The sequence below is a fragment of the Malania oleifera genome, chromosome 5, assembly GCF_029873635.1.
Source record: "Malania oleifera isolate guangnan ecotype guangnan chromosome 5, ASM2987363v1, whole genome shotgun sequence".
In the NCBI taxonomy this organism is placed as follows: Eukaryota; Viridiplantae; Streptophyta; class Magnoliopsida; order Santalales; family Ximeniaceae; genus Malania; species Malania oleifera.
This window is the reverse complement of record NC_080421.1, coordinates 17,783,318-17,855,406: the sequence shown is the minus strand read 5'-3', so window position 1 is coordinate 17,855,406 and position 72,089 is coordinate 17,783,318. Positions and strand designations below refer to the sequence as shown.

Sequence of the window (72,089 nt, the reverse complement as noted above, 5' to 3'; positions counted from 1 at the left end):
GCTTTTTACATACTTAGAAGTAAAATTAGAAAACAAACAAACATAACAAACTTAGCAGATTTAAGCACTCAGGTATTCAAGTCGGGCATACGAAGTCCAAATTGAGTGAGGTCAATCCCAACACATCCGTGACATTGAATTAGACGTGTCAGAGCTTAAGGAACCCAAAAAATCCTCCCCGATTGAAAATTATGCATTTAGAAGTGAACATAGTAAACTTAGTTGATTTTAAGCACTCAGGTGTCCAAGTCGAGCATACGAAGTCCAAACCAATTGGCGTTAGTCTTGAAACATCTATCATATTGAGCTGGATGTACTGGAGCTGATGGTTCCCAAAAAGTCCTCATTGGGAGCTTTTTACGCATTTAGAAGTAAAGTTAGAATACAAAAATACTTAGCAAACTTAGTGGATTTAACCACTTAGGCGTCCAAGTCAGGAATACAAGGTCCAAACTAAGTGGGGTCAGTACTGACACGTCCGTCACATTGAGCTGGACGTGCTAGAGCTAACGGTCCCCAAAAACTCCTCCCCCAGAGCTTTTTATGCACTTAGGAGGGAAGTTAGAATACAAACAAACTTCGAAAACATAGTGGATTTAAGCAATCAGGTGTCCAAGTAAGGCATACGTGTTCCAAATTGAGTAGGGTCAGTCTTGACATGTACGTGACATTGAGCTTGACGTGTCGGAGCTGAAGGTACCCAAAAAATTCTCCCCTATTGAAAATTATGCATTTAGAAGCGAACTTAATAAACTTAGTCGATTTTAAGCACTCAAGTGTCCAAGTTGGGCATACGAGGTCCAAACCGAGTGGGGTCAGTCCTGACACATCCATGAAATTGAGCTGGACGTGTCGGAGCTGAAGGTACCCAAAAAATCCTCCCTAGTTGAAAATTATGTATTTAAAAATGAACTTATAAGTAAACATAGTTGATTTTAAGCACTCAGGTGTCCAAGTCGGGAATACAAGGTCCAAACCGAGTGGGTTCTGTCCCAACACATCCGTGACATTGAGCTGGACATTCCGGAGCTAACGGTGCCCAAAACTCTTCCTCGGAAGTTTTTTACACACTTAGAAGTAAAGTTAGAATACAAACAAACTTAACAACCTTAGTGGATTTGAACACTCATGAGAATTTACGTATACTCCCAAGAGGGGGGGTGAATTGGGTTTTTAAAATTTCTTTGTAACTTAAGTATGTAAATACCTTTAAGTATTACCCTTTTCAATTTAATTTCCGACAACCACACAATCAGTAACCTCACAAGTTCAGTTAACAATCCTTTTTTCAATCCAAATTCAATCTATTATAAATGAATAATATTAAATACTAGCTGTTAAATTCTAATAACAATATCAATCTCAGAACTTCAATATTTAGAATCAGAATTGTTCTTCAACAATGAAAATTAACAATGGCAAGAATAATTTCAGAGATTTGATTTTATAAAACCTGCAACTTTCCTTCAATGGAATAATTAATTTAACAAATTAACTTTAGCTGAGATATTTAAAAAATTAGTATTCAATTTTACTCTTAGTTTGTTAAACCAATCAATGATAAATAATATAGTATCTTGATTTCAAGCAAGAACCAAAATTAGTATTCCAACGGCTTCCAATATGCAGCAAGTTCTCAATAAACATACACGTAGATTATAAACTTGCAATAAAGTAAATAGATTAGAGACGAAGAGCTGAAGACTAGATTTTTTACAAGGTTTGGCCAAAAGCCTACATCCTTGCCCTAAGCAACACGCTATGAGAATTTTCCTTTCCCAACTTCGCTACTAGGTGAAGTTACAATCTCTCTCCTTCAAAGGTGGAGTTCGCCTCTCTAACGAGAATCTCCTCTCGCTAGGCAACGATCCAACAATCCTAAATCGTCAGGAAAACAAGAAACAAAGAGCAACTTTTGTTCGTACAGGTAAAACTCTCAGTTAGAGCAAATTTGTACAATTGAAATACAATATACTTTAGCAATAAACAATATAGAAAAGTGAAGTGCAGTAGAATATCACCAGCATTCTAATTTGAATTGAAATTCTCAGTAGAAAAGATCAGAAAATCGTGGGTTGTTTCAGCAAAAGCACAGCTTTACTTCAAAATATATTTCAGCAAGAGAACTTTGAATTTGTAATTTGTATGTGCTTGATTATTATGTTTAACTTATGAAAATAACAAGTATTTATAGAGTAATAAAGCATATTACCATTGTCCCCAAGTTACTTGCCGTATTTCCCAAGTTTTTTCCAAGGTTGGGAGTCAAGATGGAAACTTTCCCTTGCTGTTTAAAAGTTAAAACAAGAATTTTGGTAGACTGTGACCTGAGGGTCAGTCACCTATGCCTTTTAAGTTCAGCTTATTTTGAAAACACACAGTTGAGTCAGTCAACTGTGACCTAAAGGGTTAGTCACTTGTCTCGGCTTTGTTTGCTTAATATTAATAGCATAAAAGTGTCAAGTGCCTGATGAAACTCCATCAATCGCCTGTCTTGTTTGCAGCTTATGTTTTTCAAAAACTTTGATTCCAAAACTTTATTTTTTAATCTTGGAAAATTTAAATGAGACTTTTTAAAAATATTTTTTATGGTTTCAAAAACAAGTCTTTAAGTCAACTATAGTTCCTAAGAGCTTCAAACATCCATATTGAAATCGTGAAGTACTTACATGATACTTCTTATAAACTAACTTTCTAAGCACTAAATCTTCATGCATTGGCTTCCATTCGTTGTCTATCTTGAGCTCTTTCTTCAATTAACTTTAGCTTTATCATTACTCATGTCTCTAAGCATAATCATCTTTCAATCTCTTCAAACACTTGATATTGATCTATATGAAAACATTTGAGCCCTGAAACCTAACTTAACCAAACATTTTAAGTACCCTTGATTTGTTATCATCAAAATAAGATTTTAAGCATTGTTAGGCCAACAACTCAGGTATCCAAGTTGGGCATACGAGGTCCAAACTAGGTGGGGTCAGAGTTGATACATTCGTGACATTGAGTTGGATGTGCTAGAGCTGAAGATGCCCAAAAACTCCTCCCTGGGAGCTTTTTACACACTTAGAAGTAAAGTTAGAATATAAAAAAAAAATTAACAAACATAGTGGATTTAACCACTTAGGTGTCCAAGTCAAGCATACAACATCCAAATCGAGTGGAATCAGTCTCGACACCTCCATGACATTGAGCTCAACGTGTCGGAGTTGACGATACCCAAAAAGTCCTCCCCAATTTAAAATTACGTGCTTAGAAGGCACTCAAGAGTCCAAGTCGGGCATAAGAGGTAGCTACCAAGTGGGGTCAATTCTAACTGATCAAATTTAGTGTAAAAACCCAAAAAAATTATTTATGGAAAATAATAAAGGAATGAAGAAAGGGAATTTAAAAAAAAAGAAAGAAAGAAACAATACGCTTCGTCGACGAATCCCCTATTTTCGTTGACGAAGGTCTTTCAATGTTTTGTCAAGGAAGTTCAGGTGTCATCGACGAAGTGATCCATAACGATAGAAATTTTAGGATTTGGGTTTGTCGACGAAGTCCTTCTTTCATCGACAAACGTTCTTCAGTAACTCATCGACGAAGACATCATTTCGTCGAGGTTGGCCGAGTTAACAGCTTATAAATTGAAATTTTCATTTCTTACTCATTAAGTAACATGAAATCTTTCATTTTCTCTCTCTAAAATGACGTTCTTCACCTTCTGTCTTTGATTTTCTCGTCATTTTTGTGATGCCCCGATTTTCATACCATTTTATTTTCATATAAACAACACATATCAACCACATCAACACTGATACCATAATACATAACCTGACCCGCAAGTGGGTACTGGGTATACAATCATATCCATTCATACCCTAACAGTGGAAGTCATTTTTTGACTTGATAGGTCACACCCAGTTTTGATCATGACAAATACTCTTGGTACTGATGGTTATACTAAGGTTTGCATGCAGGTTCACCTCATGCGCGCATTCGAACTGAACGAAATACCTTGATAAGCATATGATGTTCGTGTCAAAGAATGAAGAATTTTGTGTTGTATTTGTATTTATTATTTCATTTCTTCATTCTGGATGTAATATTGTCATGGACTATACACTCTACGGCTAGTAATAATTTGCATCATGCATGATTGGTAGGTATGCTCAAATCGACCCTAGTTGGACTTTAGGTACCTATACAGACCTTAGAAAGACCTTAGGGATCACTCTTCAGTCAACCGACGCGGGACTTTTTCGGTAGGATAGAAACTCCTTAGGTCCCTAAAAAAATGCACAAAAAGTCCCTAACATCACTTATTATATAAGGGGAATCAATTCAAGAAAAAATAGACTTAAATTGAAAATCTTGAGAGGGTTCGAGTGACCGAACCCAAGCCGTGTAAATCGGCTTGGGCGACCGAACAAGTCAACATGTTGACTTCACGTTTCGGGCACCCGAACCTTTTTTGAGAGTATCTCCCTTAGACACCTGAACCTGTGCCAGGTTCCTTTTCAACTACTCGGGCGCCCGAACGATCATGTTCAAAATGGGCTCGGGCGACCGAATTGGCTGGTTCGGTTAATTAAACTTGGAACCAAGCACCCGAACCTACGAACAATGTTACTAACTTTTGTTCAGCCGACCGTCCCTTACTTTGGGCACCATAACCATTAAAAATTGATTTTCTGAGTGAGTCTGTTCGGGGCATTCGAACCTCTCGGGTTAAAATATTTTTTACTCATTTTTAAATGGGGTAAACTGGGTTCAATTTTTAATGACTTTTAAAATAAATTTAATTATCCCCATTGAGTCCCTAACGGTCAAAAATTTCTCCTTGCCTATATATACATGTTCATTTGCAGTAACTAGAAAGGATTAGCGAACTTGATTAGAGAAAAATTCTCTTAACATCCAAAACCCTATATTAGCACCTTACTTTTCTGCACGTGTATGTTTATTTCTAAATTGCATAGATTGACCCTAGACTAAGTTATATTGTTGTTAAAACCAGCAGACCTAGGCGATAAATTTTAAATACCCAATTCACCCCCTTTTTGGGATTGACCAAAACTAACATATTTCAAACATATAAACATACATACCACAACGAATACACATACTAGAGTACTACCATCCATATATATAAGTCATACATAGAAACTCTAGGGGAATCAAACTTCCCTAGCTCAAAATACTCACCCTAAGTACTCAGGGTATCTGCTCCCCTCTATCTCGAAGCTCTATCACTGGATCTATCTCAGTTTCCTAAAATATTTAAATGACTGAGTGAGACACATCTCAGTAAAATGAAATAAATTATCTGCAGTGTGTAGCAATATGAGATTCATTATATCATAGCATATAAGCATATCAGTATCAGTATCTTCTGAGAAAATATACCATTTCACATTTACTATCATATAGATATACAATATAAGCTTTTAAAAGCTTTTACTTTCATTTTCAAAACCATTCATTGTAATCCAAATTTACTAGCGAAGTTCCTGAGAATAGGGAAGCTTACCCGCCCATACAAGCAGCTTCCCTCTGCCCTAATATCGTTTGCAACCTAACCCAATTAAGTCGAGTTCAGCTACAACTGATACTTATCAGATTACTCACCTTACTTAGTAAGCCCTTAGGCAGTGTGTTTTACCTCGCTTTAATTATTTATTAACTCACGCTATTCATTTCTCATTTTTATTCTAGTTTCCATTTTCATTTTCATTTCCATTCTCATTCCATTTCCATTTTCATTTCTATTCCCATTTCCATATTTAGCTCATGAGTGTCACCATATTGATAGATATCTGTGTCTGTACTCATGGCTTCCATGAGGATCTCGCTTCACGTCATGTTTCCCCCCATGAATAGAGTTGTGCGGCCCAAAGGCTGGACCTAATTGCAGCTGGTCGACCCAGTTAGGTCAAATGTCATCATATATCTCATGTCTGTAGTACGACTGGCTGGCCAAAGCCCTGATCCGGACTCAGGGGGCACAACAACTCTACTATACAACTCAGTTTACTGTCATGCCACACGCTCCTCGAGCCCTTGTGGTTGCATTAACTCCACTAGCAACGGTACCATGCTCTCAATATCACAACCCATCATTAGGGTTTCCTTATCCATCCATTAGGGTTTTCAGTGCCATATACTAGAAATCATTATGTGGTATTGGCGTTTCATCAATCACATGTATGTATTCCCCTTTCGAAATTGCACATTTTATTTCTCACAATTTAGTATTCATATTGTAGAATTAACGGTGTACTATTCACATTTCACATATTCACATTTCCCATAATCATATTTCACATTTTCATATTGCAAAATTAACATTGCAATATTTTCATTTCACATATTCACATTTCCCATAATCATATTTCACATATTCACATTTCTCATATTCATATTTCAATATCAATATTGCAAAATTTTCTATTGCAATACTTACATTTCACATATTCACATTTCTCATGATCATATTTCTCATATTCACATTTTCTCATTTTCGTATTGCAGAATTAATATTACAATATTTTCATAATTTCAATGATATTTTCTCAATTCATAATTCATCTCATCTCATACTATCATATACATATCTCATTTCACAATTACACAATATTTCTCAAAACACATTTTTATACTTCACCTTTCCTTATTTTCTCAGAAAATACATTCCCTGCATATTTTACTTCCATCATTTTCCCACAATTCAATTCTCATATCATAATACATTTCGATATCACATATTTCACAGGATAATTTATTCCCACACAAATTTCATCTGATATTTATATCATAAATAAATTTCAGATAAAATATCATACACCATTTTCACATATTTCTCAACCCATAATTTTCATAAAAAGACTGCTATAATTTATTCCCCTTACCTAACTTACTGAGATGCTTACAATTTAATCTAATCCTATGTCTGTGTTGTTCCCAGCTCAACACCTTGAAATTTATATATTTTTTTTCAAAAGAATACCACTATATACCCATTTAACACAAGATCTTAGTTCAGAAAATTCTGGTAATTCTGAAAATAACAAAATAACCTTCTCACCCTGATTTTGGGATGGTGCCCAAGTTGGCCTAATCAATAATCTACTTCGGCAGACTTGTAGAGAATTTCCCCAGGATCAACGTGGCAGCTTTTGATCGTCGAATCAAGGAAGATAGGGGCCGAAAGTCTAGAGAGAATGTAGAGAAACCAAGCGAAAGAGAAAAAAATGTGGAAAAAATTTAACTTTCCTCGTTGAATCCCGATTTTGGCTTATATATAGAGTGTTGTCCACGTGGGCTCGTTGATGAGACATGTCACCTCGTCAACGAACTCATAACCTTCGTCAATGAACTTTAGGCCTTGAAATCATCCTCTCGGTATCTTTTTGTCAACGAGACACATGTCGTCATCAACGAGTTTAAGAAGGCAACTCGTCGACGAGCATAGGGCTCTCGTCGACGAAGCCCTAAAGATTCCCTTTTAGAATTTCTTTTCTTCTTATTTTCTTATCCTTCTCTTTCCCTTCCTCTTTTCCTTTATCATTAAAAAAATTAAAATTTTTGAATCTCTAGAGTTCGTCGCCTGATTTAGTGATTGGAAGCTGCTATGAGGATCTAGGGGAAATTCTCTACAAGTCTAGTGGAGTGGATTCTAGAATAGGGACTTTTCAGGCTTTTACCCAAAGTTGAGGTAAGGGTAGAAATGAGTCGTTAGTCTAGTATATGATTATTTAAAAGGGGTGTATGGGATTAGGGATGTTTAATAGTTGTTGATCTGGTATTTGAGTTGATAAACTAGGGTTTTTGAATCAGGATTGGGGTAAGCACCATAGGCATCATTTTGGGGTCCTTGCTGGCGTAGTTTGGGAAACTAGGTAAGGGGAATAGGTTAAGTCAGTAGATTTGAAATTTCACTGGTTAAAATGGAAATTATTTGCATATTTAGATGATTATCATATGAGTATTGAAAGCCAACCATTTGAACTGAGATTTTGAACCTAGGGCTATAGTTATTATTTGCGAAAATGGAATGATTAAAGTAATGGGTTTTCTGAAAATTGTGCAGATAATTTGATGTGTATTTGCAATAAAACTAATGATGAACATGAGTTGGCTTTTGTTATTTTAGATGATATAATTATGCATATTATTTAAATGGTGTGGCATGAGTAAAATGAATATATTGTGATGAATTATGATATATTTATGAGATGTTGGAAATACTAAAATGTGATGAAAATATATACTGCATGTGAATTGTTTAATCAGAGCACGATGTGAATGTGAAATTGCAGTGTTATGATTTGAAAACTCCAGTGGACCATAGTGAGGCAGAAAACTGTTGCTCGTGATTTCTGCAAAGCTTAGTACACCCACATGTCTTAGAAAGAGTGTGGAGACAAGATGGTCGATTGGGCTGAGAAGGGTTGAGTCCCTCATGGAGTCTAGACTAGTATGGGAACAACCAATCTTACTTACAGACTGAAGAGGTTGTTACTAATTTAGCTCTGATGGGCTAACCAGGGTTAAGTCCAGCCTTCAGGTAGCACAACGTGTCATGGGGGGAAGCATGATAGTGTTTATCCATTTGACAGTGAGTTCTAAATGCATAACTGTTAATTTAACCAAATGTATAATATGAGAACAAAGAATGAGGAGCGAATTTTTGTGATGTGTAATTTGAGAAAGGTCTCGGGGGACGGCGATACGTAACGCCCCGATGACGATTATTGTGAAAGGTCTTGGGGCACGGCGATATGTAACGCCCCGATGATGATGGTTGTGAAAGGAAAAAGGGGACGACATGACGTAACGCCCCGATTCTTGAGATTTAGCCCGAGGGCTTGTTGTAAGGGGTGACGATACGTAACGTCTCTTAACGAATGTGAACTGCAGTGTTAAATGTATTATATATTGTAGTATTATATGTATTTGGGGTGAAGTATACTGACTCACTTATGAAAATGAGTAGCTTGGAAGCTATCCCAAGTATAGGAGCTACGTCGTGTAATAATTAGCCCAAATAAGTCATATTGTCTCCACGGGGAATGTAGATTAGTTCTAAACTAGCATGAAATAGGCAAAGAAAATAAGAAAACAAATTTTACTGGACATGGTTCAGATTCAAAATTTTGGGTGTTTTGAAACTTTGTGGTGAAATTGAAACAAATTAAAACCTAAAACAAGAACATAATGTGCATAAGCAGGAGAATAACTAACATACAATTAAACAAATAAATTAACTAAGCTAACATAGTACAATCCATTCAACCATCTTAACAAACTATAACAAAATCAACCTAAATTAACTAAGCTAACCTAAACAAAAGTCCTTCAACAATAAAATAACCTAAACACACTACTTAAACAAATACTTAAATCTAACATTAATTTTAAACAGATGTAGCGAGCAAACTCAACACAAAGTATCACTTAGACTAGATTTAATGACTTTAATTAAAAAGGAAAACAAGCTGACCTTAATAATAAAAACAACCCAAATAAAATTTCATTCCAACAAGTATTTAAGATTTAGAACTAAAAGAGAGAAAGTAAAAGCAACCACTCTAAATATCCCAAACAAAAGTTAAACAAATATTAAAATGGCACAAGGAGAGAGAGAGATAGTGAACCCCCAAAAAAAAAAAATCTCTTTAATAGTGAAATGGATTAATGCACCAACCAACTCAAAGAGAAATTTAAATTCAACATTAACTCAAAATACGAATATTCAATGGAATGATTCACCAAAACTAAATATTAAAACATGTATAGAATGACAAAATGAAAATAAATAACAATAAACAAACTAATAAAAAAACTAGAGAGAGAGAGAGAATAAACTCAACAATAATGGAAGTGAAAGTGTTCAATGCATTAATCAACATAAACTCAACATTAAATTATCCATTAAAATAACAATAAGGTGCACAATAACTAGCTAAACAAATTAATTAAAATAGAGAGAGAGAGAGAGAGAGAGAGAGAGAGAGAGAGAGTGCTGCTATTCAGGTCTCCACACAGCAGCTTGCTACTATGTTCTTTTTCTCTTGCGGCGCATTGCCCTCACAGCTCCCACACGCCACCTTCTCATCTTCTTCCAAAACCCTACACTCCCCACTAAAGCCAAAAAAACCCCCCCAAAAACAACCCTAGGCCCTTTTTCTTTTCTTTTTTTCTTATTTACTCTTTAGCTAAAAGAACCCCCCAATCACGTGCACTGCCAGCTTGCCAAGAAACCCTATTCCTCCTAGCCTTTTCTCCCCTTTCTTTCTTTTGCTTTTTTCTTTTCCTTTACTGCCCTCCCTCTCTGAACGCACCAAGGCCTCACTTTGGCCAGCACACACACACAAGCCCCGTTTTATTTTGAATTGCATGGCTTGGTCACATCAATGGACCCGGCCCACATCTTTTTATTTCTTCAATTTCTTATTTTGTTTGCTCTATTTTAATTTTCTATCCCCCAACAAAAAAGTCCTATTTTGACCATACTAAAGCTCGTATCTCTCAAAGTTTAAAACATGAAAGTTGTAAATATCTTTCTCAAATTTCCCCAGAATTTTGAATCGTCTTGATTGGAGCTTGGACGAGAAAGTTACGCTCAGATTACGGAGTAATGCCGAAACAGTCTATAAAACAGCGTATGGTAACTTCACATCCGATTTCAACCTTAATGCAGCTAGTATTTCTCAAAATACAAAACATGAAAATTGTAGAGCGTTTTCTTATCTTTTTACAGCATCTTGAATCATTGGAATCGGAGGCCAGATGAGAGAGTTACGCACAGATTACGAAATACTATTGATTTTTAGCTTCCACTATTGTCCTGCAATAAAAAATACCAAAAATTCATAATTTACTCAATAAAACCCAAATGTTTTAAAAAAGACACAATGTTAATTTATTGATATTAATTAGGCATTTAATTAAAAATATAATTCATAATATATGAATTAAAACACCTAATTATGCAATTTAAGAGCGTAATCACACACCCCCCCAACTAACGTTTTGCTAGTCCCTAGCAAATAACGTGAATGCAATCAAACCAAGGGAGAAGCACTAAAATTTTAATGGTTATGAAAATTACAGGCCATGAAATATGCTTAATGAGTTTAGGAACATCGAATACAGATTAATCCATGTTACGTCTCAACTAAAAGATTTGTACGCCATTTAGTAAAACAACCAAGATAATGGAGTGTAACAAAGTTCACGTGTACAAGAGAGGATCAGAATTTCAACATTGACCACCAGCAAACATTAACGGTTTCAAACACAATTAATTAGTTTAAGACAACTGCACGGTCTCGCTCTAATTCAAAACCATTGTATTGGCGGCTTTCATACTATTACACTTTGAAAGGGACCAACCCTTTTGATTAGTTAGGACCTCAGTAGTAGGTCACGCTACTACAAGGCACCCACTTTTTTTATTAGTTAGGACCCCTGAAAATAGGTAGCCCTTTCCACTACACAATTGTTCCCCTCTTTTTATTTCCCTTTTTTGTTTTTTCTTTGTTTTTTTTTTTTCTTTTTGCAACTGATCCCTGACTTGTTTCTTATTTTCATTTGCTTCAAACTTTTTATTTTTCCTTTCTTTCTAAGCCATTAGGATATGGTTCATTAAAATTCCAAACAAATGAAGTGTATATTAACTAGAAATGGTCTAAGGTAGTCTTTCTAAGTCTTCTAACTTGTGAAGTGTGTGTAATAAGACTTTCAACATCCTTCTCTTGGTTACAACTAAATGAAATGGATAAAACTCTCTTTTGAGTCAAACTTTGATTGCATTACATCCTACATGTTCCATATCCTCAAAAAGAGAAAAAAATAAAAATAAAAATTGGGCATGTAACATTCACAAATAAGGAGTTTAACATGCTCTGAGCTCAATAACAGTATTTTTCAAAATGTGGACCTAACTAACATGCAAACATCACATGCAATTTTCACATTGAAATTCATCAGGTGGAAGCACACAGTATCACACAATATCACATAAAAATGCTCTCCTCCCAACTAAAATGTAGCATTGTCCTCAATGATTGAAAAGAGAAGCAAAAGAATGATACTGAGGGAAGTAAAAGCACACTTGGGCAGAGCAGTAAGGGAAAAGGAAAACTGAAACTAAAGGAAAATGTATCTGCTAATAAACTAAAATAAGACAAAATAAAACAAAATGAAAAAAAAAAAGGAAAGAAAAACATTACAGTATGTCTGGTGGAGGCTCGAGAGGAATTTCATCTTGTGGGTGCAGGTTTATAAATTGAATTGGCGAGTCTCCAAATTTGAGTCGCCACAATGAATCAATCTTGTTACCAGCACAAAAGTTAGCCTCAATTAAATCAATGCTCTCTAAGGTACCAGACAAAACATGTGTAGGTTGGCTTCCTTGTTTTAACAAGAAAGGATCTTTATTCAGTATATTGTCCAAGAAATTCAATTCTTTAAGAACTAGTCTCTGAGGAAAAAGTTTCGGAATAGTTACCTTCGGTTCTTCAGAAACATCAACATTAGAATTTTTACCTGGTTTCTTGAAATTTAAGCTCTCACCCTTTTGCTCATCCTCTTTATCAAGTGTACCAATCACCTTACCACTGCAGAGATTTGTTTCAGTATAGCACTCCTTGACATTTACCCCAGTCGGGAGAGACGGTTCCATGGCTGCCAATCTCTGAGAATAAGGTACCACATGTTGGTACTCATTAACTGATTTCTTCACTTTTGAGCGTGCTTTCTCTATTTTTTCTTTAACTTCATCTGTCTTAATTGGAACTTCAAGTGTCTTATACCACTCTCCACTATGTACTGCTCTCAATGGCTGAGCTGCAATTGGTCTTCTGTCAATCCTAGTGTTCCACTGCCGAGCATAGTCAACTAAATGATTCAGAAAACTCAATGCCTCATTAGGCTCCTTGTCGAAGAAATCTCCTGAACACACAGTATGAATGAACTGTTTCAAGTCAGGAGTCAATGTAGTGTAGAAGTAGTTGACAAGGCGCCATGATTCAAATCCATGGTAGGGACACATATTGACCAGATCTTTAAATTGCTCCTAACTTTCGTGAAATTTCTCGCCAGCTCTTTGCTTGAATTAACTGATTTGTTCCTACAAAAATTGAGTTCTCTGTGAGGGAGAAAATTTATGCAGAAATTCACATTCCATATCATTCCAACTAGAGACAGAATGAGGCATCAAAGAATTAAGTCACATCTTCGCTCTATCCTTCAAAGATGCAATAAATAAACAAAGTCTAGTTAATTCATTAGTTCTAGCACTAGGAAAAAAAATATCGCAAGTCAATTCAAACTCCATCAAGTGTTGATAAGGACACTCAGATTCCATCCCGTAGAACTGAGGTATCAATGACGTCCTCCCACGTTGAGTCGTGAAATTAAGTGCACTATCAGATAAAACAGTGTAAGATGGTGCAGTGGTGCATGTAAGTTGCAAAAAATCCATAAGATTGTGTTGTGCTGGTGCAGCCATATATTCTTCAAAACTCTTTTTTTTTTTTTTTTTCGTCTTTTATATTTTTTATTTTTCATGAAAACTATTAAAATAACGGGAAAAATACTAGTTTGAAACTAAAACTAACATTCCCTGGCAACCACGCCAAAAACTTGGCTCACTTCTAAAAATGAGTAGTTCGGAAGCTATCTTAAGTATAGGAGTTACGTTGTGTAATAATTAGCCCAAATAGGTCAGGTCATCTCCACGGGGGATGCAGATTAGTTCTAAGCTAGCGTGAAATAGGCAAAGAAAATAAGAAAACAAATTTTATTGAACATCGTTCAGATTCAAAATTTTGGGGGTTTTGAAATTTTGTGGTGAAATTGAAACAAATTAAAACCTAAAACAAGAATATAACGTGCATAAGCAGGAGAATAACTAACATACAATTAAACAAATAAATTAACTAAGCTAACATAGTACAATCCATTCAACCATCTTAACAAACTATAACAAAATCAACCTAAATTAACTAAGCTAACCTAAACAAAAGTTCTTCAACAATAAAATAACCTAAACACACTACTTGAACAAATACTTAAATCCAACAATAATTTTAAATAGATACAGCGAGCAAACTCAGCACAAAGTATAACTTAGACTAGATTTAACGACTTTAATTAAAAAGAAAAACAAATTGACTTTAATAATAAAAACAACTCAAATAAAATTTCATTCAAACAAGTATATAAGATTCAGAACTAAAAGAGAGAAAGTAAAAGTAATCACTCTAAATATCCCAAACAAAAGTTAAACAAATATTAAAATGGCACAAGGAGAGAGCGAGAGACAGTGAACCAAAAAAAAAATCTCTTTAACAGTGAAATGGATTAATGCACCAACCAACTCAAACAGAAATTTAAATTTAACATTAACTCCAAATATGAATATTCAATGTAATGATTCACCAAAACTAAATATTAAAATATGTATTGAATGACAAAATGAAAATAAATAATAATAAACAAACTAACAAAAAAAACTAGAAAGAGAGAGAGAGAAAAAAAATTCAATAATAATGAAAGTGAAAGTGTTCAATGCATTAATCAACATAAACTCAACATTAAATTATCCATTAAAATAACAATAAGGTGACTTTAACATCAATGGACCCGGCCCACATTTTTTTTTTTTTTTCAATTTCTTGTTTTGCTTGCTCCATTTTAAGTTTCTATCCTCTAGCAATAAAGTCTGATTTAGATTATACTAAAGCTCGTATATCTCAAAACGTAAAATACAAAAGTTGTAGATCTCTTTTTTAGCTTTCTCCAGAATTTTGAATCGTCTCGATCGGAGCTCGGACGAGAAAGTTACGCCTAGATTACGGAGTAATGCGGAAACAGTCCATAAAACAGCATATGGTAACTTCACGTCCGATTTCGACCTTACTACAACTAGTATTTCTCAAAACCCAAAACATAAAAATTGTAGAGCATTTTTTTTATCTTTTTGTAGCATCTTGAATAATAAGAATCAGAGGTCAAATGAGAGAGTTACGCATAGATTACGAAGTACCATCGGTTTTTAGTTTCCAATAATCGCTCTGCGATAAAAAATACCAAAAATTCATAATTTACCCAATATAACTCAAATGTTATAAACATGACACAATGTTAATTTATTGAGATTAATTAGGAATTTAATTAAAAATATAATTCATAATACATGAATTAAAACACCTAATTATGCAATTTAAGCGTGTAATCATATACTCTCTGCCTGAGGGCTTGCTAAGAAAGGCGAATGTCCTGATTAATATCAGATGTAACCATATTGAGCTACATAACGTATTAGGGCAGAGGGAAGCTACTTATATGGGCGGGTAATCTTCCCTATTCTTGGGAACTTCTGCCTGTAAATATTTGTGTGAATGTGTGTGAATACGAGATAGACTATCCACGTGAGGGCTTACAAAGTAAGGTAAGTTCCCTGATATGCTTGACTTGTAGCCATAGGTTGCATAAGGTACCAAAGTAGAGGGGTGCTACTTGTATGAGCGGGTAATTACCCCAATCTTTAGGAAACTCTCGTTAAATAAAATACGCTGCACGTGTGTGAGTAGGGACAAAGAATGATTTCATAATTGATGATTAATTGTAAATGATGATTATATTTTGTATACAAACCTCATGATAGTCACACACTAGTATTAATCTATTCCGTCTTATTGAGATGTGTCTCCCAATATGAATTTCATCTTTTTCAGAACCTCCGCGTGATCGAGCTTAGCGAGCTCGGGGTTGGGTTTGTTGGCACAATATTTTTGTGAGAGGGTACAAATTTTGGTTGTATTTTTGGTTTATGTTTTTAACTTTCTGAGATGTGTATATGGATATTGGATGTTGGGAAATTTTTTGGATTTTTATATAGAACTCTGGTATATTATTGAGGATGTTTTTTTTATTTTTCTGCTGCGTGATTGAGGTTATGATATTAGACACGGGTGATTGGATCACATCATATCCCGGGCCCACTTGGCGGGTTTGAGGCATGATAGAGTGGTATCAGAGCATTAGGTTGTTAGGTTCTATAGACTCTATGCTTGATTAATACTAGAGTATAGGATCAAGTTAGGATGAGGATAGGAATGGGTATATTAAGATACTATTAGGAATTCTAAGTTGTTTTTCATTGCTTCGAGGAAAAAATCCTTTTACGGACTTCTGTGATTTTCTGATTCAGTCGCGAGTTTCAGAAAACCACGGTAAATCCGTCGATGGTGATGTTTCCGAGTAGAGAGATGGAACTTGAAATTAGAACTCGAAGATTTGGTTAGCTGATAGTGGAAAAAGTCTTTGAAGGAAAATCTTATAGTTGTGTTAAGTGATCGAGTAGAAAAATTTTAAGGACGAAATTTTTATAAGGAGGGGAGAATGTAAAGACCCGAAAAATTTATGTATGGAAAATAATAAAGGAATGAAGAAAGGAAAAATTTTTTTTTAAAAAAAGAAACAATAGGCTTTGTCGACGAATCCCATGTTTTCGTTGACGAAGGTCCTTTAGTGTTTCATCGACGAAGTTCAGGCGTTGTCGACGAAGAGATCCCTAATGACAGAAATTTCAGGATTTGGGTTCGGTGACGAGGTCCTTCTTTCATCAACGAACAATCTTCAGTAACTCATCGATGAAGACATCATTTCGTTGACAAGGTTGGCTGAGTCAATGGCTTATAAATTGAAATTTTCATTTCTTACTCATTAAGCAACCTAAAATCTTTTGTTTTCTCTCTCTAAAATGACGTTCTTCACCTTACCTCTTCGATTTTCTCGCCGTTCGTCGCCTGATTCGACAATCGAAAGCCGCTACGAGGATCTAGAGAAAATTCTTTACAAGTCTAGCGGAGTGGATTCTCGAACGGGGTCTTTCCAGGATTTTACCCAAAGTTGAGGTAAAGGTAGAAATGAGTCGTTAGTCTAATGATTATTTAAAAGGGGTGTATGGCCTTGGGGATGTTTAATAGTTGTTGATATGGGATTTAAGTTGATAATCTAGGGTTTTTGAATTAGGGTTCGGGTGAGCGCCATAAACATCATTTTAGGGTCCCTACTGGCGTAGTTCAGGAAACTTGTTAAGGAGAATAGATTAAGCCAGTTGATTTGAAATTTCACCTATTAAAATGGAAATTATTTACGTATTTAAATAATTATCCTATGAGTATTGAAAGCCAACCGTTTGAACTGAGATTTTGAGAATAGGGTTATAGTTATTATTTACGAAAATGGAATGATTAAAGTAATAGGTTTTCTGGAAATTGTGGAGATAATTTGATGTGTATTTTCAGTAAAACTGATGATGAACATGGGTGAGCTTTCGTTATTTTAGATGATATAATTATGCATATTATTTAAATAGTGTGGCATGAGTAAAATGAATATATTGTGATGAATTATGATATATTTATGAGATGTTGGAAATACTGAAATGTGATGAGAATATATACTGCATGTAAATTGTTTAATCAGAGCAAGATATGAATGTTAAATTACAATGTTATGATTTAAGAACTCTGGTAGACCATAGTGAGGCAGAGTACTGTTGCGCGTGATTTCTACAGAGCTTAATGCACCCACACGTCTTAGAAAGAGTGTGGAGACGGGATGGTCGATTGGGCTGAGAAGGGTTGAATCCCTCTTGGAGTCTAGACTAGTATAACATAGCCAATTTGACTTACAGACTAAAGAGGTTGTTACTGATTTAACACTGGTGGGCCGACCAGGGTTAAGTCTAGCTTTCGGGCCGCACAACCCGTCATGGGGGGAAGCATGACAATGTTTATCCATCTGTGAGTTCTAAATGCATAATTGTTAATTTAACCAAATGTATAATATGAGAACAGCGAATGGGAAATGAATTTATGTGATGTGTAATATTGAGAAAGGTCTCGGGGGACGGTGATACGTAACGCCCCGATGACGATTATATATTGTGAAAGGTCTCAAGGGACAGCGATACGTAAGACCCAATAACGATGGTTGTGAAAGGCAAAGGGGGACGGCGTGATGTAATGCCTCAATTCTTGGGATTTAGCCCGAGGGATTGCTATGAGGGACGACGATACGTAACGCCTCTCAACGAGTGCCTAATGTGTATGGCTGGATTGAGGGATGACGATACGTAATGCTTCAATCTCAATGACGATATGTATTTGGGGCGAAGTATACTCTCCGCCTGATGGCTTGCTGAGAAAGGTGGGTGCCCTGATTAATATCAGATGTAGTCATATTAGACTGTCTAATGTATTAGGGCAAAGGGAAGCTACTTTATGGGCGGGTAATCTTCCCAATTCTCGGGAACTTCTGCATGTAAACATTTTTGTGAATGTGTGTGAATGCGAGATATAAACTATCCACGTAAGGGCTTACCGAGTAAGGTAAATGCCTTGATATGCTTCAGTTGTAGTCATAGGTTGCATAAGGTATCGGAGCAGAAGGGTGCTACTTGTATGGGTGGGTAATCGCCCAAATCCTTGGGAAACTCTCGTTAAATAAAATATGTTGCGTGTGTGTGAGTCTGGATAGAGAATGATTTCATAATTGTGGATTAATTTGTAAATGATGATTATATTTTGTATATAAACCTCATGATAGCCACACACTAGTATTAATTTATTTCGGTTTATTGAGATGTGTCTCACCTGATATGAATTTCATTTTTTTCAGGACCTCCACATGATCGAGCTTAGCGAGCTCGGGGTTGGGTTTGTTGGCATAATATTTTTGTGAGAGGGTACAAATTTTGTTTGTATTTTTGGTTTATGTTATTAGTTTTCTGAGATGTATATATGGATATTGGATGTTGGGAAATTGTTGAGATGTTTATATAAAACTCTTATATATTATTTATGAGGATGTTTATTTATTTTTCCACTGCGTGAATAAGGTTATGATATCAGACACGGGTGATTGGATCAAATCACACCCCAAGCCCCACTTGGCGGGTTCGGGGCATGACAAGCTATTTATAAATGTATCATTTTTTATTTAACTATGTCCAATCATTCTTGGTATCACATCATTTTTACTTAGAGTACGTACATATTCATAAAATGTATACTGATTTTTTGTATAATTATTATTTTGTAGGGTCTGCGAACTGTTAGGAGAAGATAAGGACGATGCCAAGCATTGCAGTTAGATGCAGCATTTTTTTTTTTTTGTATTTTTTGTTATATGAACAAATCATGTATACATGATGTTTCTGAACAATTTGTTATATATATATATATATATGAAGTTTTATGAACAATTTATGAATTTTTCATTAATTAATTCTAGTTCAATGTCATGTGCCAAAAATGTAATTATAGGTTTTGACAGGGATTAATGGGTGATTTTTAAAAAAATTAATTATTTTAAACTTTTAGTGACGGTTCTAGTTGAGATAGTGATTATTAATGACGGATTCCCAAATCGTCACTAATAGTGGCTTTTTAATGATGATTTTAAAATCGACACTAATAGTACGATTTTAGTAATTTTTAGTAACAGTTTTGATACCGCCACTAATAGTATAACTTTTAGTGATGATTTTGAAATCTGTCACTAATAGTGGACTTTTAGTAACAGTTTGAAAATCCATCACTAACAGTTTGAAAATAGTTATGTTTAAAGAAAACTCACATAGTTTAAGAATAGTAATGAGGTTTAGATTTTAGAAAGACTCACACGGTTTGAGTTTCTATTTTGATTTGGATTGAGACTAATTTCTTATATTTTAATGTCTACAGTTTTACATACATGAATTAGGAATTGTTAATTAGTAAAAACGGTTGATATAGTTACTAGAAAAGTTAATACACAAGCTAATGACAAGTTCTCGTATACAACTTCTATTATTATGACACAAAATAAATTATTAATAAAATAATAATAAAATTATATTTAAGAATGGCGTAGTGTCAGCCATCTGTCATGAATTATCCAATCCGAACCGTTACCAATCCGTCACTTAAACGAGTCGAATATGGATTATGAATTTTTTGCCCAATAATTCGCCTAATCTATCACCGATTATCGAACCCGGTTGAAATGATTTAAATTCACGGAGGGTGGTGTGGAAATATTATTGGATGTTTGGTAAAGGAGAATGCGAATGAGTTCTATGAGGCCCATTATTATAGCATATTTTTTAGTAAATATGTTAGAAATAGTTTGTAAAGATAGGATCTGAATTTCTCTTCATCATTCTCAATATTTTTATTTAAAAGTATATTTAACTTGAATCGAAGTAACATAATAGGATGGTAGGATACTTAAATTCACTGGAGGTTGAAAATTGAAACTCCAAAGTTCAATCAATATTGCAATTATTAAACTTAAACTCGAGTAGTGCAGATTCTTAAAATTTAAACTTGATTTAATTAAACTTAATTTAATGATAAATTGTATTAAATACAACCATAAAAATATGTATTATAAATATACATAATAACTTAATAATAAATATATACATAAAAATATATATTAAAACTATTTATACAAAATTTAATTAATTTTAATAAAATAATATTATAAAACTTTGGAACTCAAACAACGTAATAGAAGGAATGGAATGGACTGGCATGGAGAAATTTTATGTTGCCATTTGAAAAAATAAAAATAAAATCAGACGAAGGTGATCAACACCATTCTTCGGTGACTCTTCATCTTCACTCTCCCCCGAGCCGCAAACACATCCGGCATGAACCATTCCACTGTTCCAGCAAAAACATCAGATCACAAACACAGTCCTTCCTGCTTGAATCAAGCGCGACGCGAACTCAAATCCTCGATCAAAGCATTCAAATCAGAGTGAGATGATCCACCTTCTTCAACTGCCCTCTTTGCCATTTCTCCCAGTGCCTTTGCCCTGCTCCTCATTCCCTCTGCTTCTTCCCCCGCCATTACCATCCTCACCGCCCTCTCAATCGCTTCCCTCTTCACGCTATCTCCCACCACTCTGCTCCATTTCTGAGCTCCGACCGCCACCCCAATCCTCAGAATTTGAGTCACCAGCTTCTCATTATAAAACTGCTCTGCGTACACTGGCCAAGTCACCATCGGCACCCCTGCGCACACCCCTTCCAGAACAGAGTTCCACCCGCAGTGAGTCACAAATGCTCCAATGGCTTCGTGATCAAGAATCAGCACTTGGGGTGCCCACCCTCTTATGATTAATCCCTTTCCTTCTATCCTCTCCTCGAATTGTTCAGGCAACCAGTCTTCGTTTTGATTTTCCTCTTCTTCGTCCTTCCCCTTCCTCACAACCCAGATGAATTGCTGCCCTGAAGCTTCCAGAGCCCTGGCGATTTCGAACAGCTGAGAGGGAGGAAATTTAGCCACGCTTCCGAAGCAGATGTAGATTACTGAATTGGATTTCTTCGAATTGAGCCATTTCAAGCACTCGTGTTCGTCAATGGCGGCCGTCTTCCCCCTCTCTGCTTTCTCCTCATTTCCTCTGTTGCAGAGCGAAACCGGCCCTATGTGCCACGCCCTCCTTCCCATTACCTTCCTGTAGTGATCGGCATAAGCCGGTTCAAGCTCGTAGAAGCTGTTTACTACAACTCCGTAGCTTCTCTGATCCGCTTCCCGAGCTCGATCCAGCAATTTGGTGAAATCGTTCTGGATGTTTAGCCTTTCGTGTTCCGGAATTTGCAACCTCGTCATTTTGATCTCGTCTGGCAAATTGGGGAGGATGAACGGCTCGGAATCGGAGGAAACGCGTTTGTAAGGCTCGTAGAGTCTCAGCGATGCCATAGAACAGAGAGAAAAGAAACTAGTTCCATGGAAAAGCAAAGTTGGAATTCCAAATCTTGCCGCTGCATCCGTAGCCCAGGGGAAGAACATGTCGGCGACAAGGCAGTGGGGACGGGATTCTTCCAGGAACTGCTCGAGCGGGCGTTGGAGCATGGAAGTAGCCCCGAAGAACTTCCGAGAAAGGTCCGGCGTGGTGGCGGCGTCCAGGTTCTCGAACCCTTCCGGCAAGCCCACCTCTTCGGAGGGGAATTTGATTGTTTTGATGCTGATTTCCGCACCACCGCCTGCTCTGTTCCTTCCGACTGTTTTGGCAAAGAGAGGAGCGTTGCCCGGCGTGGTGATTATGGTAGTTTTCACACCGCGCGCGGCGAACAGCTTGGCCATGTCCATGGACGGGATCAAGTGGCCGTGAGCCATTAATGGAAAAAACACCACATGAAGCTGATGATTTTCAGGATCCATGGAGATGGGAAATTAATCACAGCGCTTCAAGAACGGAGGATGAAGATGAAGGAGAACGGATCCTGCAAATTGTTTCTCTTTTTTATCACATGGCATCCCTACATATATAGACGATTCAAAGAATTTAGAGTGTTTTGAGAGACTTATCCGACCCAGTGAGTGCTTCCAGTGGGGCCCGGGGGGTGGTGGGGGGGCGCGGGGTTTATGGGCGCCGGTGGTGGTGGTGGTGGTGATTGAAGCTGCTTTTTCCAATAATAAGAAAAAAGCCCGACAAGAATCTATAAGTGGTAAGCAGTGGCGTCATAGAAGTCAACTTTTGACTTATCTTTTCCGCGGCGGAAGTGATTCATTGCCAAACGGAGGGAGTGGGAAATGGGAATGGTTTCAGATTTCACTTTCACCGGCCATCTCTGCTGTTTGGTAACACCATGACAGAGTCCTTGCCTTGTTTAATTCTGAATTTGATTCTCTTGCTGCATGCTCCATAAACTTGAGATGGGAATGTCTTAGTTGGTAGTGGAATTGGGTTTCTCTTGCCCAATGTTATCGTATTTGGATGTGTGAACTTTTATTGTGCTTTTGGGAATTTATAATTTGGATTTTAATTTATGTAATCCTATTTTTGAGAGATTTTATATTTGGATTTGCCTTCATTTTGAATAAAATCTAATATATAATTATGTTGAAAATTATTTAAATTCATGAAAATTTAAATTCAACCGAAATTTATATTCCCAAATATAATGCAAATTTATACAAATTATTATATAGAATTAGAGTTGATATGATCAAGATTAATGAGCATATAGATGAGGGGTCACAATCAATAAATAACCATTACTCCCTTACATAAATGTCCCTAAATTAATCTGTAACTCCTATAAACAAAATAATGTACCAATAAATATTGAATTAAATAAGGGCATGTCACCACTACGATAAAAGGGGCACCCGGGAGGAGGTAAACAACTCATTCTGATCATTCTCATCCATTGTTGCAATTAAAACCTCGATTCTTGACTTAAGCATAAGAGTGATCCCGTGGAGTGCATCTCAGGTCTTCCAAGCTAATCTTGTTTGATTCCTTTCAGGTGGTTGCGGTCAAAGATCAATTCTCGTGAGCCATTCAATTTTTGGCAAATACAGTTGGCGCTATTTGTTGAAATCAGGAGGTTTTCCATCTTTGACCATGATAACATCGCATAACTCCAAATCAGAACCCGTTGTGAGAGACCAATCACCCCATTTAATTCATTCTACTCTAGCTGATAATTCATTATTAAATGCGCCTCTAAGTAAATTTTTGACTTTCTAAAGGAGGGTAGAAGACATGTTCACTATGATCTTAAACCAGAGAAAGGATATCGAGCATGATCCAACGGGAAGGCAGTGGTTCCACAAGAAGTCTTTGCAAAGGTGTCAAACCCAATAAAAAAGGTAGAAGATTCAAACAGTGTGGGCGTCTATGAGCAGCGGTCCCAAGAGCTAGAGGAAAATTTTAAGAAAATTTACCAACTAGAAAAACTAGTGAAGGAGGTGTGCAACTATCCCTCTGCAATGGAGTCATCAACCAAATCTTCAGACCCTCCTTTTACTAAAGAGGTAATGGAAATTCTTTTAAGCAAGTTTAAGATGCCAAGCATTGAATGATATGATGGGTTATCTAATCCTTTAGACCACCTTGACACTTTTAGAGTGTTAATACAATTACAAGGTGCACCTTATACAATCATGTGCTGAGTGTTTACAGCCGCCTAAAGGGGAATGTCAAGGTGTGGTATTGAACTTTAGAGCTCGAATCCATTGGCTCCTTTTCTGAGATGGAGTAGTAGTTTATAGGACATTTTGTCAGCAATCGGAAAATCGCAAAAACTTCTGCCCATTTGATGAGTCTTGTTAAAGAAGAGAAGGAGACAATTATAGAAGTTCATGCGTCAATGTTTCTTTAGAAATTCAAAACTTGGATCATAGGGTAGCAGTGGTAGCTTTGACGACAACTCTTGAATCAGGGGATTTCCTAAATTTGTTGGGGAAAAGCCCCTAACCAATATGGGAGAATTGATGACACAAACCCAGAAATACATCAATTTAGAAAAGGTTATCTCCACAAGGAGAAGTAAGATCTATTTGAAAAGAAAGAGCCTGAGAGAAATGGATGAATTGTAGCTAAGGGAGGAAAGAGGCAAGAGAATAGCAAGCCATTTAACAGTTCAAAGGAGGTGGAACTCATACCTAAGTTTTAGTCCTACACTCCGTCTATACGAAGCGGAAGTGAGATGGTCGGCTTGAGTAATACAAACATTAGTGAAAATTCAATGCCCCTAATGCAATCCACAAAAATTCCATGAATCCCTTGGTGGATAAGTCTGACAACTTAGCATTAGTGTGGAATTGAGTTTCTCATCCGGTAGATTTGATCTATAGTTAGGAGGCAGTACATACCAACAGGTTCGAAAAAGGAACGCGCATAAAAAGGTCATAGGCTTTCTATCTAGTATTCATTCCATCAATCCTTCTTTCTAAGCTCCGATATATGAATTGAGTTTCGAGTAGTCGATGATTTTAACAAAGGGGTAAAAAATTGACATATGAGATTATATAATATGATATTTGCAATTGAAAAATGAATATTTTATATCATTTATCGTATAATCTCAAAGTAGCAAGACTCAGTTTTGTGTTGGAGGCAATTATAAATTTTGAATTATTAGTTATCAATAATTATTATTATTAGTATTAGTATTATATATATATATATATATATATATATATATATATTATTCAAATTGTGCCACACATCCTTTCATTAATATCTAATATGCTATTCCCATTTTCATGGTTTTCAATTTTTGTCTTCTTTTAACCTAGTATTGGTATGCTAGAATGAAATGAACTAAAATTGATATGCAATGAAAAATTATATGTCAAGTATGTAAAATCACAATAGCAAATTCTATTCCATCTCATATTCTCATTCAGTTTTTATAGACCAAACAAATCATAAGTTTTTTTTGCTAAATATTTTTTCTACCAATGTTTATACTATTGAACCAATCATCAAATTAGGAAGGAACGTGGCACAATCCATTTGTGTATCAACATCTTGACCCAAAAAAATGCAATGACGTAATGTAAAGTGACATATTAGTTACACCCAATTAGCAAAATATGACACACTCTAACAAATAATCTTTTCAAGAGGACCTTAAACTCTAATCAATGACTTTGTAGGAAAGTTACAAATAATCCATGTGCCACCATGTGAGCTTGGTGCATCGATAACACTTTTATGTAGAAACATGAATATTTTCCTAATTCTACTACTTTTTTCCCAAAGATTATTTTAAATTTGGATGGCGCTTAATTAAAAAGCTAATACCTCCAAGATACAATTGATTTAGCTTACTTTTTTTTTTCTTTTACAAGATAAAGAATTCAGTTACTTTCAAGTGTCATTTTAGTGGCTCCAATATTAAACTTTTATGTTAAAGATTCCCAAGTTTTGACTTTAAATGGGTAAAAAAGAGGTTTTTGGTAAAAGATAGGTTATCTTCAAGCCTAATGAGAATATAAAGTGTAGTGACCCGAAGAATAATAGCGTTTTAATATTAGAGGGAGAGAAAATAGAACTAGAAACAGAAGAAGACCGTAGACTTTGTCGACGGACACGGAGCATTCGTCGACGACATTGCATTTTGGAGATAATATTAAATAATCAAAATTTTAGAATTTTGCCAAGCTTCGTCGATGAACACAGGGTCTCGTCGATGAAGGTCTTCAGAATTTCGTTGATGAACACAGGGCTTCGTCGACGAGAAAATACTGAGAGATGGTTCGGGTTTCTCTAAATTTCGTTGACGAACACAGGGCTTCGTCGACGAATTTTGTGAAGGGCTCGTCGACAAAGTGACCTGTCTCGTCGATGAACCCGATCCTATAAATAGTAGAAACCCGGGATTTTTGTCATTCACTTGCTGCTCTCTCTTTCTCCTCTCTTTCTCCTACGACTCCCTCTTCCTTCTCTATTCATTTTCGGCCCCACCGGTTGCCAGATCGACGATCCGAGGATACCACGACGCTCCTGGCGGAGTTCTCCACGCATCTGCAGGAGCGGATCATTAGGAAATCAGAGTTGAAAATCATCCCAAATTCAGAGTAAGGCCTATTAGTCTCCTTTTGGCCTTGTGGTAGTTATAGGAAATGATACAGGCAGAAAAATACTGATATTTAGTTCTTGAAAATATTGGTTTCAGGGTGTTTTGTAGGAGGCCCTGCGGGTATCAGGCTAGAGTACAGTAGGGGCTTTTCAAAGTTAAGGTAAAGGAAATATGCTATGTTAAGAAAGTTTTGAATATTATGCAGTATATTTATTTACGAAAATTATGTATTTTAGTATGGTGTGGCTTATGATTATGTATATGGTACGGGGATATGTTTATGAATTTAATTTTATGATTTTACGAATTTCAATATAATGATTATACGCATTTCAGTACCATGATTATACGAATTTTAATACCATGATTTTACGATATTTCAATACCATGATCTTATGAATTTCAGTACCATGATAACACGAATTCCAGTATTACGAATATGTAATTCCATGTTATGATTATTTAGATTTCAGTACGTTATGCAGTATCATGGTTATTTCAGTACTTCAAAATCGTGGTAAATCAGATAGACATGTATATAGAAATATATTATACGATATCAGACCTTGTTGGACTTGTAGCTACAGAGCACGGTACCGTTGCTACAGATACTATGTTACTATATGAGTGCAACCACCTATTCAGATATACGTGGTACGGTTGACCACCTAGGCCCTTGAAGAGGTTAGGCTCCCCATCCAGATATGGGTTGAGGTGGGCAGGTTGACTGACAGAGTTCAGTGATTTATTCCTAGTTGGCCAGCCAGGGTAAATCTAGCCTACGGGACGCACAACCTTGTCATGAGGGGCATGTCATGACACATATAGCCACAGGGAACAGTTTCAATTACTATTACTTACGTATGGATTTACAAAAATAGGGATCCTACTATATACACTAGAAGTATTTTGAATTATAACCATAATACTGATATGTTAAGCAATAAGGAAAATGAGTGGTGTGTTTTATTATTTGTACTGTACTTTTGTACTCAGTTATTCATGGTTATATAAAACAGATTTAATGATATGTAGTAGCTCATTTGCCACACACTAGTAATAGCATATTTTCTCTTACTGAGCGTTGGCTCATCCCAGTATTGATATATTTTTCAGGTGATCTAGGTAGGCGAGCAGATCAGGCTCGCAAATAAAGGGCATCTGTAGTGCCCCATCAGAGAGTGAGTATCATTTTTGGGAATGATTTTGTGTAGCCCTAGCTAGTTGAGGCCATTTTTGGGCGATTCAGTTATGTTGTATATATTGCAAAACATTTCAGAACTCTGGTATTGTATGCAATGGTTTAAGTTTTGTTTATATGATTATGCTCCTCGCTGCTTAGGATAATGTTATGGTATCAGAGTATGATAATTATTACAGTGGAAAAAAAAATCAGTTAATTAAGCAGGTCGTTACATGAAGTTTGAGGAAAACTTGCATGTCACAGGGATAGTATCTTTTCCCCCTAAAATTAGGTTGCATAAGCAGTATGACAATTCAAAAACAATATGTATGGCATGGTTTTAGTGGTAAAGGCACAGTGGATATGACTCATATTCTGAGTGGAACGCATGTACCGGAGAAAGCACCGTGATGCGAGCGACCAATGGAGAGATGTAAGGTGCAGCCACGAATGCAAACCGTTGACGGTTTCAGGAAGTAGCTACGAGGTGTTTCATTCTGCTCCAAATAATCGACGGTTTGGTCAAACCGTCTACTGTTTCAGTCATCCTAGGTTACGAATATTTGAAAACGAGATTAGTTGATTGGACTATTCGAAGGAATTTCCTCTGGGGGATTGTTATAGAAGTGTTTTAGATCAACGATAGGTCTTTTGTATGCATTAGATTGTTATATAAAAATTATTATGTAACCCTAGAAGAGATTAAGCTCGTAAGCTTTATCATTGATAGTGAAAATAGTAGCTGCTATCGTGGACGTAGGCAAAATATTAAATCACGTAAATTCTTGTGTTTTGATTGTTGCTTTCATTGATTCTCATTGTTGAGTGTTTGCTAGGTTCGTATATTTCATCATCGAGTGCTTGCATTAGTTATTTGTTTGATTCATGATTGAGTGAGAGTGTGCTTTCGTTGTGCATTTGTGAACATCAACAAGTGGTTTCAGGTTCTAGTTGCTTGTCACGTCAATTGGTATCAAAACAGGGTGCTTGTTGGTGGGAATCGAATCAAAACAATTTGTATCAAAGCTATTGGTTCTATAAGGCTGGGATTTCTTCTACAAGGTTTAAGGTTGGTAAGTTCGATGGAAGGAGGAACTTGGGGCAATGACAGAGGAGGGTGAAGGACTTACTGATGCAGCAATGGATGGTGAATAGTCTATACAGAAAGAAGCCGGAAAGCATGGATGACGCAAATTGGAAGGAGCTAGAAGCGATGACTGTTTCCACTATCAGGTTATGCTTAGCTGATGACATGGTTTATCACGTCATGGATGAGGACTCACCGGTAGCAATTGGTTGAAACTAGAGCGCTGGTACATGTCCAAGTCATTGTCGAACAAGTTGTATCTTAAGAAAAAGTTATATTGGCTTAAGATGGCAAAGGGTTTAGACTTGACTCAACACATCAACACATTTAATTAGATCATTAGTGATCTGAGGCGAGTTGATGTGAAGTTTGAGAAAAAGGCAAAGCATTGATGTTATTGAATTCCCTACGTACATCGCCTACATACAAGAATCTGGTTACGACATTGATTTAGGGGAAAGAAACCCTTAGAGTTTGAGGATATCACGAGTGTATTTCTAGGGTTCCATCAAAGGAGGAATGCCAATGATGAGGGTTCACATGGTGAAGTGCTCGTGGCGAAGGGTAGTCAGGATCGTGGGAGAGGCAAGTCCTGGAGTGGATCGAGTGGTAATAAAACTCAGTCCAAGATGAGGAAGGAAGTTCGCTATTTTAAGTGCGGGAAACTAGGGCACATAAAATCAGAATGTTCAGAGTGGGAGAATGGGAAGGCAAAAGCTCAAAAGGGTTCATTAAAATTCATGAATGTAGTGGAAGAAGGAAAGTCGGGGGGCAGTGATTGTAAGATGCTTTCTATTTCATCAGGTTCAAAATGCGTCAAGAGTTCTTAGATCCTAGACTCGAGATGTAATTTTCACATGACGCCTAACAAAAGCCTAGTTTACTACATACATAATGGTTAGTTCTTGTTTCGTTCTAATGGGGAACGATGCTGCGTGCAAAGTTGTCGGAATGGGGAATATTAGGATCAAGATGTATGCTGGTGTGGTAAAGACGTTGTGTGAGGTAAGGCATGTACCTAATCTATGGAAGAACGTGATATCATTAGGTACTTTGGATTCTAACGGGTATATAGTTACAAGTTTGAAGGCAGGATGATGATGGTGTGTGATGGCGTATTGATAATGCTGAAGGGACAGAGGCTAATAGGGAATCTCTATACACTGCAGGGTTATACTATTGTAGGTGGAGCTGTAGCTGAGAGTTTTGAGTTAGGTAATACCATGTTGTGTAACATAACCACACACAAAATGGTGGACATTCTTAACTACATTATTTTGGATGTTTAGGGACCAGTGAGGGCATCATCACGATTTTGACATGGTATTTCGTGAGGTAATCATGAAAAGTATGGGGGTATCTCATGCGACACAAGTTGAAGATGTTTACTAGGTGTAACTTGTAGTTGAGGTGGAGTACCAAACTAAGAGAGAGTTCCTTAGGTCAGATATTCGTGCGGACTACCCTGGTGTTTAAGGAGTTTTTTGAGCAAGGCATGGTATTTATAGGGCTTGCAAGGGACTTCTTGGTGAAGTTAGCAGGTATGGCATGTTTTTTGGTTAATCGATCACCAAATGTATCACTAGATGGGAGAGATGCAGGAGAGACTTGGACTAATTATGCAGTAGACTTTGGAGGTTCAGCTATGCACGTTTTTAGTGAGGTGGGATCTAGACTTGGTGTGATGTCTAGACGGTGCATCTTTCTGGTATATATGAAAAATGGGTTTAAACTAGGTGATCCAATGGCAAATAGGGGTGTTGATTGGTGGAGACATGGTTATAGGTGTTAAAGTTATGAGGCATCGTACTCACGTAGATGAAGAGAAATGAGTGCCAGAAAGCTACAATAGTAGCAATGAGCATGTTGTGCAGGCGGAGTTGGAGACTCAATGTAACGACCTAGAAAATTTTAACTATTTAAAATTATAAGAAAGATTATAAAAGCAAAAAGGGGGAAATAGAAGAAAGGAAAAAGAAATTTTAAAGGGTAATAAGCAGACGCTCGTCAGCAAACTTCATGTTCTCGTCAACAAGCGATCTTTTGAGCCTCGTCATTGAGTATGCATGTCTCGTCGATGAGGGTTTATAGAGAGAGGTTCTCATATTTCTAAATTTCTTCAATGAGCTCCTAGTTTCATCCACGAATTGTGTTTTTGGGCTCGTCGATGAGTCCAGATGTCTTGTCGACGAGGCCATGTGGCAAGTTGCCTATAAATAGGAAAAAATCAAAATTTTAGTGGAAGGATTCATTTTTTCTTCTATTTCTCTCTCTAAAAACGACCTCTCTGCCTTTTGTCTTCGAATTCAGCCCAGTTTTAGCTCGATTCGATGATCAGAAGTTACCACGAGACTCCTGGGAAGATTCTTTGTAACATAGGCAAAGCAGAATTTCGATTTGAGAAGTTTGGGAAACATCCAAAAACTAGGATAAGTGAGTTATTTTGGAATTTTTGTGTTAAATATAGTTATTTTGAATCTAGGAAGCATTAAATGAGTGTTTTTATGAGATTTAAGTAAGTTGGGATTTTTGGAATACATGGTCTTGTGTTTGTTTGATTTTAGGCAGAATCCCGAGGAGCAGGTAAGGGCAATTACTTTATAAAAAATTTTTATTTAATTTTAAACTGGTTAGTTTTTGAGTATAAAGTTCTATATATTTATGTATAATTTTATAAACAATGCAGGTTTTGAAAATACTACTTTTGATTATATATTATATATTGGGAGAAAGTTGTGTGGCATGAAAACAATTTTGACAATCAAATGGTTGCGAATATTGCAAAATTATGTTTTATTGTGTGATTGTGAATACTGTTTGGATTATGAATTCCATTTGGTTGAAGATACTGGTTGGTTGTGGATACTGTTTAATTGTGTATACTGTGGTAGATGTGTGGATATGCTTAAGTGGCTGGATTTGCTATTGATTTGTGTTGTGGTTCACGTAAATTGCTATATAACATTGGCAGTGGTATGAGGAGGTTGTTATATGAGTGTTTATATTGGGGGGTAAAACATTGGCAGTGGTATGAGAAGTTTGTTTTATCTATTTGCCATGAACATGGTGGTATGTGTTGTAATATGTTTGATGATTAGTCCTGTGTGGACCCTGTAACTTGTGTAGTTAATTAGTCCTGTGTGGACATGTATGTTGTATGTATGATCGTCTTGTGTGGACCAGTCCTGTGTGGACAAGCCTTGTGTGGAATAGTCCTATGTGGACGTGTATGTTGTGTGTATTAGAGTCCTGTGTATCGCGACGTCCCGGGAGCGCGTGTGCCCCGGGCGGCGAAATTAAAAATCAATTTTAATTTTCAAGGAAAAACATGGATATCAGAGTCGCCACTAACCTTTAGTGTGGTTAGCACACGTGATAACTACCCCGTTAGGGGTAAAATAGGTCTACATTACCAGAGTTAGGCTCGGGAGTTCGGTTACGCGAGGGGAAGGTACGAGCACCCCCTACGCGCCCGTTCTTATGAACGGTACCTAATTAATTTGAAATTATCCCTAAGTTAATCTAATAAGTCTTTAAATTACTCCTGTTTATGAGTTTATAAATACATAGGGAAAATAAATAAATAAATAAATATATACATATATTCCCTCAGAGCTTAGGGTACGTGATGCCCAAAGGCTCATACCCCCGCAATAAAATCATAGGGATAATATTTAAGAAAATACACTCCCAAAATTTTGAAATTATATATAAAATTTTTATAGGAAAATACTAATATGGGAGGTTTTTAATATATGGTAATAGAATAATAAGCCTCACATACCTACTAACATATTATGAATGTCAAAATAAGTAACTAAATACTATATATATTAATATATTAAGGATACTTAATACTAAATATAGTCAGATTCTAATAATGATTAATACTAAACATATTTATATACTAAAAATTGCTGATACTAAAAATACTAGGATACTAATAATTAATACTAACTATATTAATATACAAAAAAATAATAATAATAATAATTGATGCTAAACATGTGATTAAAATGCTAATTTACTAAACATATAATATCCATTAAACCCTAAGTCACTAAATATATAATATTAAAAAGAAAATACAAAAATGCTAGATATGTAATATTTACCAATATGCTAATATGTGATTTACATATAACTAAAATTATTAATTTACATATAATGTCAATGAAACACCAAGCTATGAAATATGTAATACCACATTATCACAATAATAAATTTACAATATTATAAAAATGCTAATTAATATGATAAATATATAATATCAATAAAAATTCTACCACACTAACATTAATCATTTAATATATATACAATAGATACCACAAAAATCTAACCCTACAATATGAACATTAACATCAATAACAAAATTCAAACTTTGAATGTTGAAACGACAAAATATTCTACAATAATAATAATAATCGTTCAACCATAAACACAACAAAAATGTAAACATGAATATCAACATTTAAACAAATATTACAGCGTTATAAACCCTACACCATGAATATTAATTGATGTATAACAACAAGACAAACAAAACATATATATTAAACATTAAAGCAAACATTACAATCCTAAAACCTTACAATAACAACTCTAGAGTATATGTAAACATTATCATAAAAAAAAAACTTTGAAACTACTCTAACAATTAATAATCTCAAACCCCAGATAAATATAAATAAGAAATAATGTGACTAATTCAACACCTATAAAAAAGTTTAACTTAAATAATAACAATAAATCAAGCATACTGAACATAATAAAACATACCTAAAAGACTCAAAATATTATCTTATCAATACTTGACCCTAAATAATACAATACTAATTCAATATATATACACATATACACACACACATAATACAACTACAAAAGATTTTTTTTTTAACTATCAATTATTAAATAAATACACAAATACACAGAAATCTAGAATTTAAAACAAACAAAAAGACTCTGTAGTAAAAATGATTGGTTAATATCACAGAAAAATAAATAATAAAAAAAACAATACACATGTGTATATGTAATGAACTGTGTGTGAGGCATGTGTGCGTTCCCTGTTCATGGTGCCGTGTGTGTGTGTGTGTGTATTGTGTTTGAGTGCAGGGACTTACAGAGGGGGATGCAGCCGGTTATGGGAGAGACAGAGAGAGGCTGCTGTGCGGCGCCTGGGTGCCATGAGAAATAGGGGTCACCGGAGTTTTCTGTGACACCGCGGTGGTTGCGGCTGTGATTTCGTATAGCTGCTGCCCTGCGTGCAAAAGAAAAAGTATGAGAATGGAGTGATGAAGGGGAGAAGAGAGTGTGCATGGCAGTAAAGGCTCCCCTGCATTTGGATCTTAGTCGAAGGTAGCCCACGGTGACGGCTGGACTATGGCCAGCACTGACAGCAGGAAGCAGCAGGCGGTGCGCGGTGGTCGCTGGTAGATGAGAAGGCTTCGGTTTGCTATGTGTGGCGGAGGGCGACGGCGTTGTGAAGTCCCGTCGCTGGTGCGGGGCCGGTTTGGTTGCTCGTGTTGGCGCTGCGGGAGTGGCCACAAAGAGATGCTGGACTATCTGGTGTGAGGCCGGATCTGCTGGTTCGTCAACTATGGAGGCCAAGAGGTTGAGATGCTGCAGTGGTGGGGGCGTCGGCGACGGCGCCGGTTGCAGAAACAGGGGCTGGCCAAGGAGCTGCTGTTTTGCCGGAGTTGGGCTGGAGAGCTGGGTTGGTTCGCTGAAGGATCTCTGGCAGTTGCAGGGGCAGTTGTGCTCAGCGGTGATGGAGGCGAGGCAGAAAAGGGTGCCGCTGATTCGTCGGAGAAGGAGAGTGGCTGTGAGAGAGTGGGAAAAAACGATGAAGGAACGGCTGCAAAAAAAATTTTTTCTTTGGCTGTGCGCTCCGGCTGTGCGCTGTGCAGCCCCCACTTTGAATGTGTGAATAAGAGCCTATAAATAGGCTCTCCCACTTAAAACCCTAATACCAACATTCCATAATAATAATAATAATAATAATAATGAACTAAATATAATAATAATAACAATAATATTTGAGAATAAATAATAATAATAATATTGGGCCTGGGTAAAAATGGGGTGTCTACACTGTGTGGACGTTGCAATCAATGTGGATATGGACCCTACGTGGGTGAGAATGAAAAATGTGTATATCCTGTGTGGATTGATTATGGTATGCGTATATGTGTGGAACTCTATGAAATGATTGGCATTGGTTGCGTGTAATTTTAATTACTTAAGTATTTATGGTAAAGTAAAATACTCCGCCCGAGAGCTTGCTAAGGAAGGCGAGTGCCCTGACAATTATCTGTGGGTACTAGAGCAGAGGGAAGCAACTTGTATGGGTGGATGACCTTTCCTATTCTCAGAGACTTTACCTAGATACATAACCTGAGGGCTTACAAAAAAAGGTAAGTGCCCCGGTGTTAGCACTAAAGCAGAGAGAATCTACTTGTACAGGAGGGTAGACGTCCCTATTCTCGGGAATTATCAGTAAAAATAATGATGCATGTGTGTATGTGATTGGGAAATAGAGAAGTCGGCAATGATGTGATTAAGGGTGCATTTTCTTTCAGTTTTTATTGATAGTGAAATACAATTGTATGTATATTTTGTAATTATATTAAACACTTCAACCATACACTATTGTAACTTATTTCTTCCTTATTGAGAGGTGTCTTATCCCAACAAATATTTAATCTTTTCAGGTCTTCCAGGTGATCGAGCTTAGATAGCTCCAGGGAGGGGTTAGTTTTGTGAGTGGATACCAGAACGGTTATGTGTATAGTTTTATGTTTAATATATATTATCCTAGTTATGTATTATGAGGAATGAGATTGTATTTTATGGGTCTGCATATGTAAATACAGAACTCTGGTATTTTTCTTGAGGTTATTTAATTAATTCTGCTGCATAAATTGTATCAGAGACCTATGATTGGTCTTATAATACTCCAGGCCCCACGTGGCGGGTCCAAGGCGTTACACTCAAGGCAGAAGTGCAGGGAGTTTCAGCTCAGGAGACTTGCAGTTTCACAAGATAAGCTGGAGCAGAAAGGAGATTATGATGCAGGTGGAGTTTTAGACTTAGGGCAGAGATGACTTTGGTCATAATGCAGGGTGTTAACCTTGGGAGACTAGCAGGATCACAATGGGCTTAGAGGCACTATCAAGCCACCGCCTAGGTCACATGATGCCTTGATTTTTCTACCATTTTTTTTCTTTATTCCCAATAAATAATATATATTAATCAATCATCTACCACATCACAACCTCTGATACCATATCAACAAGACCCGACTCAAAGTGGGGTATTGGGTAATCAGTTCATCATACAACAAACCTAACAGCGGAAGTCAATATTTACAAACCACCAGAATACAAATAAACAGAGTTTTATACATTCATATATATCCCAAAAATCAACAAAACACTCTAGGGAATCATACATCCCTAGCTCACAACACTCACCTTGTCTATCAGGGTACCAGCTCCCTTCTATCTCGGAGCTCTATCTACTCTTCTGTCACTGTTTCCTGAAATGTTTAGATATTTGGGTGAGAAACCTATCAATAAAACGGAATAAATTATTTACAGTGTATGACAAAATGAGTTTCTTTATATCATAATATACTTATTTAAGTGATTATATCATCGCAGAAAATACACCAATATGTACTCATAATCATATAGATATAAAACATAATCTTTTTTAAGCTTTTAATTCCTTTTGCCAAACTCATACACATGCAGTCAATATTTATCAACGAAATTTTTTGAGGTAGGGGAGATTACACGCCCATACATACAGTGCCCCTCTGCTCTGATATCATTTGTAACCTTGCCCGAATAGTTCGGGTGCAGCTGCAACTGATACTTATTAGGGCACTCACCTTACTCAGTAAGCCCTTAAGCGGTGAGTTTTATTTCGCCTTAATTATTTATGTAATTAAACTCACACTCTTTAATTTCTCATATTCATTTCACATTCTAACTCATGAATGTCCACAGTAACTCATCCATGTGTTGTTTGTAACTCATAGCTACCTTGAGGATATTCTCCACATCATGCTTACCCCCATAATCAGGGTTGTGCGGTCCGAAGGCTAGATTCTAAACCACGATTGGCCTACCTTGTTAGATTAAAATAATGAAACTACCCGTCTTTAGTATGATTGGCCTGCCCACTCCTGGTCCGGACACTAGGTGGCAAAACTACTCTTCTCACTGGCACAATCGACTGTCACGCCACTCTCCACGAGACAATGTGGTTGCACTTATCATCCCACTAGCAACGGTACCATGCTTTCAGAAATACTCCAATGCATCAGGGTTCTCATTTTCACATTTCAATATTCATAATTCAGTATTCACATTTCAGTATGTTGGTACATTTCATCACATCAGCAATATTCTCATCATTTTCTGTACATATTCCATTCTCATAATAGTATATATCTCATTTCACATATTTCAACATTTCACAATAAAACATTTATGTACCAACATATCTTTCTATCACATATATCATTCTTTCAATGAAAACACATTTGTATCTCATATTTTTATCATATCACTGTAAAAATATGTCTGTATAACATATTTTATCATTTCCCAGTAAAAATATATCTATGTTATACATTTCATCAATTCTGTATAAAATATTTCAATATAATCATATCAAAATCTCATTTCTCAATACAATTCCCACATTTCAATTTCAATCACATTCCTAGTATTAAACAATTATTTCATATTTCCTCATGCCACACAATTTTTCACCTGATATTGATAACATAGTAACCACCGTGAACATATCACATTCTCATTTTCACATATTTATTCAACCAGTATTTTTTTTAAAAAAAAATAATTGTTATAATTTATTCCCCTTACCTGACTTATTGAGAGGCTTGCTAAAATACCCAATCCCGCGCCTGCGGCGTTCAAAACTTTAAACCCTGAAATTCACATTTCCCCCAAATCAATCAATTCAATTCCCAAAATAATAATTATTTTAATATTTCCTAAACTCACACACTCTCAATACTAATTAAACTTAAAAAATAATTAACGGATATTCCACTATCCTCAGCCTAGCCTAAAAGTGGTGCCTAGGAAATTCAAATTAAAAATCAGCTCCGATTAAAATGACGAGGATCAGAGTTAGGACCTGTGGTGATGTCCGATCATCTATTTGGCTAAAGATTTAAGAAAAAATTTAGGAGAAAGTGCGAGTATACTTTACCTCAGGAGTGATGCCTATGACGCCATAATCACAAATCCACTCCGGTTAAAGTGTTGGTGGTTGAGATAGGAACCTAGTAGTATTTTTTGTTTTCCAATTAGTACTCGTTGGGTCGAGAAAATCAAGGAGAGAGAGAAGGCAGGACGGAGGAGAGAGACGAGACATGAGGAGAGAGAGAAGCAGAGACTTGCGTAGGGAGCTCCTCAATTTCAAATTCCTAAAGCTTCAAAAGAAGCTTCAAGATATTGTTAAGTTAGCATAGAATAGATTATATTATATTATTATTATATACATATATATATATATGTAATATTTTTATATTATATTATTTAATTAATAATTATTATTCATTTATTTAATTAATTAATTTTAAATTTTAATTTAATATTTATTTATTTATTTATTTTTAAATCACTACATTCTCCTGTAATAATTTTTTTTTTTGGGTGTTACATGTGATTTGATGTCTTATGCAACAATTACTACTTGGAAGGATCCTATTACCTTTCAGTAGGCACTGCACGACCAAGAGAAGGGTAGGTGGACAGGTGCCATGGTGGAGGAGATGAAGGTACTGTATAAGAATCAGATAAAGGGTGGGGGGGTGCTCCTAGAAAGGGAGAGGGAGATAGGTTGCAAGTGGGCAAGTATTCTGGTGTTTTATATGAGTGACATGCCGATTGCTGGGAAGGTTCTAACTGAGGTAAATTAGTCGAGGACTCTATTAGGAAAGGAAGTTGACATAAAGCTTTTGGGTACTGCCAAGAGTATTCTTGGGGTTAGAGATTCGCAAGGAAAAAGTTATAAGGAGATTAAATTATCTTGGGGTGACTTTGTACTCATAGCTATGGGGAGATTAGTGTTATCTTATGGTGACTGTATGGACAAAACTACATGGAGATTGTGGTTACTCAGGGTGGTTTTGGGGATCACGTGTTGGTGACACTTAGCATGGTTAGTGTTAAATTAGTCACCGGTATACCATTGGCGAATCTGAGTAAACATTCTACCGCTCAATACTTGAGGACGAATGGTGATGTTCGGGTCGTGTCAAAGGTTTCCTACGCTAGTGCAGTTGGGTACTTCTGTAGGCAACAGAGGGTTCCATCAGTTGTGAGGTTCACAAATGGGGACTACACAGGAAGCTTGGATGATAGGAGGCTTGCAATGGGGTACGTTGTTGGAAGGTGTAATTGTTGGAAGTCCGGGGTGCAGTCTTAGGGTGCGCTCGTTGCAACTGGATAGGAGTTCTTAGCAGTGGCTGAGGTTGCCAAGGTAGAATTGTGGAATTCAAAGGATTGTCCAAGGAGTTGGGTGTTCAGTTAGGTAGAGTTCCTATTACCACAGTCAAATTCAAGCGTGCTTTGGACTTGGTTTTCATCTCTAAGTATTAGAAGGGAGACGGGTCCTAATCTACTGACTCGGGTAGAGCAACGGGGAATTATGCTTTCGGGTTTCTCCTAGGTGATGAATATTCACTAAGGTGGAGATTGTTGGGGATGTGACTCATATTCTAAATGGAACGCATGTATCGGAGAAAGCACCGTGATGTGAGGGACCAAAGGAGAGAAGCAAGGTGCAACCATGAAGGCAAACTGTTGATGGTTTGGGGTGTAACCGTCGACAGTTTGGGGTGTTTCATTTTGCTCCAAACCGTCAATGATTTCATTCGGTGCAAGTTACAGATTTTTGAATACGAGATCAATAGATTAGCTTATTCGGAGGGATTTCCTCTGAGGAATTGCTATAGAAGTGTTTTAGATCAACTATAGGTCTTCTGTACATATTAGATTGCTATAAAAACATTATTATGTAACCCTAAACGAGATTAAGCTTCTAAGCTTCATCATTGATAGTAGAAACAACCACTACTCTCATGGACGTAGGCAAATTTCAGAACCACGTAAATTCTTGTGTCTTGATTGTTTTTTTCATTAATTCTCATTGTTGAGTGTTTGCTAGATTCATATATTTCATCATCGAGTGCTTGCATCAGTTGTTTGTTTGATTTGTGTGTGAGTGCGAGTGTGCTACCGTTGCGCATCTACGAACATCAACAAGTGGTTTCGGGTTCTAGTTGCTTGTCACAACAATTGGTATATGAACTAGATGCTTGTTGGTGAGAATCAAATCACAACAATATCCCCTCCATTATTTGTGTGTACCCGTTTACACCCTATCTTAAGTAAGTTTTTAAATCAAATCTTTATGTGAAGGTGACCCTTTTCACTTCCTCGACAAACTCCTTGTATGGGCCTTATTTTATTCCCCATTAGTTGTTCCATGCTCCGAAGCTTTGAGAATCACTTTCAAGCTTAAAAACACTTATTTTTCATAGTGCTTTTTTCTTTAATTTTTTATTAACTATTGATTATTAGTACAGTTCATTTGTTACTTATATGAGCAGATTTTGTCTATCAATTTACGAGAGTAGCCTATTCGTCAATTTATACTTTGAGCTATCTATCAAGTGCGACCTGAGCTTTAACTATTTATTATAAGTAAAACTCATCTATAAATTATGAGAGATATGATTTGTCAATTATGAAGAATTATAACAATTTATTTTTATTATATTACTTAAAGACCCATTTGATCAAGGATTTTGATTTAGAAAAGAAAAAAAAGAAGAAGAAGGAAACTCATTTTTACTATATTTTTTCTCTATGTCAAATATTACTAAAAATAAAAATTTATTTCAATATAATTGAAGTTAAAAAAAATTAAAAAATTAAAATTTTTAACTTGACAATTATAAAGGATATTTTTTAGGGCACGTAAAATAAAAAATTTATGAATGTGGAGTCGTGGCCACATGCATTAGGGGCATAGGTACATAGGCATAAGTCGCACAACGCATGCTTGCATGTGTACACATGGTAACATACACTATGTTGATAGTTAAAACAAATTATATAATATGATATTATCACTTGAAAAATGAAAATTTTTATATCATTTACTACATAATGTCAAAATAGCGAGACTTAGTTTAGTGTTGCATGTGATTACAAATTTTAAATTATTAATAATTATAAGTGTTATTATTTGTAGTATCCAAATTGTGCCACACATCCTTTCATTAATCCCTAACATGCTATCCCCTTTTTCATGGTTTTCAATTTTTATCTTGTTTTGTGCTGAAACAAAAAAAATAAAAATAAAAATAGAGTAATCTGCAATGAAAATTTATATATTAAACATGTAAAAGTATAGTTATAATAATCCTAAAAATAATATGTGAGTTAGTGTGATCCTAAACAAATAAAAATAAATTAATTAATTAATTAATAATTTTTATTAATTTAATAATGTAATACAATAAAATATAATAATAATAATAATAATAATATAATATATATAAAATGTAACCTGAAGGAATTGGATTTTCACAAAAGTTCCTTCAGGATTAAGATTCACAGAAAGCCCCCCTCCAAATGCTCACTCTCTCCTCACGCTCTCTCACTCTTTCTCTTCATTTTTTTCTCCATCCATAAGCCGAATAAAAAAACGAACACCCCCAGAAGGTCTCGATTTCGATCCTTACCAACAAGTTAATCAGAGTAGATTTTAGGTTTAGGGATCCTACGCACCACTCCAAAGTTAAGGTAAGGGGAATAAATTATATTGAATTTTTATTTTTTTAAAAATTAACTAATTAAATTTGAATATATGATCTCGTATATGTTATATATAATTTTCTGTATGATTCATGCATAGGAAAATGAGTGTTTTTGATTATTATATGTATTTGGGAAAAACCTAAAATTTGTAAGTTGATCGTCATTGTTTCTGAAAAATATATTTGTGGTTAAATAAAATTGTGGAGACGATCATACCTGATTTTCGTTAAAAAAGTATTTTTTTTTTCGTGTAGTTTATGACATTCCAAAATTATAATTTAAATTGTGTGGCATGAGATTAATTCTTCATAATAAATTGGGTCTCAGTGCTGTGGTGATTAAATTTATGTGTTTGGACGCTTTGTTGGTGTGGTTATTCGTGTATTTCACAGTATAACGTTGGCAGGCATGAGGAGTTCGTTATATTGTCCTTGATATAATTCACGATACAACGTTGACAGGATTTGAGGAGGTCGTTATATTGTCATTTATATAAAGGGGTAAAATATTGGCAGTGACATGAGGAGGTCCTTTTACTGATTTACCATGAATAGGTCATTGTGAAAGTGTAATAGTTGTCTGAAGTGAAGTACATACTGAGAACGATGGGGTAGGATGCTTAGTACGTAGTGGGAACTATGAGGAGGGATGCCCGGAAAGTAAGAAAGTGTTGGGAAGTGAAGTAAATGCTCATTTTCATTTGTGGGAGTGAGTACATGTTTGTGAATTGAATGTTTCGTGATTTTGGATATGCTGTGTTATTGTGAAAAGTACGTGTATGCGGATTCTGTGGTATGATTGATGTTGAATGTATATGAGTACATGTATGTGAATTAAAATGCATAAATGATTATGGCGACGTAAGACTCTCCGCTCGAGGGCTTGCTGAGTAAGGTGAATGCCCTAATAGGTATTAGTTGTAGTCACACCTAAACTGAATAGTTAAGGTTACATAAGGTATCAGAGCAAAGGGGCGTTACATGTATGGGCGTGTAATCTCCCAAATCCTTGGGAACTCTCGCTTATAAAAGATGTTGCATGTGTGAATACAGTCTATAAGTGTCTTAACAGTTGTGTTCGTTTGACAAATGATTATATTTGTATATACTAAAAATCATGTTACCACACACTAATAATAATTTATTCCATCCTTACTGAGAAGTGTCTCACCACATCATACAACCTATTTTTCAAGATCTTCGCGTGATCGAGTTTAGCGCGCTCAGAGCAGGGTTGGTTAGTGTAACATGAGTGTTTTGAAAAACTATAAAGTCTTTAAGTTAATGTTGTTTTAAATTTTAGTTATGTAATATGGATAGAAAGATACATCTTTTTGGGTTGTATAAATTAGTACTCTGGTATTTTATTTGATAATGTTTAATTATATTCGCTGCTTGGATGATATTTATGGTATCAGAGATCTGTAAATGTAACACATGACACCCCGGACCCCACTTGGTGGTTCACGGCGTCACAATAGTGATCAATTTTATTTCATCCCATTCAATTCTTATACGTCAAACAAATCATAAGTTTTTTTTTTCTAAATTTTTTTCTACCAATATTTATATTGTTGAATCAATTACCAAATTAGAAAGGTACATGACACAATTAATTTTTATCAACAACTTGATCAAGAAAATATAATGATAATAAAGTAAGATTGTGATGACCCAAATATATATATATATATATATATATATATATATATGATTAAAGTACAATAATAATAAAATAATAAAAATAGTCATTAAGTTAATATCAATACAGAAGTGTTTTTCTGTAGGATCCTTGATTCCATGTTTGATGCTTAAGAAAGACCTTGTCTTAGCGAGTGCTCAGAAACCATTGCGGCTCAGTCGCTCCCTGGAGGTCGGCCTGGTCAAAATGGAATTTCATAGGATAAACAGGATAGACACTGTTTGTACACGTAAATAAGTATATATACATAAAATAGTGTTTTGACAGACATAATTTGTAGAAATACATAATAAGATGATAATAATATAGGTATCATATGTGGGGCCCACAAGACTATGTGGGGTCCACATGAGTCCCGGAGCCACAAGACACTGTTTATATACGTAAATAAGTATATAAAATAATGTTTTAACTGATATAATTTGAAGAAATATATGATAAAATAATAATAATATAGGTATCCTATGCAGGGCCCACAAGACTGTGTGGGGCCCACATGAGTCCCGAAGCCGTATGAAGGTTTACACAAGTCTCAAAACTATGTAGGATGCATAAAATCGTATAAGAGTTATTCGAGTTACGTAGGATCCATTCGGGTCTCGAAGTTGTGTGGGGCCCACATGAGTTTTCAAAATTCAAATTTAATTTTTATTCAAAAATAAATAATAAAATAAATAAATACTAAAAATGGTTCAAAATTAATAACAATGATAATAATAATGATGATAATGATTAAGAAAAATAATAAAATAATTAATTAACTAATTGATTAATTAATTAGGTAAGTGATTAATTAAAAATTTATTTAATGGGAATGGTGGCAAGCACTCCCACGTGGCCTCCATCCCCATCTCATACTCAACCCATACCTTACCCATCCCTTGCCCATTCTTTAATTTTTAAAAATTATAATTTCACCCATCTCCCAACACTTTTATAAATTCCATTTTTTCCCCAAAATTTTCCTATAAATAGGGAGCTCTCAACCTTCATTTTTCACAACAATTTTTCAAGGAAGAGAAGAATTAGTGAGTGAAAGAAATTGTGATGGAGAGAGAATTTTTGAGTAAATTCTCAATCACCCACTCTTTCCGATCTCATTTCTTAGAGATAGTTACAGTGCTCGTAAGGAAGAAGGTAAGTAAATTTTGATTATGTTAGTTTTTTTTTTTATTTAAAATTTATACCCGAGTTTATTTTATAAGTAAATTTCAATTATGTTAATTAGTTCCACAAAATTTCCATGAGTTTATTTTTATGCATATTTAATTATACGAGTTATATCTTTAATATACTTGCATATATTTTTGGGTTAAGAAATGTTCTAATCCCCTCAGGTAAATTTTCAGCATTTCTTACTATTCAAAAATAAAATTATATATATTTTTAACACAAAAATTGTGTGGTATGAGTTTATTTTTACGTTACATTTTTTATTAAAATATGAGTAAAAATGAGATTTTCACGATATTATTTTAAATTGCATAAATTATAATAAGATGATTTTAAAACCCCTTATGGCAACGAAAGTTCAAAGTTACAGACGCTCGGTACCGCAGCTTAAAGTTTATACAGATCAGAGTGCACCCACACTGTTTACAGAGTGGTTATTTATGTTAGTGGATTTCTCCTGAATGCACACATGGTTTCGGACTAGGACTTAATAAGGAAAATCTCACTTAAAGTTTACGTACGTTGATTTAGTTTGGTCGGCCAGCCAGCTAAGTCCAGTCTTCGGACCGCACAACCCAGTCATGAGGGTAAACATGACTTACGGCAAATGGGCTTAAGGGTGATTTTTATATAATATATGTTTATACATATTTAATTACGTGTACAAAGTTAATGATGATTTGAAGGAAAAGTGTAAGTTTACGTAAAAAGGATCATTTTGATGCTTAAATGACGATCTAAGGAAAACGTATAAGGAAAAGTATATGTATGTTTATTGTTAAATTTTTTTACAGTTTTAAAGTTAAAAGTTTAATTTAGCAGTTATAGTATATAATTGTAAAAATTTACTGTTGAAATTGATGATAGAAGTTTTATACAGAAAATTTTAAATTTATATTTATTCTAAAAACAATCTTGAAGTTATAGTATTAAATATTATTTTACGAAATTCTTTAAAAGCTTATTTTGGCCACACACTAATAATAATCTTATTTACTTACTGAGCGTCGTCTCACCCCAATCATATTTTATTTCAGATAACTCTGAAGGACATGTCGGAAATCAGGCTTAACAAGCATGCGGGTGGGGATTAGAAAAATAAAGATTGATTAGAAATATTAGTATGGTTTCAGATATTTATGTTTGTGTAATTTTTCTTCTTTTGAAATAAATGATTGTAATATGGATAATTAGCTCTCTGGTTTAATAAAAATTGAGTTTATTTTGCTTCCGCTGTAAATGAGTAGTAAAAAGTTAATATCCCAGGCCCCTCGGGGTCGGGGTGTTACAAAGATAATGTGAGTGACATACTATAGTTATACCAAGTTAGTAAATATGACTTGCTTTGACATTTTTTATTTTCCAAGAGGACCTTAATCACTATCAATGACTTTGTGGGCAAGTTACAAGTAATCCATGTGCCACCATGTGAGTTTGATGGATAGAAAACACTTTTATGTACAAATATAAATACTTTCCTAATTTTACTAGTTTTTCTCAAAAATTATTTCAACCTCGGGTGGTCCTTAATTAAAAAGCTACTAATGCCAAGATACCATTAATTTAGTTCACTATTTTTTTTTTTTTGACAAAATAAAAGTTCGAATAATTTGGTCACTTTCAAGTTGCGTTTCAATGGTTAGAATATTATATTTTTATATTAAAGATGCTTAAGTTTTGACTTTAAAAGGGTAGAAAATAGGTTTTTGATTAAAGATAGGTTATCTCAAGCCAAAGAAGATATAAAGTTTGAGATGGTTTTCAATACAAAGATTTCCCAGGAGGTCACCCATCCTAGTATTACTCTCGCCCAAGCACGCTTAACTGCAGAGTTCTGATAGGAACCGGTGCATTAGTGCTGGTATGATCGCACCCAAATAAAGCTCAAGTGTCAATCTATTAGCAAATCTAATTTATAAATCAATTATATATATATATATATATCAGAATAGCCTTGCTAAGTCTCGAGATCCTTATGATTTTTTTTTTAAGAAAAAGACTATTAATAATGTCTTTTCCTTGATGGCTTTCTAGAGAGAGAAGAACAACACAGTAATTGAAGTGGTTTTCCCCGCTTCATTTTTTTTTTCCTTTTCTCCAATTACAATGGTTGTCACCAAAAGTATATCTTGATTTATAGACAACAATTCATGATGATTAATTGCAACTTAAGATAAACAAGCAAATGTCATAGACTCCTGGTGGTCTTTGAAAATATTCTCTTAATTTCAAGTTATGAATGACAAAATAGTAAAAATGTTACCAAAATAAGTTTTTCGATGTTTTACCTCTTCTAAAAAATTTCAATTATAGATAAAAATCTCAATGTATTCAATGTCATGATATATTTACTTCTTTTTTTTTTTCTGTAAGTTAACCATTCACTTTTTTGTTCAAGCACTTTGTACGGGCATTATATTTTGATAACCATCCATTAGTACACAGGCTTAGATTAAAAAATACTTTTGAACTTCATGTAGTTGAAAATTGAAATAATTTTCCTCCCAATAATCTCACTTAGATCTAGTAAAGTTCATAAGGTCGAATAATTTGTGGTGGATTAAGCAGATTATCTAATGAGAATATTATAATTTATATTCAACTTATTTAAGTTGCGAATTTGTAATGGTTCGGATTGGATAATCCGTGACGGATGACGGATAATCTATCATTCTCATCCCTAATATATATATATATATATATATATATATATATATATATATATATATATAATAGGAACTCTAACCGTCAAAGAGCCCTTCGAACCCTCTAGTACGGTACCAAACTTACGGATCAGCATCTTCCGCCCCCCAAGTCTTGCTAATCAGGGTAAAGTTCGGAATACAGACACGACTTCTGTACATCAGTTGGACGTTCAGTCAATCCGACCCCTGAAACACATCTCCATTACCTTTCACGATCCCCGCTGACTCACAAAGAACTTTCACCATCAACGGTCCCCGCTGGCTCACAGAGTAAACTCTCATCATCTACAGGTACCACTGATTTTATAAGTGTATCTACAAGAAATTAAACTCCTGATACTTTTTCTAACTTACTGATACCTTTTTTTCTAATGAACAATTTATTGTATTTGAACTTAAGTTTAAATATGGATATAGGATAAATCTAGAGATGCAAATAAAAGTGCATGAGTTGAGAATCTGGGAGTAGACATTGGTTAATAAAGTTTATGCTAATTAATTTGAAGAACATATAAAATTATCAATGAATATTAGTTATTAGTAGGTTGGGCGAATATCTATCAGTAAAAATTTTAAATTCGTCAACAGTTATGACTATCATGCAAATTTGATTCCCATTAATGAATTTTTATCCATTTTTTTCCCGGCAAAGGCGTTTCAAATTAAATACCTCTTTCCCGGTGAGATTTAAGCTCATCTATCAAAGCCTCGGCGTCGGCGTAGGACGACCCGCCTTCCTCAACTGCTTTCTTCGCCTTCTCCGCAAGCTCTCTTGCTCGCCTGCTCATCACCGCCGTCTGTTCTCCGCCTCCCATCAACTGCTCCACCGCCTTCGCCACCTTTTCCCTCCCCACCGTTTCCTTCCGCTCCGTCTTCCACGACACCCATTCCACACTCCCCACCCGAACTCCAATTTTCAACACATCAGTTAGCAACTTCTCGTTGTAGAACTGCTCCGCCGAGAGCGGCCACGTGACCACGGGCACCCCCGCAGTCACGGCCTCCAATGTGGAGTTCCATCCACAGTGCGTCACGAACCCTCCGGTGGCCGCGTGTTCCAAAATCAAAAGCTGCGGAGCCCATCCCCTAATTATCAACCCTTTCTTCGATTCCGAAATTCTCTGCTGAAATCCCTTCGGAACCCAGTTCTCTGCTTCACCGTCATCGTCGCCGGACACTTTCCCAATCACCCAAATGAACGGGTGGCCGGAAGCTTCCAGGCCATAAGCAATCTCGACGAGCTGTGTCGGGGGTATTCGAGCTAAGCTACCGAAGCTAACGTATAGAACCGAATTTGGATTCTTCGAATCGAGCCAATCCAAGCAATTTTGCGCATCAATTGAGATCTGGTCTTTGCCCCTCTCGACCTTATCTTCGACATTTCTGTTACAGAGGGACACTGGTCCTATGAGCCATGCCCGATTCGTAATCTCCTTCTTGAAATAGTCGGCATAGGCCGGCTCCAACTCATAGAAACTGTTCACCAGAACCCCAAAATTGTTCTGCATCGATCTCCTCATCCGATCCCCACCCCCGGGCCCTGTTCTAACAAAGATTGGGAGCTGAGATCTCGTCAATTCGATCCGGTTGGGCAGTCCCGGTAAGAGAAAGGGCTCAAAATCAGAATCCACCTTCTCGTGGGGGGCATGGCGTCTGAGACTATTTTCGGCACAGCGGGAGAAACAACCGTTCCCGGTGAAGACGATTCTCGGAATTCCGAGTCCGTCGACGACGTCAGCCGACCAGGAATGGAACATATCGAAGACGAAGCAGTCGGGTCGGAGCTCCGTGAGGAGGCGGTGAAGGGGTTCTTGGAGGACGGAGGTGTCGGTGGAGGGCGGGGCGGACATGTCGGCGGCGTCGAGAGTTTGATCCGGCGGTAAAGTGAGAGTGCGGAGGGTGATGTGGTGGCCGGACTGTTGGTCGCGTTGGACGGCGCTGTGGAGGCTGATGGCGGCGGTGGGAGGTGCGATGATGGTGGATTTGACGCCGTGAGAAGCGAATAGTCTGGCAGCGTCGACCATGGGGAGCATGTGGCCGCCTCCTACGAAGGGGAAGAAGAACATCTCTAGCTTTGAAACTTGTGCGGAGTCCATGGCTACCCGCCGAAGGAGAGAGGAGCTTTCAGAACGTAGAACTTGACGGTAAAAGCTTTTGGCGGAGTATTATCCAATATAAGTGCAGGCGCGAGGGTGTGGAGTTGGGCGCAGGGGTTGGCCATTTAAATCCATGATTATTCCTCTGCATACGCACGCATCTGCGTATGCATTCACTTTTTTTGTTTTTGTTTTTTGGACTAAAGGATTGATGATGATGCTTGCTTTTAGTGTTTTAGGTTTGGAATTTAAGATTTAGGTAGATACGCATTTAGTTAAAACTAGATCTAGAGCACTTTCGTGTTGCAAATCATTGTAAGAATGAACTAGCTAAAAACTGTACACGAAAAACAATGATAATTTTACTCAAATAGGGAATATACAAGTAAGGGTTACTACATAATATAAGTAATTATTATAAATCTCATGATTTGAGATAAGGTCCATTGCCATATATCTGTTTTTTTTTTAATTAATATGATTAGATTAATTAGTATATATGACTTTCAGACATTGACTTTAGATCTTTGATGCGCATTAGTCTTTATTGTGATAATTTATCTCGAATTTTCATCATTTAAATCTGTAACAGACAAATGTGACCGTTGTCGATTTGGCTTCAGAATTATTTTTTGAGTGTGTCGAATTGTAATGCATTGTTAATACCCTCTCGCAAACTTTGCCGAGATTGGAGGCAAAGTTTGTTGCCAAAAAAAATAATGAAGAGCGACCGTTGGGGTAATAGATATGTTCGACTATTGTTGTGTGATTTTCTTTTCGAAGGTAGTTGATTTGTTGATGACTTTTGCATCTATAATTGAGAAATGATGCTGACAGATCCGATCCATCCTCGAAGAAGATGGTCAGACTTCCGCCATGCTAAGATGTAACATTGAGATGTATGGTTCCGTCATGTTATGATGTAGTATTGAGATGTATGGAAAATACAATCGAAAAAAAAATGGATATTACAGGTGCTGGTTTTTTTTTTCTTTTTTACATAATGTTCACAATGACTCTAATATCATAAAGAAAAAATGCAACATGAAGAACAACGGTATTTTTATTTAATAGCTGAGTCGTGAACACTTTATACACTATTACATGATATATGTAATAATTATAAATTCCATGATTTGAGATAAGATCTGCTTTGTTGCCATATATCATCTTTTTTAAATTAGTAGGCTCTGAAATGTTAGTATATATGACCCTCATACATTGACTTTGGATTTTTTATGCTCTTTAATCTTTATTGTGCTAATTTTCCTCGAATCTTCATCATTTAAATCTGTAGTGGACAAATGTGATAATCGATGGTTTGGTGTAACCATCGACGATTTTGCATCGGAATTACTTTCTGAGTGTACCGAGCAGCGATGCATTGTTAATACTAGTAACAACACAATAATATTGTTATAATTAATTGGTGAAGAATAACAAAATGTTTATTATTCTAATCATGTATATGAGAATTTAAATTTTAAAAATTTTCAAATAAATTTTATAAATTCAAATAAAAATTTTATATAAAATTATATTCATTTTGTCTAAATCGCCCAAATTAAAATATAAGAGCAACATAAGAGAGAATTTTTATAAGTCTTAGTGGGCACGCACTCAATAAAGAATCCATGTGTCGCCTTATGAACCTAACATATAGACGACACCTTTTTATGTGGAGGTAACAATAATTTACTTGTAATGACCCCAACCTGCCACGTGAGCCTAGAGTGCTACTTTAGTGACGTCAGTGTACCTGATACCTTATTCATCAAATATAAAACGCACGTACGCAGTGGAAATAAAATATAAAATCCTCAGATTACATTACTAGAGTTCTAACTATCTTTATACACAAATATATCCATTTTTACATAATTACATCCCATAAAACTAAAAAAAAAAATCTCTATCTACACACTACCTACATAAATTTACACCTCTAGCCCCGCTCCTCTAGCCCACTAGACTTGATCTTTAAGATTTCCTGAGAAGATAATTTGTAAAGTAGGGGTGATGCACAACTCAGTAAGGGAAAGACTAAGTTAGTGTCAGTATGTGGCCAACATAAATTTAGTGTACAGAAAATAACCAATTCACTAAATAGATAAACACATTTATGAAAACATTCTTAATTTACACTCACACACACAATTAGCCGTGGATAGGAAAGATTACTCGTCCATTCAAGTAGCTTCCCTCTGCTCTAGTACCATTACTGCTACTAGGACACTCAATTTTCTCAGTAAGACCTCGAAGTTATCTTATTAATTAACCGTATTTACATAAATTAACAGATATGCATATAAGACACTCCCTGTGACAAACACGCCATTTACTTCCCCACGGCACGAGTTGTGCTGTCCAAAGGCTGGACTAAGCCTGGATGATCAGCCTAAAAAAAGTCAAAAACAACATCCTCTGCAAACACATCTGCATGCATCCATAGCAAAGCTGCAGGTCCGACGCCTTTACTTCAACCTCACGTAGGCAGTCAGTTAGACCTCATACACTTCTATCCAGATAGTGTGAGTGCACATGGTCTAACTAACGTCGGTACCGTGCTCACAATACACTAGTCCCCAGGGTTCCTAAAGCATATCATGCAATTTAGATAATAGAAATCACCATTTAAAATATCAATTCACATATATTTCTTGTTATTTCAAAAACCTGGCCCCCAACCATAATTACAATCCGACATATAATCGTCAATTAAAACTCGATCCTTGACCAAGAAATAATAATCCTAGCCCTTGGCTAATCAAATAGCACCCAGCCATTGGCTTTTAGTTCAAACTCCTGCAATTCATAAACAGTTCCAGTATTTTCACAAGCATTTCTAGTATTTCTCAAACAATTCAGCATTTCATAATCTCAAATCCGGATATACAATAATCCATACAAATTAAATCATCCGCCACACGATTTTTCACATTTTAATATATTCATATAAACAAACAAGCTATCCACCATTCATTTTATTCAAAAATGCCATACCATATATCATAAGTTTGTAAAATCCATTTCCAACGGTTGGTTTTCAAAATAACCTTTAAATTCCTAAATGAATAAATAAATAAATTTATATTAACATAACAATTAAATTGATTTAAATTGCATAAAATTACTGACTTAACTTAATCCCCTTACTTGATTCCTGAAAAATGCTGACAACACCCCGGCCTACGCCCCAGGTGTTAACTTTAAGTGAACTTTAAGTAAGATTTTCCTTATTAAGTCCTGGTCCGGAACCAGGTGTGCACTCAGGAGAAATCCACTAACATAAATAATCACTCTATAAACAGTGTGAGTGCACTCTGATCCGTATAAACTTTAAGCTGCGGTACCGAGCATCTGTAACTTTGAACTTTCGTTGTCATAAAGAGTTTTAAAATCATCTTATTATAATTTATGCAATTTAAAATAATATCGTGAAAATCTCATCTTTACTCATATTTTCATAAAAATGTAACGTAGAAATAAACTCATGCCACACAATTTTTGTGTTAAAAATATATATAATTTTATTTTTGAATAGAAATAAATGCTGAAAATTTACCCGAAGGAATTAAAACATTTCTTAACCCAAAAATAGATGCAAGTATATCAAAGATAGAACTGGTATAATTAAATACGCGTAAAAATAAACTCATGGAAATTTTGTGGAACTAATTAACATAATTGAAATTTACTTATAAAATAAACTCGGGTATGAATTTTAAATAAAAAAAAACTAACATAATCAAAATTTACTTACCTTCTTCCTTACGAACACTATAACTATCTCTAAGAAATGAGATCGGAAAGAGTGGGTGATTGAGAACTTACTCAAAAATTTTCTCTCCACCACAATTTCTTTCACTCATTAATTCTTCTCTTCCTTGGAAAATTGTTGTGAAAAATGAAGGTTGAGAGCTTCCTATTTATAGGAAAATTTTGGGGAGGAAATAAAATTTATAAAAGTGTGGAGAGATTGGTGAAATTAAAATTTTTAAAAATTAAAGAATGGGCAAGGTATGGGTTGAGTATGGGATGGGAATGGAGGCCATGTGGGAGTGCTTGCCACCATTCCCATTAAATAAATTTTTAATTAATCACTTACCTAATTAATTAATCAATTAGTTAATTAGTTATTTTATTATTTTTCTTAATCATTATTATCATTATTATTAATTTTGAACCATTTTTAGTATTTATTTATTTTATTATTTATTTTTGAATAAGAATTAAATTTGAATTTTGAAAACTCATGTGGGCCCCACATGGTCTTGTGGGCCCCACACCACTTCGAGACCCAAACGGATCCTACGTAACTCCAATAATCCTCATACGATTTTATGAGCCCTACACAGCTTTGAGACTCGTTTAAACCTCCATATCGCTTCGGGACTCATGTGGGCCCCACACAATCTTGTGGGCCCCGCATAGGATACCTATATTATTATTTTATCATATATTTTTACAAATTATATTAGTCAAAATATTATTTTATGTACTTATTTATGTGTATAAACAGTGTCTTGTGGCTCCGGGACTCATGTGGACCCCACATAGTACCCCACATATGATACCTATATTATTATCATCTTATTATGTATTTCTACAAATTATGTCCGTCAAAATATTATTTTATGTATATATACTTATTTACGTGTACAAACAGTGTCTATCCTGTTTATCCTATGAAATTACATTTTGACCAGGCCGACCTCCAAGGAGCGACTGAGCCGCAATGGTCTCTGAGCACTCGCTTAGATAAGGTCTTTTTTAGACATCAAACATGAAATTAAGGATCCTATAAAAAAAAACACTTCTGTATTGATATTAACTTAATGACCATTTTTATTATTTTATTATTATTGTGCTTTAATCGTATATATATTTTTGGGTCATCACACCCTAAATAGCATAATAAAAGTCTAAATTATCAAACTTACCCCCGATTTAGGATTGGTACCCCGAAACTTCAATTCGAAAACCCGCTCTGACTAGATTGTAGAGAATCTCCCCATGAGTCTCCTGACAATTTCCGTTCGTTAATGGGGCTTATAGTTTAAGAGAAATTGAGGTAAGTTTGAGATTTGGCCTTACCCCAGGAGATATGTTTTCACCGCTCCCATGACAGATCCGCTCTAGTAGAAGTGTCGGTGGCGGCGAGTAGAGCCCAATAGTATTTTCGGATTTCCAATCGACCGAATATCGATGACGAGATGGAGAAGAGTGGGAGAGAGGGGACGAAGGAGAAGAGGACGCCTCCTCTACTCCTTTCTTAATCCTGAAGGATCCTGAAGGACGCCTCCTCTACTCCTTTCTCTCCAGTAGAAACAATATCCATGAAGTCATGGGGGGTTGCCCCTAAGAGATGCCCAAAGTAAGGATCTTTCAATGTATTCACGAATAGGGAGATAGCCTCCCTATCTTCCACCGGAGGGCTCACTTGGATGGACATGTCCCTCCATCTATATGCATATTCTCTGAATGTTTTATTAGGTTTCATTTGCATGCTTTGCAGGGTCATACGATCAGGTGCCATCTCTATCACATGGCAGTACTGAGCTATAAATGAATTTGCCAGATCTTTCCAAGTACGGATTCGAGCTCGATCCTGCTGAATGTACCATCTGATAGCCGCTCCAGTCAGGCTATCTTGAAAGCAATGCATCATCAACCTCTCGTTATCGGTATGTGCAGCCATTTTTTGGCAATACAGGCGCAGGTGAGTTCGAGGACAATGAGTTCCATCAAATTTTTCAAAATCTGGTATTTTGAATTTCGGTGGCAGGGTGACCTTTGGCACGAGGCACAGATCATTGGGATCTACAGAGTCGAATGTATTGGATCCCTCAATAACTTTCAGGCGTTCCTCTAGTACGTCGTATCGACGTTCAGTTTCAGATCTGTTCATCCCTAGATCAGAAGCTACTAATGGGGGAGTCCCCACTACTGGAAACCCCTGGGCTGGTACATTAGGGATGAATGGAGGTATACTTGGCATCAAACCCTCCATAACGCTAGGTGGTAGAGCCGACGTTTGTCCATGAACTGGGGTAAACCCTGGAGGATGAGTGGGGCCCATATCTGTCTCCAGATCATTCTGTACTGCTTTTCCCTTGTTTATCAACAATTCCATAATTTTGCTTATTTTTTCAATCAATTCTTCTTGTCCTTGTTCTATGCCCAGGACTCTATTTTCTAGCTGTTCGCTCATTTCTCTTGCCTTTCTTCGGGTATTGTACTGATGTGTAGTGGTCTCAATTATTGCTTTTTGTTACTCAAACGATTTCTTTCCTTGAGAGAGTTGTGGACCAAAACTTCCTTTCTAGAACTGAATGCATGATTATGTAAGGCATGAATGTGTGAGTATTTAATGCATGACCATGGGATGCAATAAATGTTTGTGCATGGATGTAACTAGTGCAATTACTCATACAAATAGAGATATGAACATGCATGTGACCTATCGTGGATGATTATGTGTGAAATTATGCATGAAAGCATGGATGCAATGAATGTTTGTGCATGGATGTAACTAGTGCAATTACACATACAAATAGAGATATAAACATGCATGTGACCTATCGTGCATGATTATGTGTGAAATTATGCATGAATGCATGGATGCAATGAATGTTTGTGCATGGATGTAACTAGTGCAATTACACATACAAATAGAGATATGACCATGCATGTGACCTATCGTGCATGATTATATGTGAAATTATGCATGAATGCATGGATGCAATGTAAGCTAACTAACTACTTTGTCAGCATTCTAGGAAAGGTCCCACTAATGAGAGATTTCAAGATTAAGACAATCATTGACAGGTCACAATTTCAATTCAATTCTTCCCTCAATCATTCTTTTCCTTGATGACGGTCCATGTACCTCAAATTCTATGAAGGGTCAAATTATGATCTGAGGTTGGGGTTGACCCAGGTTAGTCAACCCACTGGATTTTTCAATACGGGCTTGTGGACTTTAGTGTGCACTTGGGCCTCAAGTATATTAAAATATGGGCTTCAATATATTTCATGATGGGATTAGGCCCTAGTTTTAAAAGGACTTGGGCTTGGATTTTCTTAGAAAAATATTGGCCCATATTTTTAGACAATAGGGCCGAAGCCCACTTTTGAAATTTGGGTTTTACCCTTTTTGAAAATCAGGCCTGGGCTGAATCTTTGCTTAGGAGGAGATTGGGCCTATGTTGGTTTTTTCTTAAACAGATATTGGGCCCGAGTTATTTGAAAAGGGTTGGGCCGACCCATATTTTAAAATGCTTGGGCCAAGTGCTTCATTTTTTGAAAGGATGGGCCTTGGTCTCATTATTGGGCTTTTTCTGAATATTGGCTAAGTAGTATGTATGTCTAAAATGGATGTCAAATGTATGATATAATACAAAGTTTCTCATAACATATATACAACATGTTATACATGGAGAAGGATGTGGCTCCTGTCCCGACCCAGGGTAGGTACTTATGTACAGGATTCTTCATGGCTCTATCCTAGTTAGGGAATACTATAGACAAGTATGTGTGGGTAGGCCCTAACCCTATAGACAACAGGTTCCCAACTTGAACCCTATCTTCACCCAATGGGCTTGGACAGAGTTCAAACTGAGCAGAGAGGTTCGCGCGCCCCCAAGGACCTTGTCCCATGAGGGCTAACGGTACTGTGCTCCTTTCTAATCCTAAAGGGTGAAGCCCGGGTAGAGGGCTAGTGAAAGTGTGTGATTCCAGATTTAACCTAATCCCGTTATCCCCACATTTATTCACATGCTATTAAAAAATATGGAAACAAGATATTTACAATTAATATATTCAAAAGATAAGGAAACACAATATATGCAATTAATATGTTTATTCACAAAAAATTTGGAAACAAAAATAAAGAAACAAAATATTTACGATTAGTATACAAAATATCTATAATTAATTTACTTTTTCAAAATATCTTACAATTAATATGCTTTATTCAGAATATTTGGAAATAAAATATCTATAATTAATATTCACAAAATTAGGAAACAAAATATTTTTAATTAATTTTGGTTATTTACAAATTATGGAAGTAAAAAATATTTACAATTAATCAAGGTTATTTATGAATTACTATATTTACAAAATAAGGAGTAATTAAAAGATTTATTAAATTTAAACTTGGGATAATTTTCAATTAATTAATGGCTCGACTCTCTAAGTCCCCAGCAGAGTCGCCAAGCTGTCGCGGCGTCCCGTGAGCGCGTGTGCCCCAGGCGGTGAAATTAGAAATCATTTTAATATTTTCAGGAAAAATATGGTGTAGGAGTCGCCACTAACCTTTAGTGCGGTTAGAACACATGATTACTACCCCGTTAGGGGTAGAATCGGTCTACATTACCAGAGTTGGGGTCGGGAGTTCGGTTACGCGAGGGGAAGGTACGAGCACCCCCTACGCGCCCATTCTTGCGAACGGTACCTAATTAATTTGAAATTATCCCTAAGTTAATCTAAAAATTCTTTAAATTACTCCTTTTTTATGAATTTATAAATACATGTGAAAAATAAATAAATAAATAAAATAATAAATAAATAAACATGATATATACATATATATTCCCTCAGAGCTTAGGGTACGTGATGCCTGAAGGCTCATACCCCCGCGATAAAATCATAGGGATTAAAAATCAAGAAAATATTTTATGAAAATAACTCCCACATTTATTTCAAAATTTTATAGGATTTTATAAATACTTTATGATATTTCCAAAGTTTCTGGGAGGTTTTGATGTGTGAAAATAGGATAATAAACTAAAATACTAAATATAAATATATGGCATGAACAAAAATACTACACTACCACAATACACATAATAATAGTGAGAATATTACGAATGCCAAAACAAGTAATAAAGTACCGTAATACTATATATGTTATGATACTAAAGATACTATAATAAATCTCACCACATGTAAACATAATAGAAATACTATAATACTATCACTATATACATTAAAATACTAAAAACACCATATATGCTAAGATCCTAACAATTCTAAAAATACCATGAACAATATGAATGAATCAAAACCCTAATATATATACGTAATTAACATAGCAATAGGGAAAAATCCAAGATATACGGCATTAATGCAACAATACTAATAATCCAAAATATACCATATTAACACCATAAAAATATTACGATTTAAACTAAAAATAAATATTACAATTGAAATCTTACCTTGGTAATAAAAAGAAAAATCCTACAAGAATGAGAACAAACAAATTAATATTTATAAATATGGACATTAATTATTAAAAGTCTTGAAACAATAAATATAAATAAATGTTAATAACAAACAAAATTTAAACTTTACAAAAAATGTGTGTGTATATACCTGCTGTGTGTGTTAAAAGTTCCTGTAAAGGTGTGTGCTTTAATGTGTGTAAAAGAGTGTGTTAAATACATGTGTTTAGGTGTGTGTTTTAATGTGTGTAAAACTGTGTGTGCAGGTGGGTGTAGGCGTGTTTATTGGCATGGAGTAGCAGGGAGGCCAGCTGCTATGGCTGGCCATGGAGGTTGCCTGGGTTCTGGCCAGCGGTGGGTGTAGCTAGTGTTGGGTTGGTCTCGGAGTTGCAGGCGAGGTCGGGTGCTGCAGATGGTGGTTGCTGGCCGCAGACTTCAACTGGAGCAGAGGATATTGCAGAGGACTGGCCGTGGGGGCTGACTGTTGCTGGAGTTTGGTTTATTGAGCGGGGAAGATGCTGGAGACGATAACCGGCGTAGGGTCGCCGGAAACTATGGCAATGGGCGTCGCCGGAGTGTTATGGTGACTTGGAAGCTGTAGTTGGGCCGTGGAGGATTTGGTGAACGAGCAGTGGCCGAATGGAGATATGGGGAGACTTGAGTTGCTGCTGCCGCTTGGTGTCGGGCTGACAGAGTTGTGGTCGTAGGAGGACGACGATGGCGACGGCGTGGGTACGATGGCGGCGTTCGCGGCTTGCGGAGACGATGGTCGTGGAGATATTATCAGGATAGATGCTGGGGCTGTGGTCTGGTATTGAAGCTGCGGGTGAGTTGGTTGATAGAGGAGATGGTGACTGGTAGTCGGAGGAGTTGGGATCAGCTGTGTGCGAATCGTGAGGGCTGCGGGTGAGTTAGGGATGGTGCAAGGCTGCTGGGAGAGAATGGAGAAACTAGGTTTTTTTTTTAGAATGGCCTCCTGGCGTGTTGTGTGTGAAGGAGACGGAGAGAAGAGTGAGGCTGTGCGCTGTGCAGCCCCCCCTTTTAGAAGAGAAGCAAATGGCCTTTTTATAAAAATTATTTTGAAACCCTAACTCCCTCTTTCCTTTTTGCTTTATGGTATTTTTCTTTTTTGGAAATAATATATACTACTATTATGGTAATAAGGAAATAATAATAATAATAATAAGGTAAAAATAATAATAATAATTGTAACGTCCCTCAATTTCTTAACATAAAATATCACATAATAAATAATATGGTCAACCCGAACCCGTGGGTAGCGGGGACACCTGTCATACACAGCGAAAAACCTAGCAGCAGTACACATAAAATCTCAAACATCCAGTCATAAAATATAATACCAGAGCATTCTATACATCCTCACATACATCAAAATATCTCTAGGGTCAAACACAAAATAATTCTAACCCTAGTACAAAATCTTACCCTCCTCACGGGATAATCTCACTAATCTCAACGGCGGCCTTGACCCGCCGGTCTCTCAGGGACTCCTGAAAAATGTAATAATATTGGGGGTGAGACACTTCTCAGTAAGGGAAAATAAACTAAATACAGCTGTGTGGCAACATGAATATTTAATGCATTTATACGTATATAGTACATTTCATAATTCCATAAACATCATCATATCGTACTGGGTAAACATATATTTTCACATCTGTTAATAGTTCATATCATACATAAAATCATTTGTTATAACTGTAGTACTAAAAATAAACACAGGATGACTAGCTAGCTGGTGTCATGTATTACCCCCCATGACGGGTTGTGCAGCCCGAAGGCGGGACCCGACAATGGCTGGCCGACCACTGCCGAATCAAATATGTCTGTAAGTACGATGAGCCCGCCACACCCTGGTCCGGACTGTCAGGTGGACGTCCACACTCTACTGAAAGCCACATCGACTATCCATCTCCCATCCCCTCGTGGGACGGTAGCACTAATAAGGCCTCGTGCCAAAATGAACCCATAGCTACGGTACCGAGCTCCTGGTCTGAACTAAACTAACATCCTGGTTGTGAAAACATATAATACATGATCATACGTAACATCATTACGGCCTCGTGCCGAAAATATAAATACGTGGCCTCGCGCCAATAACATAAATACGGCCTCGTGCCGATAACATAAATACGGCCTCGTGCCGATAACATAAATATATGGCCTCGCGCCAAAAACATAAATACGGCCTCGTGCTGATAACATAAATATATGGCCTCGCGCCAAAATTGTTTCAGGTATATATATATTGAAAATATCTCAATTATCACACAATCGTCAAAACCATCACAACATAACTCATATTTTCATAAATGCCTGAAATCATGCTTGGTTCGTAAAATCTTTCACATCATAATACATTTCACATAAAATAATATTCATGCCACACATATGCTGTTAAAAGTCGTACTTCATATTCTAAAAACGTGAATTATTTACATCTCATACATACATATATATTTTAATCATCATAGCAGTATTTTCCCAATCGTACATTTCATGCGTAATACACAATATAACATATGCTTTTCTGAAAATAAATTTACTCATAATCAATAATAATTTGTATGAAAAATTACTGCTTTAGTTTATTCCCTTACCTGACTATTGAGAAATTCCTTAGGACCCAAAATTTCACGCCTTTGGCGCCCGAAATTTAATTCCTGCAATTTACATTTTTCCCCAGATCAATTAATCTATTTCTCCAAAATAATACTCATCTAGCCCTCCTTAGGCTTCATATACCTCAAATTAACATTTAAACTATTATTTAAAATCCCCACTTATTTTTCTAAATTTTGCCTGTGGGTCCCAAAATTACACCCGCGGCGCTCACCCGGGCCCTAAATTTCAGAAATCCTACTTTAGTTCCAAATGCTTAATATTTTAGCATTTCTAAATTAATGCTAATTAATTAAAAATAAGCCCCTTAATAATCGCCGCACCCCAAATTTGGGGTTTTGGCTCGACACCCCCACGAAAATTCTGTCTCACTAGACTTGTAGAGAATCATCCCTAGATTCTCGTGGTGGTGTCCGTTCGTCAATTGGGCTTATATTTTGCAAGAAATTAAAGAAAAAGGGGAAAATGACTTACCCCAAGGAATATGCTTATGCCGCTCCTATCACCGATCTGCTTCGGTAGAAACGACGGCAGCAGCGAATGGAGTCCAGTGGTATCTTCGGATTTTTGATCGGACGAAAATCCGTCTCGAAATCGAGGAGAGAGAGAGAGAGGACGTGAGGAGAGAGAGAGAGAGTGAGCTGCGTTGCAGCAACAGAGAAAAAAAAAATAAAGAAGAAGAAGAAGAAGAAGAAGAAGAAGAAGAAGGAGATGATGATGATGTGGGGATGGGATGTTTAAATAAAACATTTCATCCTGAAGCTTTCTGAAGCTTCAGGATGTTACTATTAATAATAATAATAATAATAATAATAATAATATATTTAATTAATATTAATAATAATATATTTTATTAATAAAATAAAAATAAATTTTAATTAATTAATTTTTTTTCTTTTTTTTTTAAAATCTGTTTAATTAATTAATTAATAATTAATATTTTATTTTTTTATTTTATTTTATATTATTTTCTTTTTTTGAAATCATTCAATTAATTTTTTATATCTCTTTTTGGGGGTTTTTACAATAATAATAATAAAATAATAAATAAAATAATAATAATAATAGTAATAATAAAGATAAAAATACTAATAATAATAATAATTAAAAATAATGTCAATAATAATGAAAATAATAAATAATAATAATAAACAATATAAATAGAAATAAAAATAAAAGTAATAATAATAATAATAATAATAATAATAATAATAAATAAAATAATAGTAATAATAGTAATAATAAAGATAAAAATACTAATAATAATGATAATAAAAATTAAAAATAATATTAATAATAATGAAAATAATAAATAATAATAATAATAATAAAATAGAAGTAAAAAATAAAAATAAAAATAAAAGTAATAATAATAATACTAATGAATAATAATAATAAAAATAATAATAATAATAATAAATAAAATAATAGTAATAATAGTAATAATAAAGATAAAAATACTAATAATAATGATAATAAAAATTAAAAATAATATTAATAATAATGAAAATAATAAATAATAATAATAATAAAATAGAAGTAAAATATAAAAATAAAAGTAATAATAATAATACTAATGAAAAATAATAATAATAAAGAAAATAATAATAATAATAATAATAATAATAATAATAATAATAATAATAAGATTAGTGAAAATTAATAATAATAATAATAATAATAAGAATAAATAAAATAATAATAATAATAATAATAATAATAATAATAATAATAATAATAATAAAATAACAATAGTAATAATAATAGTAATACATATATTGGGCCTGGGTAAAAATGGGGTGTCTACAAACATCATTGTCGATGGATTTACTGTGGTTTTCTGAAACATGTGTCTGCTTCAGAAATTCATAGAAGACCATCAAAGGATTTCTGTCCCCAGGTTGTGAAACAAAACTCAAAATTCCTATCAGTATTCTAATCTACCCGTTCCTATCCTCATCACCATTCATACCTATACTTTAGTAATAATCCTCCTAAAGTCTGCAAAATCTATTTCCTAAACTTTGATACCACTTGTAACGCCTCAAACCCGCCAAGTGGGGCTGGGGGTGTTATGTGTCCCATTCACTTATCTCTAATACCATAAATATCATCCAAGTAGCGGAATATAATTAAACATCCTCAACTATAATACTAAAGTACTATATTACATTACCAAAAAGGAATTTCCATCTATCTATATTACATTACCAAAATTTTAAAATAACATAAACTTAAAGACTTAAATGTTCTTACAAACACTCACACTACACTGTGCTAACCAACCCTGCCCTGAGCTCACTAAGCTCGATCATGCGAAGGTCCTGAAAAATGAGTTGTATATTGGGGTGAGACACTTCTCAGTAAGGATGAAATAAATTATTATCAATGTGTGGCAACATGAGTTTTAGTGTATACAAAATATACTCGTTTATTAATTAATAGCAACAGTAAAGACACTTGTAACTATACTCACATATACACATTCAATGTTAACATACCACAGAATCGGCATACACGTACACCACAACACATCCACTTTTACCATACATTCAATCCACATTCATGCACTCACACCCATAATTGAAAATGCACATTTACTTCACTTCCCGCGGTTCTCAGGGCATCCCTCCCCATTGTTCCCCCCACGTTCTTACTTCACACACTTCCACAATCACTACACACACACACACACAACCCTATTCATACTTAAACAGTAAGACAATCTCCTCATGCCTACCAACACATTACCCCATCTATATAAATGATAATATAACAACGTCCTCAAATGCTACCAACGTTATATTGCAATTTATAATAGGTACAATATAACGAATTCCTCACTCCTGCCAACGTTATATTGCAATTTACATGAATAACAACACAACACCATAACATATCAGTTAAATGCACCGCAACAATCACAACCAGCTTATTTAAAAACAAATATTAATCTTATGCCACTCGATTTGACTGATAAATCATAATATAATAACTAAAAATCATTATTTCCATATGCTTAAATAATTCAGAAAAATCATATATAGTATTTCGGTATCCAAATTCTCAATTTAATCGGTTAATCTTTGAGATAACAATTATTTTAAAATCCCTAGGCTCACAAATGCCAGTTTAATCAACTCATAATAATAAGAATAATAATCCAAAATCCAATTTCCTTATATCTGAATACCCAAAAAACATATATATCAATTTTTGTAATCACATATTAAAATTTAATCGGTTAATTTATAAAAATTCCTGACATAATTTATGTTAGAATTGGTGTATTCCCAAGAGGGGGGTGAATTGGAAATTTAAATTTTTCTCCTAGGTTAAGTCAGAAGTCAATATGATTTGGTAACCTAGGGTCTTTGTACACAATTCCAAATGTGCCGATAATTAAAATATGCGGAATTTAAGTCATGTACATCATTCATAGCATAACATATACATGCGGTAAATTTAAAGTGTGGAAATGTAAACAGACACACGATATGTTATCAAGGTTCAGCCAACTGTGCCTACGTCCCCGCCTCTAGCTCACAAGACCGATGATTCCACTAAAGGCTCACTTAACAGTGGAGTGACACCGATTACAACTAGGTCAATTAGCACAAGGCTGACCTCAACCTTTACAATCAGGTCAATTAGTGGGGTTGACCTCAACCTATACGCCTTAACAGGATGGCGCACCTAGTTTTTCTAACCGGGTCTAAGCCAATTCGGGACTATTTCAAAGGGCTAGTCTCCCTCTTCAGACCTGTGCCTAGAAATATAACAATATTTGCAATCAAACAATATCGGTACAGTGATTGTGCTTTCGTGCAAAGTAGATATGTACCCAGATGCGCTCAGTCACATACACCACAAATGATGTAATATGTAAGCTCAATGTGGTCTAGTCTTTCAACTCTCAAATGTATTTTCTATAAGTGCGATGAGCGTGAGAGTATCAACAAGCAATCTTTGTATCACAAGATGTTCAATCAACAGATTCACACAAAGATGTCAAGCAAGTTTCATATGTATCAGTCTGAGGGATATAGCAATCACGTAAATAGTAGATGACGTATATGCTTGGTTTGCAAAAGATGTATAGTCTTTGTATTCAGCAAATGATATGCAAATAGATATTGCAACAAAGATCTATATTACAAACACAAATATCTTCTCAAAGATATATCAGTATAAATCACACAAGATATTTGAGTATATTTTGAAAAAGTTTTTGCAACACAAAGAAAAATACAAGCTTCCTAAGATATTTCAACACAAATGCAATACTCAGAAGCTTAAGCAAGTCTTCTTAGGATAGACTTATGAACAAAGCTCCCTAAAAATACTCTAGTTTAGCTCTCATTAAAATCGAATCAACCAAATACAAATGGGATAGCAAACCTATGAAGATAGACACTCAATTAACTTACAGAGAGTATGAGCAATAGGAGAAGGTAAGTATAAGTGATTTTAGTATGAAAATGAATAGTAGGAGATTTTTGGTTGAGAGAGAATTTATTGATCAAATAGGCTAATTTCTCACTAATTTTCCCAAATGAAGGGGAATTTATAGACACCCCAAGAATTATGACCATTGGGGACAAGTTTGGTATTATAAAAAAATTAACCACGGTAAAAATTCAGGGCAGCTCGAGAGACCCGTTAGATCAGAACACTTTCGGTCGACCAAAGTTCATATGGCTCGATCGATTAGGCCATTTTTGAATTGGGGACTCGGTCGACCAGACGTACATGTCTGAGGCTATTTTTCCATTTTATCGAGGTTTGGTCAACCACGAAGATTTGTATTGGTTGATTCGATCAACCAAATAGTTGGGATTTCTCCCTAGGACCCTCAGTCGATCAGACAGTTGCAATGCAATTTGGGCTTAGTCAACCAGGTGGTCAAAATGTTGACCTCAATAGGTTTCGGTCGACCGGGGGGTTTGGACTATAATGGTTCGGTCGACCGGGCTGAGGTCAAAATGTTGACCTAAACAAGTTTCAGTCGACTAAGACAGAATGAATTACCAAGGTCGGTTGACCGAAAGTGCACAAAGTGTGTATTTTGGTCCTGATTCAATACACTTTTACCCTATTCAAGTGGCTAACATTTATGAGTGCAAAGGTGAGTGTCCTTTTGAAGACACCGAAAAAATTCGGTGTCGGTCTATCGAATCCGTAAGATCTTTCTAAGGTCATTTTCATTTTGAGCTTACAAATTACATCATACAGGTGATGCATGCAATTATTACAATCAAAGCCTTATTTACTATTACAAACCCTTTAAATGATAATGAAATAAAGTACAACATGTATAGGGTCTTCCAACTTTAAGCTTTAATGTGCCATCAATATATCTACTAGTATAGACCTGCACATGAACTAGATATCCATTAAATACATAAGTATTTGTCATTATCAAAGCTAAGATATGACTCATAGGGTCAACAATTTACTTCCCTTACCTAAACCTTGGAGAGGTGCCTAGGAAGCCCAAACCTAAAATCTGCTCCGATTAACTTGTTAAGGATCAAAGTCGGGACCTCGTGGTGGTGTTCTTTTTTTGATTTAGCTTACTAATGGAGACAAAATGAAGAGAGAGAGAGAGAGAGAGAGAGAGAGAGAGAGAGAGAGAGAGAATGAGAAGAGAGAGAGTGAGCGTGAAGAAATGTTTGGGGGGTCTCTGTGATTCTGTTTCTTTAGGAAGCTTAATGGTTAAGCTTTCATATATATATATATATATATATATATACACACACACACACACACACACACACACACACACACAAGCAAACACATATTACTCTATCCATATATATATATATATGCATACTTATATAACCATCGTATTATTTATTTAATTAATTTAATTTAATAATGTTTAGTTAATTAATTATTATTTTTCCCGAGTTACTACAAAACTGCTACTAGTTTTTTTTTTTTGTTTTAATTTATTGCATATGTATATTATTTGGTTTCAGCTATACAAGAGAAAGCAATCTATTTCTATTTTCACATTCAATTTTGTCCCACTTATTAGGATTGGTAGAGTTTTCATGGACATATTTGATATATATGGGTGAGCATCAAACTAGGTGTAAAATTTAAGTCATTAGGTCTTCGGTTCAAGCATGTATATAATTGTAAACATCTATCCTCTATTCTATTTTTTCTAATGTAAGATAAACTAGTAACTGTAGTTTTTAATAATCTCCTTAATGAAACCATGGGAGTCCACTCTAGTACAGGATTAGACCCAACTCAAATTGTCAACTTTAATTCCACTTGTTAAGGGAAAAAGTTAGGTCCTCAGGGAGTACTATCGTAATCCTCCCATTAGACCCTCTCGCAACCAAAGGAATTTTTGTGTACACTGAGTCTACCACTTAAGCTATAGGCTAAATTAATTAAAGTTTGCCAATACATTAAAATTGCCACATAATGAACCAGGTTCAAAGTTTAATGGAACCACTAATAAGCATTTAAAATTAAGTTGTTTGGTAAATATCTGAATATTTATATTCTTTGAGAATTGTTTTTTTTTAAAAGCTAAATTAAATACAACATCCTTCGTTGTGTGGATAGCTTGTTATGGGGAATCTCAGGCAGACATGAGGCTCATATTGAGTGGAACGCATGCGTCGAAAAAGAATGGTGATGCAAAGAAGAAAGAAGCTGGGTGCAGGAAGAAATCATCGATTTTTTGGTCGACGATATAAGCGACGGTTTGCTCTCGGTATCAAACCGTCAACAGTTTCGTTCGGCGCAGGTTACAAATTTTTGAATTTGAAGATCAGTAGCTTGGGGGATTCAGAGGTTTTTCCTCCACTATTTGCTGCAGAAGTGTTTTAGATGTATTCTAAGTCTTTTGTGCTCATAGGGTTAGCATATAAACTATTATTTGTAACCTTTGATGTAAGCTTTTCTGGTAGTGAAAATCAGCCACTTGCTCTCATGAACATAGGCACTTTGCCGAACCACGTAATTTCTTGTGTCTTTGATTTTATAACTTTCCTTTATTCTCTTATATTGTGATTGCTTGTTTCGTATATTCATCCTTAGTTGCTTGCATTATTTGTTACAGATTCGAGTTGTGTGTTTCAGCTATGCATTTGAATCAACATTCTTCTTAGCAACTATTTATTAAAGGATTAGTAGAGCATGGACGAATTAGATGTGTTGAAGAGGTGATCAAGGAATAAAAAAATAGTAATTAAGAAGAATATGAATTAAGGAATGAAGTAGAAAAAAGAAAATGGATGGCGAAAAATAAATCTATGGAGGGAAAGGGAGAGGCGTCAATTGGGGTATTCCCTTCATTTTCCCTCCATTTTTTTCGCATACTCGTTGACGCTCTATCTTAAGTTTTAAGTCAAACCTTTATGCTAAGGTGACCCTTTTCACTTCCTAAACAAACTCCTTGTATGGGAATTATTTTATTCTCCATCAGTTGTTCCTCGTTCGTAAGCCGAGAATCATTTTCAAGTTTAAAAACACTTAGTTTTATTAGTGCTTTTTTTTTTTTTTTTTGCTTAAATATTGATTATTAGTAAACTTTATCTATTACTTATATGGGTAGAGTCTAGTCAATTTACGAAAATAACCTATTCGTCAATCCATACTTTGAGCTCATCTATCAAGTACGAGCTGAGCTTAACTATTAATTATAAGAAAAACTCATCTATAATTTATGAGAGATCTCATTTATCAATTATGAATAATTATGCCAAATTTATTTTTATTATATTACTTAAAGGCCCATCTAGATCAAGGATTTTGGTTTAGAAAAAGCAAAAGAAAATAAGAAAAACTCATTTCCACTATAATATCTCTCTATGCCAAATGTTACTAAAAATGAAAATTTATTTTGATATAATAGAAGTTAAGAAAAATTAAAAATAAAATTTTTTGAGTTGACAATTATAAAAGATTTATTTTTAGGGCACGTAAAACACAAAATTTATGAATTTGGAGTCGAGCCCACATGCATTAGTCACATAGGTACATAGGCATAAGTCTCACAACACATGTTTGCATGTGTACACATAGTATAACATGTACTATGTTGATATTTGAAACAAATTATATAATATGATATTATCACTTCACAAATGAAAATTTTTATATCATTTACTACACAATATCAAAATAACGAGAATCAGTTTAGTGTTGCATGTAATTTTAAATTTTGAGTTATTAATAATTATAAGTGTTATTATTTTATATGCATCATGTAGTATCTAAATTGTGCCACACATCCTTTCATTAATCTCTAATATGCTATTCCCTTTTTCATGGTTTTCAATTTTCGTCTTCTTCTGACCTAATATTGGCATGCTGAAACAAAAAAAAAAAAAAAAAATTTAAGTGATCTGCAATGAAAATTTAAATATTAGATATGAAAAATCATAGTGATCAATTTTATTTCATCCCATTCAATTCTTATACATTGAACAAATCATAAGCTTTTTTCTAAATTTTTTTTCTAGCAATATTTATATTATTGAATCAATTACCAAATTAGAAAGGTACATGACACAATTAATTTTTATCAGCAACTAGATCAAGAAAATATAATGATAACAAAGTAACATAATGTGAGTGACATACTGTAGTTATACCAGGTTAGTAAATATGACTTGCTTTGACATTTGTCTTTTTTTTTTTCAAAATGACCTTAATCTCTATCAATGACTTTGTGGGCAAGATACAAATAATCCATGTGCCACCATGTGAGCTTAATGGATAGACAACACTTTTATGTACAAATATGAATACTTTCCTAATTCTACCAGTTTTTCTAAAGTTTATTTCAATCTTGGGTGGTCCTTCATTAAAAAGCTAATATTGTCAAGATACCATTGATTTAGCTCACTTTGTTTTTGTTTTTGACAAAATAAAAGATCAAATAATTTTGTTACTATTGTGAAAAACAAATGCACAGGGAAATAAGTTTGATCCTAACACACAACACTCAATGTTAAAAAATACAGAACAACAATCACGTAAATTATAATAAAAGCAATAATAAAGACGCAAAGAGCACCCGGGCATATGTTCAAGTGGTTAGAGCGAACCTTAGAACATGCTGGAAACCCCAGTGGTCCGGGTTTGATTCCTACCGCTTGCACTGCATATCCGCGATTTACATCCTACATGTTGGCTAAGGGCACGACTGACGTAGGCGTGGGATTAGTTTGACGCGTAAGCCCAAGAAACTCGGCGTATCAATAATAATAATAATAATAAAGACTCAAAGAATTACGTGGTTTGTCAATGCCTGCATCCACGAGAGCAATCGGCAATGTGACTTTACTATCTTGTGTTCAAAGACATGACCAACATTTTAGTTACAACATATACAACGTATATATAAAGTTCCCAGAGGGTTTCCATCCAACACCCAACCTCTCCAACATGCCAATTCAAAAATTGAAAACAAACACTGAATTCCCAAGCCAAACTGTCGACGATTTCCAAAGATATCATCAATGATTAGATACCGAGAGCAAACAGTCAATGTAATAGGTTCAAAATCATTGATTGTTTCACTGAATCTAACCCAAACCGTTGATGATTTCCTTTTAGAAGTCAGCATTCCTCTTTTCTTCATGTTTTCTCTTTGTACATGCCTTCCACTTAATCATATAAGCCACATATTACAACAATCTCCACCTTAGCGAATATGCACCCGTTAAGAGAAACTAAAAACATAAACCCACTGCTCCACCTTGACCTTGAGACATTAGGTTGGGACCGTCTCCCTTTTAGCAACTAGAGACATTTAGCAAGTCCAAGCAATGCTTGAACTTATCCGTGGTAACCGACTTCGTCAAGATATCTGCAGTGTTCTTAGATGCGTGAACTTTCTCAAGCACAAGTTCACTTGAAGAAATCAACTCCAAGATCCTGCGGAACCTTACATCTATATGTTTTGTTCTTGCATGAAATTGCGACGTCCTGGACCCACCAGAAACCACTCTGGTGACAGGTGCGGCTACGAGTTGGGAAAAATGGATGTGTGATTTGGAAAATGTGATTTTTGTGGAAGACATGGTGTACGAAGTCACCACTAACCTTTTGAAGTGTGGTTACAACACTTGATTGCTACTTCGTTACGAGTAGAATCGGTCTACGTTACCAGAGTCGGACTCAGGAGTATGGTTACGGGTTCGGGAGTATGGTTATGCGAGGGGAAGGTATTAGCACTCCCTACGCGTCCGTTCTTATGAACGGTACCAAATTAATCAAAAATTATCCCCAAAATAAATTTAATAAGATTTTAAAATTATTCCCTCATGAAAATTAGAGAAAATGCACAAAATGAATACTATATAGGTATTCCCTCATAACTGGGGCAATCCAATATTCCGAAAAGTCCATGCCCTTTGTTGCAATCATCGAGATGGAAAATCGATAAAATACTTTACAAAAATACAGTCCTAAAGTTTTTGAAATCTTTATAGAATTTTCTAAGGGAAAAGTAATATTTCGAGAGGTTTTTGGAATTTGTTCGGGATGGAAATGATTTTTTGGGCCTAAAAATATTTTTTTTGATTTTTCTTAGTGTGAAAACATTTTTTTTGTGACTTTTTTGTGATTTTTCAATATTTTTCTCGAACTTTAAAATAACACAAATAAAATTAAGACAAAAAGCATAGAAAATCAAAGCTTGAAAGTATTTTTGGAGTTTCTAGAATTTTTGTGACTTTCTAGGAGTTTTGTTTTATTGTAGAAAGTGACTTGAAATTTAAAACATATTTTTTGAAATTTTTGCGAATTTTATACGTTTAAGAAGAATATTAAAAATAAAAGAAATGAAAAACCAATGTAATCTGGTTTGGGGGGCAGACCGGTCTAACTTTGACCGGTCTAGAGAAAACTGGTTTAAGGCTTGGTCAGGGCCATGTGGCACTTTGTGAGTGGGGTAAGTCGTGGTGGCACGAATTGCCTGCCACGATCGCTGACGTGGCGAAATCCTGGCCTTGGGAAAGAAAAAAAAAAAAAAACAT

The 72,089-nt window shown here is 35.4% G+C and overlaps 2 protein-coding genes and 1 pseudogene across 4 annotated transcripts; all 3 read right to left on the bottom strand.

Moving 5' to 3' along the window:
• Positions 1–20,507: 20,507 nt before the first annotated feature.
• Positions 20,508–22,471, bottom strand: LOC131154884 (scopoletin glucosyltransferase-like). The gene has a single exon (XM_058107692.1). It carries the CDS (start codon positions 22,219–22,221, stop codon positions 20,767–20,769), a length of 1,455 nt encoding a protein of 484 aa, XP_057963675.1. The 5' UTR covers positions 22,222–22,471; the 3' UTR covers positions 20,508–20,766.
• A 23,682-nt stretch (positions 22,472–46,153) lies between these two features.
• Positions 46,154–46,272, bottom strand: LOC131156908 (5S ribosomal RNA; annotated as a pseudogene).
• A 900-nt stretch (positions 46,273–47,172) lies between these two features.
• Positions 47,173–49,293, bottom strand: LOC131154883 (abscisate beta-glucosyltransferase-like). Of its 3 annotated transcripts, none has more exons than XM_058107689.1 (2): positions 47,773–49,293; positions 47,173–47,417 (listed from the first exon to the last, which is right to left on the bottom strand). In XM_058107689.1, the coding sequence occupies exons 1-2, from the start codon at positions 49,196–49,198 to the stop codon at positions 47,329–47,331; spliced, it is 1,515 nt and encodes a 504-aa protein (XP_057963672.1). In that variant the 5' UTR covers positions 49,199–49,293; the 3' UTR covers positions 47,173–47,328. The 3 variants fall into 3 exon arrangements, with proteins under 3 accessions (XP_057963672.1, XP_057963673.1, XP_057963674.1); XM_058107690.1 differs by having other exon boundaries at positions 47,173–47,387; XM_058107691.1 differs by having other exon boundaries at positions 47,173–47,360.
• Between the last annotated feature and the right edge of the window lie 22,796 nt (positions 49,294–72,089).

Bases quoted from the DNA above. Each gene is read 5' to 3' on its own strand.
- LOC131154884 (XM_058107692.1), bottom strand. From the start codon at position 22,221: ATGGATCCTGAAAATCATCAGCTTCATGTGGTGTTTTTTCCATTAATG.
- LOC131154883 (XM_058107689.1), bottom strand. From the start codon at position 49,198: ATGGACTCCGCACAAGTTTCAAAGCTAGAGATGTTCTTCTTCCCCTTC. The intron at 47,418-47,772 runs GTATTTAATTTG...AATTTCTTGTAG, and splicing joins TAAATCTCACCGGGAAAGAG to ATACACTTATAAAATCAGTG.